General features: G+C 38.9%; 4 protein-coding genes across 4 annotated transcripts; all 4 read right to left on the bottom strand.

The window, feature by feature from the left end:
- Positions 1 to 8,941: 8,941 nt before the first annotated feature.
- Positions 8,942 to 20,224, bottom strand: LOC124119814 (cubilin-like). Its single transcript, XM_048388958.1, has 19 exons — positions 20,122 to 20,224; positions 19,397 to 19,430; positions 18,798 to 19,046; positions 18,049 to 18,141; positions 16,788 to 17,621; positions 16,107 to 16,352; positions 15,171 to 15,263; positions 14,892 to 14,990; positions 14,594 to 14,692; positions 14,311 to 14,355; positions 13,753 to 14,004; positions 13,109 to 13,201; positions 12,535 to 12,798; positions 12,222 to 12,314; positions 11,209 to 11,457; positions 10,851 to 10,937; positions 10,231 to 10,458; positions 9,858 to 9,961; positions 8,942 to 9,001 (listed from the first exon to the last, which is right to left on the bottom strand). The coding sequence occupies exons 1-18, from the start codon at positions 20,197 to 20,199 to the stop codon at positions 9,858 to 9,860; spliced, it is 3,240 nt and encodes a 1,079-aa protein (XP_048244915.1). The 5' UTR covers positions 20,200 to 20,224; the 3' UTR covers positions 8,942 to 9,001.
- A 7,938-nt stretch (positions 20,225 to 28,162) lies between these two features.
- Positions 28,163 to 31,267, bottom strand: LOC125376886 (tolloid-like protein 2). Its single transcript, XM_048389291.1, has 4 exons — positions 31,264 to 31,267; positions 29,743 to 29,841; positions 28,854 to 29,105; positions 28,163 to 28,260 (listed from the first exon to the last, which is right to left on the bottom strand). The coding sequence occupies exons 1-4, from the start codon at positions 31,265 to 31,267 to the stop codon at positions 28,163 to 28,165; spliced, it is 453 nt and encodes a 150-aa protein (XP_048245248.1).
- A 14,725-nt stretch (positions 31,268 to 45,992) lies between these two features.
- On the bottom strand, positions 45,993 to 56,596 carry LOC125376830 (cubilin-like). The gene is made up of 19 exons (XM_048388959.1): positions 56,502 to 56,596; positions 55,785 to 55,818; positions 55,186 to 55,434; positions 54,438 to 54,530; positions 53,240 to 54,010; positions 52,559 to 52,804; positions 51,623 to 51,715; positions 51,344 to 51,442; positions 51,046 to 51,144; positions 50,763 to 50,807; positions 50,205 to 50,456; positions 49,561 to 49,653; positions 48,987 to 49,250; positions 48,670 to 48,762; positions 48,008 to 48,256; positions 47,635 to 47,721; positions 47,174 to 47,401; positions 46,836 to 46,939; positions 45,993 to 46,052 (listed from the first exon to the last, which is right to left on the bottom strand). The coding sequence occupies exons 1-18, from the start codon at positions 56,577 to 56,579 to the stop codon at positions 46,836 to 46,838; spliced, it is 3,177 nt and encodes a 1,058-aa protein (XP_048244916.1). The 5' UTR covers positions 56,580 to 56,596; the 3' UTR covers positions 45,993 to 46,052.
- Positions 56,597 to 65,526: 8,930 nt separating this feature from the next.
- On the bottom strand, positions 65,527 to 70,646 carry LOC125376885 (tolloid-like protein 2). Its single transcript, XM_048389290.1, has 3 exons — positions 70,614 to 70,646; positions 66,218 to 66,455; positions 65,527 to 65,624 (listed from the first exon to the last, which is right to left on the bottom strand). Exons 1-3 carry the CDS (start codon positions 70,644 to 70,646, stop codon positions 65,527 to 65,529), a joined length of 369 nt encoding a protein of 122 aa, XP_048245247.1.
- Between the last annotated feature and the right edge of the window lie 1,443 nt (positions 70,647 to 72,089).

Below are 72,089 nucleotides of genomic sequence, written 5' to 3'. Positions count from 1 at the left end.
AATAATAAATCACAGGAAAACTAGTGGATGTATAAAAGCGTAAGGTTGGTTGGTGGGTTGGTTGTTTTACGCCGCACTGAGCAATATTCCAGCTATGTGACGGCGGTCTGTAAATAATCGAGTCTGGACTAGACAATCAAGTGATTGACATCATAAGCATCGATCCACGTAATTGGGATACGATGACATGCATCAACCAAGTCAGCGAGCCTGACCACCCGATCCCGTTAGTCGCCTTTTACGACAAGCATCGTCGCCTTTTACGGCAAGCATGGGTTACTGAAGACCTATTCTTCCCCGGATCTTCACGGGTCCAAAGCATAAGGAATATATATACATGTTTGAGACGAACAAAACAAAGGGAATACAGTTTCAGGTTGACATGATTTATTAAGAAAGGATATATCAAGCTTCTGGTGCTGTTTTCGACAATTTCACGAAAGCAACCATACAGCATGTAGAATTAGATTCATCTTTTTATGTTGAATACAAGAATGCGAGTTTTGACGTGGATTTAATAGTATTATATGAAGACTATCATGCTATTATTGAAAACCTTAATGTTGATATACAGGCAGAAGAAATAGATGAAGCAATAGACAAACTAAAACAGTTAAAACAGGGAATGATCAAGTAATAAGTGAACATTGAAAGAAAGGAAAACAATATGCAATGTGCTATCTGTTTTTTAACCACATATTCAAGAAAGATATTTTACCTACACAGCGGTCTCTTGGAATCATTCTAAGTATACGTGAAAGTGGTAATAGGACAATTCCAGATACATACAGGGGCATAACACTCATGAGTGTTGTCAGAAAATTACTCGTACATGCATCAATCTTTAACAACAGGATTTCCTCATGGGCAAAAGAATTTGTAAAGACAACTGACGAACAAACAGGTTTTCGTGGAGGGTATTCCCCAACAAATGACATTTTAGTTCCACATGCAGTAATACAGAAGCAGTTATCAAAGCAGAGAGATAGATTCCATGTCACATTTATAGACTTTAGGAAAGCCTTTGAATCGGTTGATAAGAAACGTTTATTGCTATTATTTTTTAGAAAAACACCATTGGTCTATATGGACATATTTTCAACGCAATTCGAGCAATATATGAAAACGTTAAAAAACAAATTTAAATGCTATGACTCCTTCTCTGAAATATTTGAGACATCTACAGAAATGCATAAGGTTGGGTTCATAGCCCACTGCGTTTCTCGCTGTACATGAATGAACTAGTAAGTTCGATTGAATATAGTGGAAATGGTGAGGTGAGGTGAAATGGGGTTTAACGTCTCGTCCAAGATTATAGCACTTATATAGCGACGTGCATGCACGTGTGTGTGTGGCTGCTTGTACTAGTCCGGACTGATGCCGATTTATAGTGCTAGCTCACTGACATACCATGCTCCAGTTTAACCCCACTCAGACACAGCATACTGACTCCGAGCCGACCAGTCCTTGCTTTAGCCCTTTAATGCCGAGCAGGGTAACAACAAGTACCAATTTTTAACGCGGCCGGGGATCGAACCCCGGACCTTCCGCTCTCCGGGTGGACGCTCTACTACCAGAACACGGAGGCGGTCTCGTGGAAATGGAGCAACCCAGCTGTGCCCTGATTACATATAACCTCTGACTTTTTTGTTTGTAGACGACATCATACTTTTTTCCAGTAACGTAATTGAACTACAAAGACATCTTGATACATTGAATTTATATTATATAAAACTGAATGCTAACTTTGAAAAAACGAAAGTTATCGTTTTCAGAAGAAGAAAATAATCAATGAAAAAATGCGAATCATGGACGTTTGGAATTGAGAACATTGAACATGTTTCTCAATATAAAACCTTAGGATCATGTTTTACTTTAATGTGCAGAATACGTGCATTAAAGGTGAAGTGGCAACGTATGAACTTCTTCATTCAATGAGTTCTGTCGGTAGCCTTACCTCTGAACTGTTGATAAGATATTTGACATGAAGATTAAACCTATCGTTTTGTATGGACCTGAGCTATGGGGTGCACAAAAATTTGAAATTTTAGAATGAATTCAAACAACGGCATGCAAAAAGATTTTTAGGAGTGCCGAATTATAACCAAATGTAATGGTACCAATAGTTTAACGAATCCTATTTAAGATGCATCAAATACTGGCTGTCCCTTGTACATATAACAAACAATCGGCTCCCAAAGAAAGCTTACAATATGTAATACTGCATAGATGCAAAGACAATATTTTACTTGGATATCAATCATTAGAAAACTACTTTTTGACATTGGTTTTGGGTATGCATGGGTCTATCAAGAAGTCGAGAACACTGAACACTTTTTAACTGGCATGCAATATTGAAGGATAATTATTGTAGTTATAAACATCATTTATATCCAGAAGTTTATGTTACAAATAATAATGCATCAATTATGAAACAGCATCTAGCACTATTAAGAACAGGCAGGGAAGGGCTACCGACAGATACGGAAGCAGACAAAATATCCCAAAAGACAACCGAATCTGTCAGTTTTGTATTTTAAATATGGTTGAAGAGTTTCACGTTATATAGAATATGATAATATAAGCAAGATATATATGTCCCCCAAATATAGAGAACGTTGTAAGTTTGAACAATTCTGTTTTCTTATGATATATACTTATAATATTATTCTTAACAAAATGTAAAATGTAAAAACTTCTGTTAAGAGCTATTTTGATCCTAAAAATAAACCTTAACGTCATTTACGGTGTACATGTATATCCATTACTCACCTTAACCGTAATATTATGTAACCAATATGCACGTGGGCCTTTGACCTTGAATACAATAAGCTGAACTGAAACAGTGTTTTAGTTCTTTTTAAGTTGTACTTATGCACAACTGGTTGGTTTAAAACAACTCCCCAGAAACAAAAGTACTATTTCTCCTCCCCGAACTTGAAACATGTATATATTTTTTTGGCATGCCAGTATGATGTGATTTAACAGAATGTTAGGGTTGTACCCAAGTAAAACAGAGCATTTTGTAAATGTAAATTGTTTTGAACTTTTTGCATTCAGAAAACATTCAACTTTAGCCCAAAACACTTTAACATTCTTATAATCCCAATATACATGAATTAAGGATTCAGTATCAGTTTCACAAAATTAGCACAGATCATCATCGAGAATTTTCATTTAAACAATTCTTTCTTTGTATGGGTGATGCGATAAATAAATGTATATTGAAAATCAAGTTATTTTACATCTTTTGTACTTTTTCTGCATCTGATAAAAACATCCTTCCATGATATATCTAAGTCGAGGATGGTATCCCATTTTTAACAGACTGTTGGGAGATTTGCTGTAGTTAGAGTCTTATCATAAACAGTATCTGAAGCCTTTAGGCGCTAAGTACGTCCATCAAAGTTGTTTTTAAATGTTGATTATATAAGATAATGTGATTATTTCTAATAGTATCTTTCCAGGATTAAGGTGTGTTTAATAGAACTTGGTAATAGTCAATAATTGTGCCTAAAAAGATAACTTTAGTCCTCCACAACCCTGATAGTAGTTCAGGGTTCTTTGGCTGCAAACATACAATTTGTCATGGGTTTTGAGAAAAATATTCTACATAAAAAGAGGCTGTTGCTATTTATACCAGACAATATAACAGGCAAAAGACTGCCTAAAGGGACGGACCGGTCTTCGTTTGTAATTGGTAAACATGATTGAATCCACACAAGCCCTAACTTGTCAACAAACCGTGAAAACATATTGATTGGTGTAATATGCCTCCAAGATCTGTAATACGCTCCTTTCATGGCCGAAAATAAAAGATACAACTCATTGTTAATGAGCAATAGCAATTAAGTAAGATATCACGCTTCTTTAGATTTAGAACCTTATCTTTAAAATCATTTGCACCATATTCCAAGCTTCAGGCACATGTGAAACAAGTTGCCACGGTGTATGCTGTGACCTCCTATACATGACCCGCAGCTGCATGCAGTCATTTGTTGTCATGTCTGCACATGACCATTTACTAAATTATGGTTTATTGTCATGATCCTTTGAACACGTTGCTCTCTTGCCACACATGGTACACAGAACCACTATCTTAGAAAATTCCAAAAAGTGGTCACAAGTAGTTATGTATTTGACAAATATTACTCAAGTTCAACATTAAAATACCCATAGCCTTGACTAGTTCAAAATAAGTGTTCAAAACACATAGTTTTTCAAGCAGAAGTTGACAAATAACTCTCCAAACATCGTCCAATGATAGATGTCTTAATTTCATCGCAACCTGCTGTGCACTGTTTGGACTCACTTCGTGTCATTTCTTGGAAATCATTATGATATTTCCCATTGCAGAGATGGCAGGCCGTCTATAACTTTCGCGAGAACCGTTGACCCGACGTGTATTAGAGACATTGCTTGTGTTAGAGATCAAGCGTGTAATAGAGGAAATATCGATACGTTTTACAGTTCCTATGGGTGGTCGATCGGCAGCCATTTTTAATTAATCGATATGTAGGTTATCGATGTATTCATGCGAATGTTTTCTTGTGTGCAAAAGGCTTAATATATTCAAAATAGGTTTCCGTAGCAAAAAGGAAACTTCTCTTTAACCAATCATAATCAAGCATTCTTCAATGTCATGGTAGAATGTGTTGTACTCAAACACGTTTCATTGTGTGGTACTACAACTTGCTACATTGTGTTGTACTGCATCATGTTATATTATGTTGTGCTACAACATGCTACATTGTGTTGTACTACAAAATCCAACATTGTGTTGTACTACAACATGTTACATTGCCTTGTACTACAACGTAGCACATTGTATTGTACAACAACTCGCTACATTGTATTGTACTGTGATATCGGAATCCTGTTCTTGTGAGAGCAGAATAGCATGATGATTTGTCGTAGACATGATTGACCTGGCTGTTCGTGTGCCATGAAGAAGGGTAATTCATGAAATAAAACAAAACGAATGTTGGGCCTTATTCAATTGATATGTGAGAAACGATGATTTAATGTCAGTTTAGGTCCTAGGACCTAGCTTACTCATGGAACAAATGTAGTGTTGTTGATACTTTGGGGGATGTTTACAAATGCAAAATACACGATTTTGTGAAAATGTAAGTGGAATGGCAACAAATTCGAAACATACTGTAACGTGCTCTCCCTCTCACCTAAACAGTTTATATTTATTCTGCATCACATGTATATATGTGTATTTTATGTTTTTGTAAGGATTTGCTATTTCAGCATTTGTTTCTGTTGAATTATATTCAACAGAGGTTTGTTGGCATTTCATGATGGCAATATATTTTGTTGTCCAACAAATAGTTTTTATCCCTACATTATATGTCCAGCCCTCTATTGACCAATCACATCCCGAGCTATCCTATGATTGGCCCAATTCAAGCTCTACCTTCTTGGACTGACTAACTCTATATTGCCACTTTCACTATGCACTGCATTGGGAGTATTTGAGGATAATCACTTGATGTTAGTTCATACCATACCTTTACTTCTAGATTGAATTAAATGGTAAAGATTAGGCATTATAAATAAGCATCAACGCAGTAATTATCATATTTACATTGAATCATATATTTGTGTGAATGTTGATGTTTTGAATGTACGTGTTTTAGAGGTTGAACTTTATAGTAAGCAAGTAAAGTTCAATAGTGTATTTTATTATTATCTCGTATATATGCTAAGGTATATGCACCATTATTGAAGTGCACAAGCTATGCATTTTGATATTGATTTCATTGCATTTGGTTTGCATAGTAATTTGTCTGTGCACTTGGTAATGCTATTTTCTTGTCCCTTTGAGTATTAACATATTATGTACATGTAATGACAAAGTATTTATACCTGCTCTTTCTTGTGCAGGACAATAGGGTATGAGCGTATATTAATTTTATTATCTATGATACATGTAGAAGTACATCACATGTGTATCTTGTATCTATTTTATCCAATATATATTATAAGCCATTTCTCTCATATCAGCTGATAGTATTTGGTTGTAAGCTATGTAACAGAAATTATCGTATTGCTTTGATGATGATATGTTATATATCATGTTTTAATATGCATATATATTATATTATCTATTGTTTATTATAACAGGGTGTCTATCCTGCTCATTAAGCCTCAAACCCCGTAGTCGACATCTGAGCAAGTTATGGATAATGCCACAAAAACCTGGTTACAAATAGATCACTTAAAATATGTACACGTAGTTCACACATGACGAGCAATATGGATAGATAAAAAAGATCATTAAAGAGATAACTCCATCAAGATCAATTTAGTTATCAATAACCTGAAAATCATAAAAGTCTCATAAACTTTATACATAAATGACTGTCAACGTATGCTGACGGCTAAAATGTGGACAACTGGGTTATAATCTATCGTTCAAACTCCAATGTTAATATTCTTCAAAACCCATCAGTGTTAAAGTATTAAAGATTGTCACTGTCACCACTTCCAATATATATACTCTTCAAAAAAAGAAACTTGACCCTGACTTTCAAAATGTGATATAATGCGATTGTTTCAAAATAGGACACAGAAACCATAATTGAAACACTGTTTGAAGATCAATGAAGACAATGTCCAAAACATTAATCGTGTCACCTAGACAGACACACGTACACGATACAGTTAATGTCACAGGGGTACAGAAAATGTCAGTATCGGTTGTGCCCACCACGTGCATCAATCACCGCTTGACACCGACGACCCATAGATGCAATCAAGTTGTCAATAACACGCTGTTGGATGTGCTACCATTCATGCTGAAATGCATCAAGAAGCGCCGGAAGTGTTTGGGGCGGTGGATTCCTTCTGCGAACGCGTCGATCCAACTCGTCCCACAGATGCTCAATCGGGGACAAATCTGGTGACCGGGCTGGCCAAGGTAATGTCTGGATGTTGTTGTGCTGTAAGAAGTCCTGACAAACACGTGCAATATGCGGTCGAGCGTTGTCCTCCTCGAACTGTCCGCCATGAACGTTGACGTGAGGAAGAACGTAAGGCTGTAGGAACAAGTCTCTGTAACGCACACCTGTCAATGCACCTGTCACATGCACGAGAAGCGTCCTACCACCGTGATGAATTCCGGCCCATACCATGACACTCCCGCCGCCAAATGGGACAACCTGCTGCACACAGTTGGGGGCGTAACGTTCACCCCGACGTCTGTAGACACGTGCGCGCCCATCAGCACGTGTGAGTAGGAAACGGGACTCGTCAGTAAACAGTACATTTCTCCACCTTGCACGTGCCCATCTAACCCTCTGTTGGCACCAAAGCAGACGGTCCGCCAGATGACGTGGGGTCAATACATGACGTCGATCAGTGTCTTCGTGCAAAAAGTCCAGCCTCCCTCAGTCTGTTGCGTACCGTTTGATCTGATATTCTGCGTACCCCAGGAATCTGTGTGGTTGTAGACGTGGCTGTGGTAGTGCGGTCTCGGAGGTGTCGCAGCCGGATGTATCGATCTTGTGCTTGGGTTGTCACCCTTGGTCTGTCGTCAACTCTGTTGGTGTCGTTGTATCGGGTCCACAGTGCGGAGATTGTCTGTCTGGATACGCCAAAGTGCCTGGCCACTTCTTGCTGAGTTGCTCAAACTTGTAATCTCCCAATGGCGTTGTTCCGTTGAGATGCATTCAGTCTTGGCATTCTGTCACCGCCTCTACTGCCGTTATAAGGACTGTATGAACAGCCGTTGATGTTGATTTTTACACCCAATCAGCAGGGGGTCCTGCATTCCTAAATGCAGGATCCTGTGCTGCACGTTTTTTTACAGGCGGCTGCGTTTGAATGAAGCTGTAAAACTGATCCCCAAACGCTACGTTTATGTGCTTTGTATGTGTTTTCGCGAATTATTGACACATCATCCTTCTGTTTGACTGATTAGGTTCTCATTTAATGTAATTATTTCAGATATTCGGCAAAAAGTGGTTTTACATCCATGTCAAGTTTCTTTTTTTGAAGAGTATATATATATGTGTGTGTGTGTGTGTGTGTGTGTGTGTGTGTGTGTGTGTGTGTGTGTGTGTGCGCGTGCGTCTGTGTGTGTGTCTGTGAGTGCGTGTCTGTGTGTGTGCGCGCGCGTGCGTGCCTTCCCGTTTTGTCAACCTTCTTAACAAAACGCCTCCCCGTTCTAAAATATCTGGATCCATCCCTGAACAGGATTTATGTATCTGAATAGTTATGTATCTATATTCAGAGGTTCAGGACAATTTGAAAACATTTAGGCAAATGCCATCTGAAGTTTACTGAAAAAATGTGTGAAATGTTGGGCTTCCTCGTCGATAACATCCATGCAAAATATTGGGGGTAAGACGTTTAGGCAAGGAGTAGGCATTCCCAGAAGTATTTGTACCTCAATTCAAGGCAAGTACAAGTGTAGTACATCTTTGTTCTTTTCCTTCAGTAGAAATGTGTACAGAGTGTGTAATGATTTCCGTTATGGGAAACGTGTAATGCAAATATAAAAACATTGTGCAAAAGACTCATGTTGTATGAGTGAGTGAGTATGGTTTTACGCCGCATAAAGCAATATTCCAGCAATAGGACGCCAGGGGACACCAGAAATGGTCTTCACGCGTCTCCATGTGGTGAATATAACCCGGGCATTCAGCGTGAAGAGCTGCACAATGATACACAATTGAACTGTGGCGTGGTGTCCTTGCCATTTTGTTTATTATCGCATAATTATATTTATATATTTGGACACAATATCGGAGTCTTTAATAACTGGCGTGGGCCATGATCATTTAAGTACTCCAACAGATTGTTTTTAACTCATGTTATTAACGATTTATTTGTATCATAGGGCGTCCTAAAATAGCTTGGATATTACTGACTGTGGTAAAAAACTCGCTCGCTCGCTCGTTCTTGTACAGAGAAACAACACAGTATGTTTATCATTCAAATGATTTATTGAGCATGTCTTCCATCTCCTAGAAAAGGACCCATGCCTCTGTAACAAACAACACTATGTATTAGATGCAGTTGAAAGAAGTTTGACTTCAATTTACAAATGTGGCATTGGTTATACATGCATTCAAACAATCAAAATTTATCTTGCAATGCTGTTGGACATTAATCTGAAGGTAACTACAATTATGACTTTTGGTTAGATATAATTCCACTATTATTAGCCAAAAGAATAAGAAAGGTAATAGAACCCCTACTACAACCAAGAACCTGTCTATGTGTAGAGGTTTAGTTAGCGCGACAATTTCGTTATGCTCTTTGAAGGAAAAGACAATCGAATGTGGGGATGTTTGGGGTTATCTAGTGACACAACAGTGCGTCAATGAATGCGAGCACATGTGCATGGTATGAAAGTAATTATACTGTGTGGTCGTGAGGTTGGGAAAGCATACTTTTGAAATCCATCGGAATATTAAGGTCATATAAAGGCCATAGACAAAACACAAAGTTGACTTTTCACCTGTAATTTCCATATGTTCTCAACGATCTAAAAGTGCAGGCAACAGACATCTGATGGGTTTTAGCATATGCTGTTTATGTTAATTGCTCAACAATATTTACTAACATTTAAACTACATAATATTCTTCATTTGAACTCAAGTTCTAACTTGCCTTGCCCCGTGGCCGATCTCAAGGATTTGCTCGATCTAAACTGAAGTAGTGTAGGAATTGCGAAATCTCAACGAATGTAGTGTAAGAGTTGCCCGATCTGAACTAAGGTTTTTTAAGAGTTGCCAGATAATTTGATAAAGTAGATAACGACATTACTAAGGTCATTATTGTCATCGATAAATGAGAACCATATTAATGCTGCCTGATAATTGTGGTTGTGCTCCTACCTAATTCTGAATTTCGTGAGGGATGAAAGTGAAGTCTATCTTGAAACCTTCTCCATTTACGGATCCATCACTTGTGAAGACGAACTGGAAATGACCATCAGTACCTAGAACAAGATATATACCCATTAGAAAGGGCAAATGGTGGAATCGGTGTTATAGAAAGAAGAATTGCAAACAATGTGCACTGGTAAGAAAAGAGAACAGTACACACGCGAGAATCACAGACCCCCATTAGAACAACACATGCCAATTGCCCTAACTTCTTCAGGTATTGGACAGGGAAATAGTGTGTAGAGAGTATGTTGAACCCAATCGTTAAACACATGCCACAGGTGGAAATAGAGGAAATTCCACTCGTATGTGTGCTACTCACTGTACGTCTTCTCTTGGATGTTTGTTCCACACAGCTTGTCTCCTTCCATCTCAACAGCGTCGTATCGGCAGCTTCTGCCTGACTCAACGTCAAACAATGGGAAGGTGAAGACTAGGTCACCAGGAGTGGGGGTGTTGATGGTGTAGGTGCAGTACATGTTGCTCTCGTAATCACCAGGCTCTGACTCAAAGGTTCCGGATGTGGCGTTTATAGTTGCATTGCAGTAGACTGAAACAGGTGCGATTCATCAATGATAAACGGCAGTAAGAGGAAAAAAATAATATTAATTTGCAATCGAACATCTTAGTAAATAATACAAATACTCAACTGAGATAATGTAGACGAAGAACTGTAGATAATGGACACGTGAAACTGAGATAATGGACACGTGGAACTAAGATAATGGACACGTGAAACTGAGATAATGAACACGTGGAACTAAGATAATGGATACGTGAAACTGAGATAATGGACACGTGGAACTAAGATAATGGACACGTAAAACTGAGATAATGGACACGTGAAACTGAGATAATGGACACATGAAACTGAGAAAATGGACACGTGAAACTGAGAAATTGGACACGTGAAACTGAGATAATGGACATGCTTTTACGTACCAAGTTCAGTGACATAATTGAAGGAGAAACCGGTACGCACAACACTTCTGTCACTGGTAAATGTCATGTCAACTGTCGGCCCAGTGTCTACAAAAAGGCAAACATTATCCAAATTACTGTTTTTATTCGTACCAATACGTTACGTTCTTAGTCTCTCTAAAAGCTCGGTACTAAATAACAAGTTCGTCGTAGAATAGTTAAAGATATACAAAGTTTATTTAATCATGTGAACTGCAGGATGAACGTTATAAATCTTTGCCGTCCCAGCTGTTATCAGGAATTAGTATCAGTGCTGCTGCAGACACCAATAGCGAAGCTTTTGTTTGTGTTTATAACCATGGGTGTTTTGCGTTCTTACATTGTCTGATAAAGGACTCCTTTGCTCCACACAGCTTCTCGGTGCCGTCATCACTTGTTACTGTTAAACTGTCATAGTGGCAAGCAGTATCTTCCTCGATGTCAAAACGGGTGAAGTTGACAGTGGTGATGTGAGGGGTGGGAGGAGAGCGGAGAGTGATGTCACAGTGTTGGTTGTTTTTGTAATGATCGTTAGAATCAGTGGCTAAGGTATAGGTGCCCTCAAGATCTTCACTATCGAAGTTGCAGTCTGGAATTACAGTACAAGTTGATATACCTTTATAGACCAGACAATCCAGTGATTGACATCATGAACGTCGATCTAAGCAATTGGGAAAAGATAACATGCACCAACCAAGTCAGCGAGCATGACAACCCGATCCCAATTAGGCACCTCATATGAGAAGCATAGTCGCCTCTTCATGGGCCAGTTGGTTTAAGCAACATATCACATGAATAACAAAGACCATATCACTTCGGGCTTTCGTCCCAACTCAAGCGGACTCGCCTTGGAATAACTGGAATACTGTTTAAAGCAGTGTCAAACCCAACTCACTCTCTAATGTAAATAGAAGTCCCTCGTATTTTTCACTGATTGTCGACATGAAATAAACATTATAATTGGAGGTCCATTAATGTTTTTAGGTTGGGTTATGGCAATGCTCCGAAATGTTATCATGTTTGGTGGAACGAATGTGACCTCGGTAACACACTACATTGGTTTTGTTTTCCTTAGGATGTACCTGATCTGTGAGTAAATAATTACTACATTCCTATTTGCTGAGATAAAACAATTATATTTTTGGTCAAAGTCGTATAAAGATGGTACTTGTTGCCATCCTGCTTGGCGTGTAAGGTGTAAGGAGATGAAACAGAGACTGTCGGCTCTGAGTCTTTATACTGTGTCTGAGTGGGGTAACCATGTTCAGCTTCGGTTTCTTGTTTCAGTGTGCTCAGTCCTAGCCTCCTAGATATATATGTTCGTGATACACAGAGTAATATATCGATACTTACGCTCTTCAATATTGAACAAAGCCACAAAGCCCTTTCCGGTAACACTGCTATCACTTCTGAAGCGGATGACGGCTGCTCCACCTTGTACCGACACTGAAGGAGAGACATCATAACCTTAGATTTAAAACACAATATCAAGCTGTGTTAAAGAAAATGAGTCTTCATTAAGAGTAGAGAGTTTTCATGGCATCCTAGAAATTATTTGTATTTTTTGCAGTTGTGTTGATGCTCTTATCTTGGTTTCAAAGTCTTAAGGTTCGCCACTACAACAAGCAAATGTTTCGAATACTGACAGTTGTTCATGGACACTTACCTCTCGTTGCGTTGGGCAAATCACTACCACAGTATTTATCATCCCCAACCTGGACGTAGTCGTAGCGGCAGTTGCTCGAAGACTCTGTGTCGAGGGCGATGAAATTAATGTCCAGATAAAAAGGGGTATTGCGAGTGAACTCGTACGAGCAGTCCATGTTGTTGGTGTAGTCACTGCCGGTACCGGGTAGACTTTGGATAACGCCCGCCGTGACGTTGGTGTTGATGTATCTACAGTCGCCATTACTCAAGGAAGGAACACCTCCTGATTGATACAAATGGTAACACATTGTTATTGCCATTGTAATTTGATCAGTAGATTCCTTTATTGTTCGTATCCTCTTTGAAAATATCTCAAAACCATCCCCATCTTTCTAAACCCTATACTTGATCATGTGTTAGCGGAAGCCATATTGTTCCTATTTGGTTTGTTTCCTATTTGGCAACTGAAGTAACAAAAGTACCTGTGGATAGTTACGTGTGTAGCCTGAAGATGCATTGGCTTCAATGTCACAGAAGGATATTAACCATATTCGATGTAGCGTTAAGAACCAGTACACATGAATTTTGCTTACTTGGCTGGATGGTGTAGGTGGCACTGTACCCTGCTCCTGTCTGACTGGAGTCAGAAGAAAATGTCACAGTGACGTTACCTCCATCTGACGTGTCTGAAAAAGCAGCGTATTACTGCATTGAGTACAACTGAGATTGCAATTTAAAAAGGTATCTATAACACCTTTAAAACTACTCTTTTCAATTAATATATATTACTTCCTTATGTTAAAGATTTATAGGGTTCTATCAAGCTTCAAATCTACGCACGTCAAATTCATTTTTCCCTGCGTTCGTTTTGTTATTCTTGTGTCGCAGATTAGCAACTCTGCATCTTCCGAAAGTTTCATTACACAGGTGACATACGCAAATTCATGTTTGTGTCATAGATGAGCCTGGCCCACCCACCGGCCTCACCAAACAAGTTGCTTAGTTACATCACTAGCATTGTTGATGAAACACATACGATGTTCCGAGAGTTAACTATTCTCAAACTGGTTTATAAATGCTATTGCTAGCACCTTGTTATTGACTTTCTTCGTACTTCTGAGATGGACAATTCTTAATCTGACTCCGATATGTAACTTGTATCATAGACTAACGCATTTCTTATTACATCGATGTACTAGAGGTGAGATGTAAAATGTGACATATATGTGAGACTGACACTCCACTGTTCTGTTGTCCCAGTTTGATCCACATCCCTTCTGGCTGTAGCCATCGCCCATATCAACCTCCAGGTAGTCGTATCTACAGGTGGATGAGTCCTCGAGGTCAAACGTTGTGAAGCTGAGGACCAAGGTGTATGGTACACTGGGGCCTGTGATGACAGTGACACACTGCACGTTGTTGGCGTAGCTGCCATTGCCGGGGCTTGACAGGGTGCCAACATCTGATGTCAGGACTTGGGTGCAGGTATCTGTCGTGATGGGATGTTAGAAGGGAATTGTTATATGTGTAGTATATCAATTACAATGCATACACTTTATGTATGTACATTGACAACTTACTTTAAATTACATTACGGAAATACTCATCTGAATGGTCCGTAATTTCGAAATCGGATTGGACGTAGTGTATACATTTCCCACATATTACACGTGCATACAGTTCTGAATTAATATATCTAATCCCTACAATGTTCCAGGTTCTAAACGATCATGTGCGCAATAAAAAAATACTGTCATAACGACTATCTAATTTGACAACTACAAGTTGTACTCACTGTCCTCGGTGTCGGGGAGACTTGTAGTGTTCACGGTTGTATTCACTGCCCAACACACACAAGTATGACCCACATGAACAAAAGCGATAAGTACACCCGATTAAATAGTTAAGTTTAATGAATACTTGGCAGTATTACTTCACAGCGTATTGTCTGATTATATTTCTCTGTTATAACAGCTTCAGTGATTAAGAATGCTAAATTCACAGCAACACTAAATAAGTTGGTCAAGATGGTTCTAACTTTGGTATCTTCCAATTAATTACATAGTGCACTAGAGTACCTGCTAGCGTTGTTGCTTCTGTGTAATTATATGACATCGTTGAGTTAACGATAATGTCCACTGGATATGGTGTTGTCTCAACAGATTCAACCTCTCGAACTGCAAAGCGTGACAAACAGCATGTTAATACGTGATCAGTAACAACATACGAATAATCAAAGCAATTTCACAAGAGCTATTCCGATTAAGAATGCCAAATTCATAGCAACACTAAATACGTTGGTCAAGATGGTTCTAATTTTGCCATAAATCCTTCCATTGGTATCTTCCAATTAATTACACAGTACACTAAGAGTACCTGGTAGCGTTGTTGCTTCTGTGAAATTAGTTGACATCGTTGAGTTAATGATAATGTCCACTGGATATGGTGTTGTCTCAACAGATTCAACCTCTCGAACTGCAAAGTGTGACAAATAACAAGTTAATATGTGAAATAACTACATACATGTACGTACAATCTCAGTTGTTACATATATACATACGGATCCTGGATATACGTTATTGTCAACCCCATGACCCAGCTATATCCGTACTTTGTGTGTTTGTTTGACTCTAGTGGAGTGGGTCAGGTGTATACCTGGATTCATGGAATACGTGGCCTGGATACCCCGTCCTGTCACTGATCCATCAGAGTGGAAGCAAACATTGAAACGACCGTCGTGGAATTCAACTGTAGGTACAAAAACACAACATCATATGTAAGTAGACACCAACACAGACATGCTGTATGCGCGACTTGGAAGCTATATCAAACTTTACTTACATCGTGGACAACCATTTTCTTGTAAACCAGATATCATACAGATATCAACGTCTTTGTGAAATATGCAGAAGTCTTCAGGGAGCAAATATGTGGAGTAGTCTAGGCGCTAGATCAGTGTGTGAAACATGGCCATTGAGGTCAGGATAAAGGTAGACATGTACAGCATCAGTTTATACTACAAATCATATTGTGACGTAACGCGACGACAATATCTTATTGAACTGTGAATTTGTGTGTAATCGACTTGAAATGGAGCTGCATTTGCTTGAGTTCATGGCAATATGGATGCTATTCGTATATTAACATATCCGAGTAAAACATAAAAACCTTTCCTTGATAATTCCTCTTCCTGTCAAAAGTGTAGTATGTATTAAACGGCTGCATCTGATGAACATCTAACTTAATCATATTTTGCAGAAACTATTACGATTGTGGTGTCTCATACATGAAGAACGCACTTAGCTGCTTTAAGGAACCTCTTTATTCAATCAGATAAAAAAAAATTGTCGTCAACTATGAATGATATTCGTATGACAACATATCCGAGTAATGATTAACATACAAACCTGTCCAGGATACTCCCTCTCACTATCAGAAGTGTACTATGTTTTAACGACAGCATCTGATGAACATCTAACCGAATTTCTATCGTGTTTTGCAGAAACTATTACGATTGTGGTGTCTCATACACGAAGCACTCACTTAGCGCCTTTCAGAAACTTCTGTATTCAACCAGATAAAAAAACTCACACTCTCTCTGGGTCCCCGCATCTACAGTGCCACACTCCCTCAGTTTTGTGTTAACGTCATCAAACTCAATGTAGTCAAACACGCAGCTGGTGGCCTCCTCGATGTCAAACACGTTGAAGACGAAGGTGATAATGCCCGACCCGGTGAAGCTTGGGTGAAGGGAGTAACAGACGTCCTGACTGTTTTCGTAGTTGCCGTCAGCGTTGACACTGATGCTGCCATGGTTGCCATAGTAGCTAATATTGCCTGGACAAGAAGCATATGTATTGGGAAATATCCATAATATCTAGTTAAAAGCTCCCCGGTACATCCTGTAGAGTGAATAATCATAAGGTGGCGGAAACAAGACCGCTTTATCAACAGGTCACATCATCATGAAGAAAACTCTCTTATACCCGTCAGTGACCGATGAAGGCGTGATTATGTATTCAGTTTCAGAATGGTAAGACATCGTTTATTTTAGTTGTTTTAAGGCCACACTCAGATATATTCCAGCAGTATACATAATTGAGTCTTGGCTGGATTACGATCGGATACCAGGACATGCAATCACAGGGACTGATCACCTCATCCACTGAGTCGCCTCGTACGACAAGCCTCGTATTTCAACACGGAATCCCCATAGGAGATTCTTTTATATAGTGATGTCTGATAAACTGGTTTTGATTTATCATTACGTACCTGAAGTTACGACTGGTTCGTCTGGATACTCAGGGTAGGCTGTGGCATAGTCAGGGTGCGCGGTGGCACAGTCATGGTAGGCTGTGGCGTAGTCAGGGTAGGCTGTTGCGTAGTCAGGGTAGGCTGTGGGATAGTGAGGGTAGGCTGTGGCGTAGTCAGGGTAGGCTGTGGCGTAATAAGGGTAGGCTGTGGCGTAGTTAGGGTAGGCTGTGGCGTAGTCAGGGTAGGCTGTGGCGTAGTCAGGATAGGCTGTGGCGTAGTCAGGGTAGGCTGTGGCATCATCAGGGTAGGCTGTGGCGTAGTCAGGATAGGCTGTGGCGTAGTCAGGGTAGGCTGTGGCGTAGTCAGGGTAGGCTGTGGCGTAATAAGGGTAGGCTGTGGCGTAGTCAGGGTAGGCTGTGGCATAGACAGGGTAGGCTGTGGCGTAATCAGGGTAGGCTGGCGCGTAATAAGGGTAGTCTGTGGCGTAGTTAGGGTAGGCTGTGGTGTAGTCATGGTAGGATGTGGCATAGGCAGGGTAGGCTGTGGTGTAGTCAGGGTAGGCTGTGATGTAGTCAGGGTAGGCTGTGGTGTATTCTGGGTAAGCTGTAGCATAGGCAGGGTAGTCTGTGGCGTAGTCAGGGTAGGCTGTTGCATCATCAGAGTAGGCTGTGGCATAGTCAGAGTAGGCTGTGGCATAGTCAGGGTAGGCTGTGGCGTAATAAGGGTAGGCTGTGGCGTAGTTAGGGTAGGCTGTGGTGTAGTCAGGGTAGGCTGTGGTGTATTCTGGGTAAGCTGTGGCATAGTCAGGGTAGGCTGTGCCGTAGGAAGGGTAGGATGTTGTGTCGGCGTTCACTGCAATATAACGTGAAACTTGTTTTGTTATGCAAGTAAAGTACAGTAAACTACGTTTATAACGAACACGCTTATAACGAACTGACGGATATAACGAACTTACTCTTTTGTCCCGACTATTTGCTGTTGTTATGCTGTATATATGCTTATAACGAACTACGGTTATAACGAACTAAAATTAGAGGTCCCTTTGAGTTCGTTATAACCGTAGTTTACTGTATCATCATAATTAACGTAAATAACTGAAACAAACTGAAGTACCAAAATAACTTAAAACAACATATCATTGTTGAAACCAAGAATAATGAAACCAATTTGGTACAATAGTCATTCGCCTCATTGACGTCTGCAGCTTTCTTTACAGAATAGCAAAAAGACAATGTGTCAAATATTAGTAAGTCTACTACAGGGGACAAATTCTACTCACCTGTGTCTATGCTGTAGGTTCCACTGACCCCTTGGCCAGTGACGGAGCCGTCGCTGCTAAAACACACTTGGAACTGACTTTCTGTGACCGTGACTGAAATATTCAACTTCTGCCATGAGCACAGTGACAGCGTTGTAACGTTTAACAATAAAGGCAAGATAAGAAGAGAAAACAGCGAACTAACTCAGGTCAACATTGAACTGTCGAATTGCAGGTCAGTTTCCTGTTAACTTAAAGATTGGAAGAATGAATTCATCGGAGTGTAAAGAATGAATGAAAAGAACAATTGTTTTGTGATAAATTCAGCATCTGTTCGTGATTATTAATAAAACAAATTCGGAATCTGGAATTGTTGTTCTTTTTGGCAATTATCATTACTTTCATAATTCACACTTTCGTGTTCAACACATTGTTTGGTCCATCGCCTACAGACCGACATGTCTGCAAGATGGGCTTCCTTGGAACTCCGACTGTGTTATTGGGAGCATTAGAATATCTGTTTCCTCGTTTGTGCATTGTATTTGATGAAGGGGATCAACGGAATGGAAGCCAAACGGACACAAAGCAGGTAATACTATGATGCACTTATACCTGGATTACCAACTTGTTCATGAGGTAAGGTATCAGTGTAACACTACCTACTATCCGCATAGAAACGTTTACATACAAAGCCTGTCTGCCTAACATTTTCCACTGTTAGGACTACTATCATATCTGCACATATGAACATTATTGAACATAGTACTCACATGTCCTTGAGAAGTCCGTCTTCTCTCCGCACTCTTTCACAGGCCCATCGTCCGTGTCGAAGGTGAGGGCATCATATCTACAACCAGAGCTACTTTCCACGTCAAACGTATCAAAGCGGAAAGTGATTGTCCATGGCCCTTGAACGTCAGGCACGATGTCCCAGCAGCAGTTCTCGTTGTTGCCGTACTCGCCGCCAATGTTGGTGGAAAATGTGCCTCTGTTGTCATACCTTTGTCCTCCATCACAACCTGTTTTAACCTTACAAACTAATGATCGACAACTTAAAAACACATGTTATCGGTCTAATCCAGGTTAACAGCATGTTGCCATGTTTCAATGTTATGTTGTTTAATTTGCTGTAATAGAATGGTTTAGATGATACTATTAAGATCTTAAGCACTATTTCGAAATGACATATATCTTATTCATTTGGAGCACTTTGGCCCCAAATAGCCACAAAGAAATGGGTGCGTGTGTTTGGCGGTTGAGGTGATGAGGCTTTCAATAATAAACTTCAATATGTTTTAATGTAAAGATAAGTTACACGCACGCAAGTCTGAAAACAGATTGCAGTTCTTTAGTAAATACTGGTACTTACCGGACGTCTGTCGTTTCTCACGTGATTGAACGTTCTGTGGCAATAAACAGATAATGATGTGTTTAATCACATAATCTTTCCTATCAACCATAGTTTCCTAATGATTATACAAACATTCCCAGTCTCAACAACGGCTTGGCCTACACGCTACAATTGTGTAACAAACATATTTATTAATGTTCTTATACACACCTACCGATTCAAATTGAGAAAGTATAAGAATTGTTGTAACTCTTTTTGATAAGAACAAGAGCAGTAACTGTCATGACAAACATTTGGATTAAAAGCATGGGTACGACGAGATATGGTTATAGCGTATGTTTGACATATTTACTGCTGAGGAAAAGTATAATGAGTGGCGACTTCCATGGCTTTGTGGCTAAATTGCGCGAAAATGACACTTGATTCAAAATAAACATTTTCCCAAATGCCCTCACTGTATTAACCTACTTCACACCCGAAGGTGGCATAATACTTGTCATTCAAAAACATATTTCATTTTTTCAGAAACCTGGAACCAACTTTGTAAGACACGTCTCCGTGCGTGATGCGCCCTATCACCTGAACCTAATTCAAGGTATAAATACAAGCTGCCAGTCATCTATCAAAACAGATTCATAAAATAGTTCCGCTCTTTGCAAGTTTACTGTTCAGATTGTTCTAACAGTTTTCTCATCATGCCTATTTCTACATGTGTAAAATGCTATTCGAGGAAATATACTCACATTGAAAGCCCTGCCTTCAGTCTGAGCCAAAAGAAGGCTCACTACCAAAGTGAAGCAAATCATGCCTGGTACATACATGTTGCATGTGTTGAATACTGCGAAATGTAGCTGCATTTATACATATTCACAGGACAATCACCCGTTGAATGCCCCCATTATACACAAAAATGTTCGTCAATAGAACATGACGAAACTGTACAACATAAGGCACATTTGCTTGAACATCTGCACCTACTAGATGGTTCACCTTGGACCTTCTAGCTTCGATATCCACACTGATGGGCAGGTGACCTGAAATATGGAACATGATTACATGGAGTGTTGACTCAGCTATATCAGTCACAGGCACACCAATGAGGACGTGGCTAGAATTGTTTTATTTTTGTCATTTTTTGTCCACCTGTGCGTTTCCTTGTTGGAACAATACAGGAATATGGCAAGGAGAAAAATAGTAATTTCTGTCTACATCCAACATATTATTTATAAAATGTCATCTTTCCTTTGGGATTACAAAGATTAAACTTTAATGTTTATTGTGTTTAAACTTGTTTTGTACTGAAATTAGTGTACGATACATTAACAGGAATATATCTGTTTGCATGGTGTGTGAAAGAAGAGCATCAAAGACATGGGCCAATTCCTTCATAATACATGTACATGTACCAATACAAATACCTTGTCATTTTGTTTCGTTCGAGAATTCTTTTGATTAATCAAAAAGGTTTACCAACAGAAGTGATAGGATATGTATAGCAATATGTGTTTGAAACATCTAGTCGTTTATTTTGTATATATTATGCTTCAGTGACACCCGTTATGAAACTGAAGCAACAATCCCAGGTAGAAATTTGTATTCAGGATTGGGAAATCGGCATTTATTATTTAAAACATATATTACACGACCTATTCATTAATTAATTAGGTAGTAAATACAAGATATGTCGCTTTAGGTTCTGTGTGGTAAAATGGGGATATCAAAAGGTCAAGGGCTGTTTAAGCTGAAGCATCAGCCGTTATGTTATCAACTTTTCCAATATGGCTAAACCAACAATAAAGGACGTTGCCATATTGGACAGTTGAAAGACATATATCTCAATAATATCTGAGATAAAAGGATGATTCGAAGAAACTATTTTTACTGCCCGTAGGTAAGAAAGAAAATAAAAGACGATTATGAAATGTTTTCTTTTAGACAGTTGTTAAATATTAGTGAGACGATATTCTTAATCTCAACAGCGAAAATAAAACTGTTCTCTGGGATTCTCGAGGAAATAATACTTTTGATCATATGACAGTATCACAAGACACAAGACAGATCTTTCAGTGAAAATTAAACACTACTAAAGAAACATATTTGATTCGTAAATGCATCGCCATCAACAACACACCAACAACAATAATAATAATGAAAAAAGTTTGCAATTTCAGGGTATTTGTCTGTGAGTTGAAATTTGCACTCAGCATTATTTCAGCCATACTGTGACAAGAACATTTTGTATTTGATATAATTTTAAGACAGTGTTAACGAATATCAGTCAAATCGCCAGTGTGTTATCACAGTAAGAAAATGTATAAATTAAAGGTCCTATATACTATAAGCCCCAATTGAACAAACACAAAACGTCAAGACCAGAGAATAACCAGTGTTGATTTTCTGCCGAAACAGATTTCATTGAGATGAAAGGTTAACTAACAGTGAAAATTATGTGAATGGATCACTGAAAATCGTTGATGACACTGCGTGTTGGTAAGCTAGGCCACCATACAAGGGACGTTCCGCACAGTGACGCAAATCATGCTTGACTGTCATTCTCTCATCACAAGGGATGCATATCGGAGGATCATCGCCTCTCTACAAATAAAAGTGTATATAACTGGAATGGCCAACACAACATCGCCGTAAAAGCAATAGATGCTTTAATGTAATGTAATATTTGATAATATATATTTGGGTGTCCCGCTCTTTTTGCATTACTTTTCTGGTGTAACTCTATGGGATGTAACCCGGGACACATAGCTAAATTTGTGCATTTTCTGCAGCATCAGCCATTATGTTTTTATTTTGTTCCTACGGGGAATCGAACACGGGGTTTTGGCGTGACGAGCGAAAACCTGAACCATCAGGCTACCCAACCTGTACCTACAATAATGTGACCATGAAGTGAGGCATGGTTGTCTGTATATTGTGTAGGTGTTTTTTTATAAGCTCTCAGTGCTGCAGGCGAACTCAATCGACAGGCTCATGGAAAAAGAATACCCCTAAACGAAACTCGCAATAACAGTTTAACGAGTAGGCTTTGTGTATCATTTAAGTTACGTGCGATATGCATAAATGCTCAGCTTGCAACATATCAAAACTTTCAGTAGTTTACTTACCTAAAAAAGGAAACATCGGCCAAATATCTCGGCACACAACTACCAAAAATGGCCACTGTTGACTTTTGGCACTTCACGTTGACAGGCATGCGGTCCGACATTTTTAATTTTTTTATCATTTTTAACAGTCGATCATAGTATTGTGATAACTGATTAAAAGAAAGGCTCAAGTTCCTTAATTTCTAAAAAATAGCAACTCTCGGTATAATTAATTCCAAACAAAAACAATCTGAATCGTAACATTATCGATTGGATCAATGGCGCTTGACAAACAACTCCACATGCATCATGATCCCATAATACTATTACAATCCTTTTTCTATATCTAAAAAAATTTTCTAGAAATATTTACATGGATGAAAAAATCTTTGTAGAAAAATATCTTATTTTTATCGAGTTTGCAAATGATTTTGCTTGATAAACTTACGGACATTGACAAGTTGTTGACAAGTGACACGTTTGGGCGTGGCCTAACTCGCGATTTGCTTAGTAGTTAACAAAAAAATGCAAATAATGAAATATATTGGAAGATACGCAAAATCTGAACTGATACTCATTCTAGTAAAGCCATTCATTAGCAAAATAATGTAGATTACGAAAAATAATCAAAATGTATCTATGATTGCTGAAACCGGAGGCGTGTACCACATGTCATAAATCGAGGCAAAATCGTGCATTTATTTTGATATTGTGTACATCACATCGACAGACCACAGTTTACAATTGTTCAATGTTCCTTTAGGAACATGCATGAGCGTCACTGTCACACACCTGAGCATGCTGCAACAAACCTGGAAAGTCCAGCCAGATTGATTACACATTATTTCATTGATGAGATCCAAGAAAAAAAACATACATAAGGTAGGACAATTCCATGTACTTTTCGCCAACGGAACAGAACTACAAGAATTGTCAATGTGCAAATATGTGCCCTGTTACTCTTTTCAAAAGATAACATTCTCTTATAAATATATTGCTACCACACCAGCTTAAGTGCCACCCTGGTTTTTGTGTACAGTTACATGAAATTAATATAATACATGAGATCATACTCATATTGAAATTATATTATAGAATTGTTTTCTTTGGAGATAAACCACCTAATACACAAGATACGAGTTTTGTATGTACATGTTGAGAATCGTATCTATTTATTTATTACTCATGGGTTACTAAAATTAAATGATAACATCAAATAGTTACTAAACATAATTGATGTTTAGGTGAAAGATAATAATTACGAAATCAATTACAGTGATAAGTAGCTATACAATATATAAAATATAAAAAAATATAAGTTAAAATGTTAAAAGCTGTAAATAAATATAAACAAATCTCTCATCAATACGCAATCGTGGCGGTCATTTTTTATGGAATAAATTTTAAAATGCGTGAAATTGTTCTAAAATCATGCCAGAATCCTTAAATGTATTATAAAAGCACAAATCATTGAGCTATCTCCAATTTAATGTGAAACTAACATTGAAAATATATTTGTATTATTCTCACTATATATACTTAACGTAGGTGCGTATATCAGCATCACGTGAAGGGTTTTTTTAAAAACATTTTCATTAGGCCCATCATCGCGCACCTATTGTGGAGTGGTGGTCATTGTCGATTGACGATATCTACAGACGTATTGCATGGGACACACTTATTATAGTGAAAACAAAATCATCAACGTGTACATCGTAGATACATTAATCATATTCGTTAATATTCAACGTAACATCGAATGGTGATGCTAAAATATCAACATAAGTTCAAATAAACGATACCGAGAAACTTGCATGTGGCATGTTGATTCATCGTCTACCGTTGCCGGGTCACGGGAGCATGCAAGGTCAAATGGAATAAATAATATGCCAATTTTATCGTCAAAGTCACATTGTAATTTCAGATTAGAGGTGAATATTCATACTATGTAGTGATTTGTGTTTATTCTGGATGTGACAGGCGAAATATTTCAATATTAACTGTATTTGTTTCGTAACGAAAGATTATCAGCAGACTACCCCTGTCTGTAACATCACATCCGGTGACCTTTGCACTCATTGAAATATTGCTGTCAGATTTCGCGGACTTTATTTCGGTTTTTTTCTCGTCATATTAAAAAGAAAATCACTTGACATTAGGATTGGTGAATATTTATGAGTCATTTATTGTTTCCTGCAAATTTTATAACGACATGAGGTTAGATTAACCCTAATACTCTTGGATCTGCAAGTGACATGATGACCTCATGAACATTTAGTTTTCATTCTGTTTGGATAATGAATTTACTGAAATGTTTCTAAATTTACCATCGCGCTGTTATTTGCCGATAAAACATTGGCTTTTTATTCGGTTAAAATTAAGATATCGGAGATGTGATTAGGTCACTAGCATGTTACATTTACCAACTTCAATAACGACTGTTTGAAATCGCCCAGCCTCTTTTTGGCACCTTCTGCTGAAACAATTCAGCTGGCTAAAGGTTAATCAGATTTTTTCAAAGTTACACTTTATTGTCAGACTGCTTGAAATGAATATTGCGAGTTGTAAGGAATTCTTGCAATGTGACTTTGAAACTGGTTGTGGTTGGAGTTATAGTTTCGAGTTCACGGATGTTATGGTAACTCGACTTATCCATCACTAGCACGCTTTTCAAACCATTCAAGGCATACCGTTGCTTCCATTTCTCTGTGGTAATCGCCCCCCGAACTCTTGGTCTCTGAGAGAAGTTCACAGACGACTACGTATCACCGAGTGGGATGTCAGTCACCATTCACTGGAATTGTGTATGGAGTATGTAAAGATTTCTGTAATGTGAAACATGTTATACAACTATATTCTATGTAAAGACTCTTGAGTGAGTATGGCTCTGGCGACAATCACTGCACACCTGAGGCGACGACTTACCGTTTGTGAAGATATTCGTCGAAAGCCAGGGATGCTTCTTGCAGTCACTGTTGCTGGCTGGAATCGATTTCGTAGGTGTGTTGTCCAGTTGTCCAGTTGTCTTGTCAATTATTGGTAACGCGTGGTCTGCCACTCCGCGGATGGTCTCTGACTGCATTCGTCTGTTGCCAACGTTGCCATAAACACCAAATGGTGTTTCTGAGGACGTTGAATTGTCTTGCAACATCACATTGACTCGATCCCGCTTCAAGCATACCAATGGCTCGCAGACGCTCATTTACGGACAGGCGTGGCATTTCGTATTATTGAATAATTAGGTAATTTTTTTTGTTTTTCTGAGTGGTTGTTGTCAGCACGATGCTAAACAATGCATATTGAATCCCGTATCTTAAGTTGCAGTCAACAGACATCTGATGGGAGATAACATATGAGGTTTTATGTCGATTGCTAAACAATATTTACTTACATTTAGACTACAAAATAGATAAGTCCATTTGACCTCGAGTTCCGAAGCCCGATCTTAACTGAAGTAGTGTAAGAGTTGCCCGATCTCAACTAACGAAGTGTAAGAAGTGCTCAATCTCAACTAACGTAGTGTGAGAGTTGCCCGATCTCAACTAACGAAGTGTAAGAAGTGCTCAATCTCAACTACCGTAGTGTAAGAGTTGCTAGATCACAGGTAACGTAGTGTAAGAATTACTCGATCTCAACTTACGTAGTGTAAGAGTTACCCGATAGCAACTAACGAAGTGTAAGAAGTGCTCAGTCTCAACTAACGTAGTGTAAGACTTGCTAGATCACAGGTAACGTAGTGTAAGATTTACTCGATCTCAACTTACGTAGTGTAAGAGTTACCCGATAGCAACTAACGTTGTGTAAGAGTTGCCCGATCTCAACTAACGATGTGTAAGAGCTGCCCGATAGCAACTAACGTTGTGTCAGAGCTGCCCGATAGCAACTAACGTTGTGTAAGAGTTGCCCGATATCAACTAACGTAGTGTAAGAGTTGCCCGATCTCAACTAACGATGTGTAAGAGCTGCCCGATAGCAACTAAATACCTATTAGAAACAAAAGGTGCAATAGGTGAAAGCAGAATTCGAATTGTAAACAATATTCACTGTTTGGTAACTGAACTGTGCCCCCGCGAGAATCACAGACCCTCGATAAGTTATGTTGTAGATAAAAACAATTTTATAGTGTATATGTTACAACACTCCGTATGTAAAATAATGGAAGGCGAATAACCCCTTGCGAAGGAAGTCTGGTACTGTGTACAGTATTAACAAACAGTCGTTTTAAGACAGAAAATGTCAGAAAAAAGGATGACTTCAAATCGCACTGTTTTATATTACGAAGCACTGTTACGTCACTCGACTTTTTGCCCTTATGGGTAATATGTGTGCTACTCACTTTACGTCTACTCTTGGATGTTCCTTCCATCTCACGAGCGTCGTATCAGCGTCTGCTGCTCGACTTAACGTCAAACGATGGGAAGGCGAAAACTATGTCACCAGGAGAGAGGGGTGTAGGTGCAGTATATATTGCTATCGTAGCCACAAGACATCGAGTCAGAGGTTCCGGGCGTGCCCTTTTATAGCTGCATTGCAGAAGACTGAAACAGGTACGATTCATCAAGTGATTCAGGGACGATTACAGCCCAGTAAAAATTATGTTTGATGATGAGTAGAAAGAGGATAAAAAAATATTTATTTGATATTGAGAAACTTAGAAAATAATACAAATGTGCAAATGAAATAACGCAAATATAAAACTGAGATATGCACACGTGAAACGGAGATAGTGGACACGTGAAACAGAATAGTAGAAACGTATAACTTCGATAATATACATGAATTTGCGTTCCAAGTTCAGTGACATAATTGAAGGAGAAACCGCTACGCACAACACTTCCGTCACTGGTAAACGTCATGTCAACTGTCGGCCTATTGTCTACAAACCAGTAATTCATATAGGTAATACAAGACAAACAGTCTCCAAGCTACTGTTTTACTCGCACGTATATGTCACTTTCAAATTCTCTATAAATGCTCGCTTCAGACCATCGTAGAATACTTATGAATATGTATGAAGTTATTATTGAATCATGTGAACTGCACATGTGGTGTAAGAAGATGAGTATGAATGAAACTTGTGCCGTCTCAGATGTTATTAGAAATTATTATATGTGCTACCGCAGCCACCAATACAGCACATCAGATAGGCTTTTGTTGGTGTTATAACTATGTTTTTTTAGTTCCAGGTGAATTAAAAAGGATACCATGGCTATCTAACATTGTCGGATAAAATACTCATTTGTTCCACACAGTTTCTGGATTCGTTACTATTAAACTGTCATAGTCGCAACCAGTATCGTCCTCGATGTCAAAACGGGTGAAGTTGACAGTGGTGATGTGAGGGTGGGGGGAGAGCGGAGAGTGACATCGAAATGTTGGTTGTTTTTGTAAAGATTCGTGTTTTTAAAAGCAGAGCTTAAGTGGCGTTTACCCCAACTTAATCACTCACTCATGTACATAAAATCATCTCTTATCACTTATTATCGACATGAACAAAACAGTATCAATTAAAGGTTATAGTTAGAATTATTGCCATGCTGGCATTAAACAAGGACTGGTCGGCTCGGAGTCAGTGTACTGTGTCTTAGTGGTATATCCATGTTAAACTGTGGTATTGTGTTTCAATGTCCTCAGTACTTGACTCCTAGATATGTATGTTCATGATACACAGAGGAATATATTGATACTAACGCACTTCAATATTGAACGGACCCACAAAACCCTTTCCAGTAACACTGCTGTCACTTCTGAAGCGGATGATGGCTGATCCACCTTGTGCCGACACTGAAGGAAAGACATCATAACCTTAGGGTTATTCCAAGTATCAAGCTATGTTAAAGTTAATGTACACAACTGTATTCCTTTTCTCAGCCCAAGAGTTACAGTTTCTTCATTGTATCCAAGAACTCATTTTGACTTGAATGTCTGTTTGCAGTTATGTTAGCTGTTGCTCTTATCAACAAGCAAATGTTTCGAATACTGACAGTTGTTCATGGGCACTTACTTCGCGTTGCGTTGGGCAAATCACTCCCACAGTATTTATCATCCCCCACCTGGGCGTAGTCTTGCTCGAAGCCTCTGTGTCAGTGAACAAAAAGTGAACAAAATCGCAAAATTATGTTTGTGTCATAGACGAACCTGGACCACCCAACGACCTCACTGAACACGTTGCTTAGTTACATACAATGTTTCGAAAGTAAGCTTAAGCTATTCTCAAACGGATTTACTAATTCATTGTTAGCACCATTTCAGTTTGCACTTTTGAGGTTGAAACTCGATTGATATGAAACTTGTATGTAAGATTGACACATTTACAATCAAACCAGTGTATCAGAAGTGAGATGTAAGATGTGCATACTAGTATCTATGAGACTGACACTCCACTGTGCTGTTGCCCCAGCTTGATCCACATTCCTTCTGGCTGTTTCCCTCGCCCATATCAACTTCCAGGTAGTCGTATCTACAGGTGGATGAGCCCTCGAGGTCAAACGTTGTGAAGCTGAGGACCAAGGTGTATGGTACACTGGGGCCTGTGATGACAGTGACGCACTGCACGTTGTTGGCGTAGCTGCCGTTGCCGGGGCTTGTCAGTGTGCCATCATTTGATGTCAGGACCTGGGTGCAAGTTACTATCGTGATCGGACGTTAGGAAGAAATTGGCATATGTGTAAACTTTCGATAACAATGTCTGCATATAAATATGGTGCACCTATAAATATATATTGACAACTTTCACTAAAATTCCATTACGAAAATACTCATTTAAATGTTCTGTTGGACGTAGGGTATATATTTCCCACATATTTCTACTTCATACAGGGATACCCATAAATAATATATGTAACCCCTACAATGCCCCATGTTCTAAACGATCGCGTGCACAATACAACCATCATTAACTTAAAGGATATCTTGTTTAACAACTTCAGTTTGTACTGACCCCGGTTTCAGGGATACCAACACACAAGTGTGTCCAACACACAAGTATAACACACATAGTCCACGGTGACGAGTACATTCGATTGAATAGCAACGTTTGATTTATGTGTAGTCATAATGCAATATTGATATGACAGAACAACATTTATTTCACAGCGCATGGTTAGATTTCATTTCGCGGGCATTTTCACAGCAATTTCACAAGAACAAAAATGATTTGAGAAAGCCAAGTTCACAGCAACACCAAGAAACTTGGTCAGGATGGTTCTAATTCTGCCACACGTTGGATATCCTTCGCTTGGTATCTTGCATTCAATTACACAGTACCTGGCAACGTTGTTGCTTTTGTGAAAATAGATGACATCGCTGAGTTGACGATATCGTCCACTGGATATGGTGTTCTCCCAAAAGATTCAACCTCTCGAACTGCAAAGCGTATCAAATAGCATGTTAATACGTGATAAGTAACAACATAAGTATAATCTCAGTTGTTACATATATACATACGGATCCTGGATGTACGTTGGCTATATCCGTACTTTGTGTGTTTGTTTGACTCTGGTGGAGTGTGTCAGGTATTTACCTGGATTCATGGAATACGTAGCCTGGACATCCTGTCCTGTCACTTATCCATCGGAGTGGAAGCAAACGTTGAAACGATCGTCGTGGAATTCAACTTGAGGTGCAGAAAGACAACTTCTTATGCAAGTACAAAAAACACAGACATGATGATTGCGCGACTTGGAAGCTATATTTAACTTTAAATACATCGGTGACAGTCACGTTTTAAAACTCTATATCAAACACATATCAGCGTCTTTGTGGAATAAGCAGAATTAGAAATGGATCAAACCAAGAGACCATCCCTTCACTGGTGCTTCGCCTGCCTCACTTTTTAGCAAAGATGTGGAGTAGTCAAGGCGCTAGATCAGTGTGTGAAACATGGCTATGGAGATCGGGATAGAGGTATACATGTACAGCATCAGTCTATACTACACACCCTAATGTGACGCAACGCAACATCTTGTTTAACTGTGATTTGTTTTAAGTCACCCTGAAGTGTAGCTATTTAGTCACGCACAGACCCGACCTGGATATCGGGATTGCTGGTAGTAGCATATTGGAGATAATCAGATGTAACGAAGTCGAAGTGTATACTGATACAGCTTACATACTCTGATATACTTTTATAGTTAGTCAGCAACGTTCCAGCTATATCGGGGGCAGGTGATAATCGAAATGAGATAATAAAGATGTGGTTGATATAACGAGGATTGTTTTGTCATAACGACGTCAAGACAAATAAAGATCCAAACAGTTTGGGGAGGATCTGAGGATAAGGAAAGGCCACCATCACTTTGCACTTATTGACCCGAGGCACGGCAATCTGATTGGAAAATGAACGAATGACGTCACGCTAAAAATAGACATGACCAGTGAGGCACAGGACCTTACAAGTGATGGTGCAATAACCGGGAATTCCCGCGCTAAATATAGACCAATGGTTATACATTCAAACATGGCCTTATCAGGGTTATAGCGAAAACGGCACCTCAGCAAAACGTCACCGGGCGAAAACGGCACTGATTGGCGAAAACGGCACCTCGACTCGAGCGAAAACGGCACCTCGACTCGAGCGAAAACGGCACCTTATTTTTTTGTTTTACCTTGGTCAAATAAATGATATTAAACTTACATTGTAACTTGCAAGCGCCAACGACCTAACTAAGGCAGGCAAACAAATAACCTTCTTGTGGATACCCGCCCACGTAGGAATATACGGTAATGAAAACGCCGATAAAGCAGCTAAACTATCCCTCATAATCCAAGAAATAAGCTTAAACTTACCCATCTCAAAATCAGAAATTAAAAGTGTAAACAAGCAAAAAATCACAAAAAATGGCATAACCTATATCTAAACTCAAATAGCCAAATCAAAAAAGTGTTCAGCAAACCACTAACCAAACCAAAAATTCTCCATCCATCCAAAAAAATCGACAGAGTAATCACTAAACTCCAAACAGGACACACCAACCTAAATAACCACCTAATGTTTTTAAAAAAACACACTACAGGTAACTGCCCACACTGCAAACAACCAGAAACCCCAGAACACGCACTCATCCACTGCACACACTACCTAACACATCGAACCGCATTACAAACAAACCTCAACAAGGCTCTAACTCTAGAAGCAATACTAAACCCACAAAATAAACTAGAAAACTTCAAGGCCTTAGGCGTATTCTTAATAAAAACGGAACTAATCGTTATTAAAAATAGAGGTGCCGTTTTCGCCTGACACATATAGTAGCCGTTTTCGCCAAATGCGGTGCCGTTTTCGCCAGAGAAATCGGTGACGTTTTGCTGAGGTGCCGTTTTAGCCTGCACCCCCTTATCAGTATAATTAAAACTATACAACAGTATGTGTGAAATTCCTTTGAAATAGAAAGGGTGCAAAGTAGTGAGTTCTTTTATGTTTACATAATATGTATAGGTATAATAGAATCCTTTTGTTGCCGTGAAGACGGTGATCAACTAGGTCACATAGCAGCCTTGTCCACTGAAGGCAAACAGTTGTGTGAACAAACCTTTGAGGAAGGCAGTCCTCTGTATCCACGAGTCATTGAATGTAACCAAGCTCCTTCTCTATAGTTATGAATGGCTATGTAGTGGATAAATATATAAGCTCTATTTACATCGTTAAGGCTTCATTTCACGTGTAAACATGCCGACTGATAGTTGAAAAGTTTATTTATCTGGTATTTATTTTAATCCCAAACACCCAGCTTCCTTTTCTGGGCCCAAAAAGCTGTATCACATTGTCAAAAAGGAGAGGAAATTTGATATTAGTTTACATCACATAAAGAAGAGGTTGGCGTCCCAAGATGCCTATTCGCTTCAGCGACCTTTAAAATACAAGTTCAAGCGGAACAGAGTGGTGGCTTCAGGCCTCAATGCTCGATGGGATATTGACTTGGCTGATGTATCTAATATAGACTCGGACAATGACGGTGTGAAATACTTATTCATAGCTATAAACGTATTTACACGGTTTCTGTGGGTCGAGCCCCTCATAAATAAAATGCCAGACTCTGTCATTAAGGCCATGAAGAATATATTTTCCTGGGCTACTCTACCACGAATTATACGATCTGACAAAGGTCGCCAATTTGATAATAAGAAAGTGAAAGCCTTTCTACAAAGTAAAGGAATCACTTATTATTTGACACAGAATGAAACCAAAGCTTCTTATGCTGAACGGGTGATCAGAACTCTTAAAACAGCTATGTACAGGTATTTTACCTATAAACAGAGCTATCATTATTTGAATATTTTGCAAGACTTGGTGAAGGCTTATAATCACAGGCCTCACAGATCCCTGAATGAACGATCACCCTCAGATATTAAAAAGGCTAATGAAGCTTTAGTATTGAGAGAACAATACGTTGACACTTTAATGAAACCAGCAAATCAGAAGTTGAAATCAAACAGAAATCTATTATTTAAGTTTAAAGTGGGCGAAAAAGTAAGACTTTCTCATTTGAGACATACATTTCAAAAAGACTATCAAGAAAAATGGACTGAGGTAATCTTTATGATAAGAAGACGGTACTTTCGTGATGGTATACCAATCTATCTGTTGAAAGATATGGCAGAGGATCCTATACAAGAAACAAACTACGGGAATGAAATGCAGAAAGTAAACAGGCCTAGGGACACCATGTGGCGAGTGGAGAAAGTGTTGAAGAAAAGGAAACGAGTTGGTGTAAAGGAGGTGTTTGTGAAATGGATGGCATATCCCAAGAAGTTTAACAGCTGGATACCAGAGGCTGTTCTTCAGAGTGTATAAGGCTCATCTTCTTATCTCATAGTCAGTTGCTTGCTAACTGTCATGGAGTCCACATCGTGCCAAGAGTGTGGGAAGCACTTTTCTTGGAAAGATGCTATGCTGAGACATAGAAGGAATAAGCATTCACAACCACCACCACCACCACAACAACAACAACAATTTCCTCCTCCACCACCACTACCACCACCACAATTTCCTCCTCCACCACCACCTCAGGACATAGAGCAGTTCCGGTTTACCATACCCTCCAATGCAGTGGTCGTGGGTCAATCTGGTTGTGGCAAGTCTATGTTTGGCTCTAACACACTGCAGAGAGGACTCATACCATTTTAAGCATTGACTTTTGTTGGCCCGGCTACAATATGCCTATGGCAGGGACTCCCCATATTCTATGCAAATCACATTAACAATAAAAACAACACTAAAACATGTTTTCTTCAGAACAGGTGTTTTCTAATGTATCATTTCTTTATACCTGAAACATTGGGCCATAACAGAATGACAGAATTTTTTTTTGCAATTTGTTTGCGTTTCTGTTGGAGGGCTACTGTTTCCTGATAATAGAGTGTGTGTGCTTCAATAATTCCCTTAAATAGGATTTTACGTTTATGGGCCGCGAAGATGATATACATAAACGTGATTTAGCCGCAGAAGTGTTGCGCACCTCAATAAACGTACAATGGCAGTTTATGAACTATAAACAACGACATACCGTGTTTGTCCTTCTCTCGTGATTAAACACTCTGTGGTAAAAAAACAAACAATGGTATATTTGATCACATAATCATTCCCATAAAAAATAGTGTCTTTATTTCTGTATTGGAGGACATAGGCCCATGTACATTTGAAAGAGATAAGTGATAAGTGATTTACAGGAGGCAGCTCATTTTTTACCATTACTGATTTGACAGTTTTGAAAATCATATACTCAAGACTTATTTCACATATTTGACTTCATTAATAAGCACAACATGATTTACAGTTTAACAGCCTTTTTTCACTTAATATCACTCTAACTGTTATGATATAACTCTGGAATGTACTTTGGTCTCAAATCAAAATATGCAGGACATATAAACAAGAAATGCATTTCATCTTCAGTTTAACCAGAACTACACATTTCACAAATTTGATGATCTTAGTCAATACCTAATCGTTTTCGTAGGTAACTTCGAATGGTAAATTCAGATATTCTTGATAGACAAAGAAAACGCCTAAATTCTCTTTTTCTAATGCCCGTTATATACAATTCTGTACCAGATAATAATTTGAATTGATCCGCATATTTCAATCCTGCAAACGTTGCTTAAACATACTTGGAAAGCCCTTTCTATCGCCCACACTTTGTGCATTCCATTATCTCCAAGTCCATAAACGTTCAGCAGCTGTTCTACACGAGGGTGCCCATGTGATTCGTCAACTGTCAACTACTTGTTTCATAAACATATAACATTGTCGAGGGTACTTCTCATTTGTTTTATGCAAAACCCTGCACCAGTATTTTATACATTTCAAATCAAATTCAACATATGATCAATATCTACCACATTCAGACAGTATTGCTGTATTGGATACAGTTTTTCTAACCCCTACCACAAATTTACAAAAATTGGAATGGAATGATTCCACCGACTGGCGAACAGTGTATCCCCATATTTCGGCTCCATAAAGCACAATTAGTTTTATTTTAGTATCAAACAATTTAAACAGTATATTTACTGGCCTGTTTTCAAATTTATATTGCATTTTTTAACAGCAGCCACTGCCTTATTTGCATTAACAACAAGTGTATCAATGCATTTGGTCAATGAAAGTTGAAATGTAAGTCAATTGAAAATAAAATTCCTAAATAATTGCAATATGTTGAGAGAGTGATAGAGTTCACGTCCACAAAACATGTTTCATTATGTCGCACAGGTCCACCTCTTCTGTCTTAGCCATATTAACGTGAAGACCCTACACGTTACAGAAATTATCCAATACATCCATTTTTCTTTGTAGTCATCTGCACATAGCAGATTGTTCACCTACTACCTTCAAGCTTAGATGTCCACTCTGATGGGCAGGTGACCTAAAACATGGAATATGATTACAGGTAATGCTTACTCAGCTATATCGGTCAAAGGCAGGACTTTGAACTTTCGAGTGTAAACTTAGCATTTATTATTAACAACACGTATTTCACCATCTATTAATCAAATCATTATTCAAGGGAATAAATACTCCCCTACTGGGGATGAGAAGGACCTTAAGATATGTCGCTTTAGGTTGTGTGTGATAAAACGGAGAAAAAAAGGTCCAGGATTGTTTCAGCCTCATTGTCATTGTGATACCAATGTTTCCAACATAACTAACAAAAGATGTGCAGAGGATTTGAATCAAAGTCTTGTGCTCGATTGGATTGATATGAGTGTTCAAAGATAGAGTTATGCAGTGTTATTTCAGGGTTGGCTTATCATCCTCCACATGCAGACTGTTGGTTGGAGATGTTCTGAAGGCCCATGCAAATGCTGTCTTTTTGACGGGTAATACCTATTTAGGAGATAAACGAACGGTGTTTGAAATTTAGAGTTAGTTTAACCTGGATTAGATACCCCTTAAATTAATTTGGAAACGAGTGTTCTATATTGACAACAAGAGAGCTTTGAAGACAAGTACTTATACATGGGGAAATAGGCCACCTATCTTAGAACGTGCCGAAAAGGGGTCAGAGGATCCGGAATTGATAAACATGAACCCTAAAAAAGTTTAAGATTAATAACTCATATTATTGACTACTTCAAAACAATAGTTACACGAAACAATGTTTTTCAGAAAGAAACTGATGAACACATAACCCTCCATAGAAATATATTTAATTACAGCACAACTTCTTCTGCATATTTGCACAGCTTGGTCTCCATCAAATCATTGTCTGCAAATCAACATGACATCTTCCATTGTAGAGGTGACAGGTTAGGGAAATAATGACACAAAAACTTGAAATATGTATGTATTTTCTCAAATAACTTATGAAATACCAAAGAGCACATCGGCTTGGAAAACTACCATCGGGTAAGCCAAAACCAGTCATTGTAAACTTTATACATACTGGCGATGTAATTTAAAAAAGGGGATCTAGCTATATATATAGAGATGCATTCAGGGCAACCGGTGTGAAATTCAATGGAGACCTGACATGAAGACAGAGGGAACAGCTCGTACCACTCAGAGAACAGGGCAAACGTGGCTATTTCAAGAAGGGTGTACTGAACGTAGACAACCGAGGTACCACTTCAGACGCACGCCAAGTACTCACAAGGTGCAGCAAAGTAACAGCCAGTAACCCAGACAACGGTCTGTTGTGCCGGGCCACAGAGAAGTGTAATAAAATCACCCTTCATGATTTTAATATAGCTAAATATTTTACTGAATTCAGCATCGACACACAGGATGCTGTAAAGTTTTCATCATGCGACCTTAAGGGTTGTTATGCAATTAGTACAACTGTACTTGTGAAGAACTGCATAAGTAAGCATGTAAGTTTTAATTTTCTTCTCATATAGGTTAATGTTCTTAAGTAGAACCAGATAATGTTTGACCATTTGCTTGATGTGTAATATGCCTCCGTGTTTATTACATCGCAATATACGATATATTATGAAAGTAAAATTGTTAAATATGGGATAAATAAACGTGAAGACATAATTACAGATCAGCTTAGAAACTTCATGTCGGACCCAGTGATAATTTTTGGTGGAGATTCTAATGCTAGAGCCGGTACATTACATGAAGATATACCCAAATTGACTGAAAATAGATCGGATTCTTGACAAATATCCCTGTCACAGGTCTAGATACAAACATAGCTAAAGATGAAAATAATTATTCTTACGCCAAAGTAGTTTGGGATATTGACAAGAAAGATGATTATATGTCAAACCTTTCTTCAAACAATACCAGAAAGGTTGACCATGCAGAAAATATGATCAGTGAGAATGTTCATAAATTTAAAGATATATTTACAAATGTCATAAATGATGCTGGATTTTGCTTTCTTACTCATTTTAATAGTAACAGAAGAAGAAGACGTCAGGGAAAATTATGTAACAATGATTGTAGACAGGTTGGACGGGAAGAAAGACGGTCACTAAGAAGACTAATACTAGATCACAGGAAAAGTAGTGGCTGTATCAAAGTGTAAGGAATAAATATACATTAGTTCGGAACAGTGGTATTATTATTTCTTGAACACAAGAATGCGAATTTTGACGTAGATTTCAAAGTATTAAACGAAGACTATCGTGACATTACTGAAAACTTGAATGTTGATATATAGGCAGAAGAAACAGATAAAGCAATAGACAAACTAAAACAGGGAATGATCAGGTAATGAGTGCATGTGGAAAGGGAGGAAAACAAAATTTAATGAACTATCTGTTGACTCATTTTAACTATATATTCAAGAAAGTTATTTTCCTACACAGTGGTCACTTGGAATAACTCCAACTATACACTCTTCAAAAAAAGAAACGCACGGGTACATTTTTAGTAAATATATTGTACCTAATAAATTCGATATATTTAATATATTATCATAGATACAAATATGAGGTGGAGCTCGATAGTCACATGTTGTCGTTGTACAAATGCATTGATAACTGTTCACTGTCATGTTACATAAGGCCACATGGTTGCACTGAAGTCAGTATCTCGTGTGACTGCCCCGGGCAGCAATCAAGGATCTGTATCTCCTCGGCACTGACTGGATAAGTGTACGAATTCTGTCCTGCGGAATTCTGCACGTTTCTGCTTGTATTGCGTTCGCCGGTGGTGGGAGTATCTGCTGCGTGTTCTGACGTTGACGTACTCGTCGCTAGAGTTCATCCCAGAGGTGTTCGATTAGGTTGAGATCTGGAGATCTCGACGGCCAGGGCAAAACGTTGATGTTAGCATTATGAAAGTAGTCCACCGTGACTCGAACTGTGTAGATCGGAACGCTGTCCTGTTGAAACAGCTCCCTCCGGCGGTCAATGATTGGAAGAAGGTGAGGTTGGAGAGTTTGATTCAAGTAGCGATTTGCTGTCAAATTTCCTTGAACCACAACCAAGTCAGATATCGTGGTGTAGGATATGGCCCCCCACACCATGACACAATCGCCACCGAAATTGTCGAATTCACGTACCCAATATGGGGCAAAACGCTCATTACGACGACGATAAAAACGTTGTCCTTAATTTCGCTGGTGAAGAAGAAATCGTGATTCATCGCTGAGCCACACTCGTTTCCAGTTTCTCAAATTCCAAGGCTGTAAGGTATGGCTCAACGCAAGCGTCGCTGTCGATGGATCTGTTGCAAAACAGGGACGATAACTGGTCTTTTGGGTCGGATTCCAGCCTCGCGAAGATGTTTCCTGACAGTCTGGTCCGATATCCTCCTCAAACCAGCAATCTGTCCTGCAGTCTCTGTAGCTGTGGCATTGCGATGACGTAGTCGAATGTAGCAATCCTGTGCAGGGGTGGTAACTCTTGGTCGGCTGGGTCTCGGACGGTCTGCAACTGTGGAACTGAACTGTATCGGTCCCAAAGGCCGCAAATGGTGCTGTGCTGGACGTTGAAGTGGCGTGCAACAGAAGACTGCAATTCCCCTCTTTGGATACGTCCTGTGGTGATGTTCCGATCGGCAGCACTGAGTCTCGGCATTTTCGAACTTGAAAAATGTTGACATTTGAATGACAAATTATTGCCTTATGCTTGCATTTTAATAGCCACTACCCAGAGTTACGAATGCCATAACTTGCACGCACATTTTGCTTTACTGTTTTCCTCCATGACCATTTTTAACAAGTGTGAAGACAATGCCGATTAAGACACTGCAAATCGACAATGGCTAGCGCTGCGTTTTGACGCACCGTTTGTCGAATATCAGGCCACCAACATTTTCCAATAACATATATCCAATTAATAAACCGGTTTTTTTGTGTAGTCAGGTTCAATGAACAACATCCTATATTATGTACTATATATATATACTCTTCAAAAAAAGAAACTTGACACTGATTTTCAAAATGTTATATAATGCGATTGTTTCAAAATAGCACACAGAAACCATAATTGAAACACTGTTTGAAGATCAATGTACACAATGTCCAAAACATTAATCGTGTCACCTAGACAGACACACGTACACGATACAGTTAATGTCACAGGGGTACAGAAAATGTCAGTATCGGCTGTGCCCACCACGTGCATCAATCACCGCTTGACACCGACGACCCATAGATGCAATCAAGTTGTCAATAACACGCTGTTGGGTGTGCTGCCATTCATGCTGAAATTCATCAAGAAGCGCCGGAAGTGTTTGGGGCGGTGGATTCCTTCTGCGAACGCGTCGATCCAACTCGTCCCACAGATGCTCAATTGGGGACAAATCTGGTGATCGGGCTGGCCAAGGTAATGTCTGGATGTTGTTGTTCTGTAAGAAGTCCTGACAAACACGTGCAATATGCGGTCGAGCGTTGTCCTACTGGAACTGTCCGCTATGAATGTTGACGTGAGGAAGAACGTAAGGCTGTAGGATCAAGTCTCTGTAACGCACACCTGTCTATGCACCTGCCACATGCACTAGAGGCGTCCTACCACCGTGATGAATTCCGGCCCATACCATGACACTCCCGTCGTCAAATGGGACAACCTGCAGCACACAGTTGGGGGCGTAACATTCATCCCGACGTCTGTAGACACGTGCGCGCCCATCAGCACGTGTGGGTAGGAAACGGGACACCAAAGCAGACGGTCCACTAGATGACGTGGGGTCAATACATGACGTCGATCAGGTCTTCGTGCAAAAAGTCCAGCCTCCCTCAGTCCGTTGCGTACCGTTTGATCTGATATTCTGGGTACCCCAGGGATCTGTGTGGTTGTAGACGTGGCTGTGGTAGTGCGGTCTCGGAGGTGTCGCAGCCGGATGTATCGATCTTGTGCTTTGATTGTCACCCTTGGTCTTCCTGACCTTGGTCTGTCGTCAACTCTGTTGGTGTTGTTGTATCGGGTCCACAGTGCGGAGATTGTCTGTCTGGATACGCCAAAGTGCCTGGCCACTTCTTGCTGAGCTGCTCCAGCTTGTAATCTCCCAATGGCGTGGTTCCGTTGAGCTGCATTCAGTCTTGGCATTCTGTCACCGCCTCTACTGCCGTTATAAGGACTGTATGAACAGCCGTTGATGTGGATTTTTATACCCATTCAGCAGGGGGGCCCGCCTGTGCTGCACGTTTTTTACAGGCGGTTGCGTTTGGATGAAGCTGTAAAATTGATCCCCAAACGCTACGTTTATGTGCTTTGCATGTGTTTTCGCGAATAATAGTCACATCATCTTTCTGTTTGACTTATTTGGTTCTCATTTAATGTAATTATTTTAGATATTTGGCAAAAAGTAATTTTACATCTGTCAAGTTTCTTTTTTTGAAGAGTATATATAGAGAGAAAACTTTAAGATTGAACAATTATGTTTTCTTATGATTGATACTAATAATAGTTTAACAATTATTCCAACTTCTTTAAAAGAGCTATTTTTATATTAAAAAACCTCGTTGACGTCATTTACGCTGAACATGTATATCCATTATTCACCTTAACCTTAGTATTATGTAACCAATATGCATGTGGGCCTTGGCCTTGAATACAATAAGCTGGATTGAAATAACAGTGTTTTCGTTCTTTTTAAGTTGTACTTATTCACCAGTTTGTTAAAAATAACAATGTTATTTCTCCTCCCTGAACTTCGACATGGGTGACGTTGACCTGCTTCCGTTACTCTTCACTGTCACTACAATAGTTGTTCAGGGTGACGGCGCTGTTTACAAATTGCATGAACCCAGGGGACAATCCCAAACTGTAATTATGTTCACCATTAACGTGATTATTAACTGTTGGGAATGGGCCTGTTGGGACAACCTCATTGCCAACAGAACCAGACGTATGTCTTAATACTGCCATCTTCCGCTGAAGACGAGTCGATGGTTTCATATGAAAGGTATTTGTGTGAAATGATATATCAATTTTGAGGTGTCGAAAAGAATTCGATGTGTCATTTATTTATATTTTGACCAATCAGAATCAAGTATCGTCCATGTCATGGTAGAATAATGGTTACAAGCCCCGCCATAGACAGTGGCACCATTATGAGCTGAGAAGTGCTCGTATAGTCGTATAGTGCTCTCTGGTCCCTTCCCAGCAATGTGAGACTACTTTTAATAAATCTGGAGGCTTCAGGGTAATCTATATGTGATACAAAACTAAAAAGATAACTTTAGTCATCCACAACCCTGATAGGAGTTCAGGGTTCTTTGGCTCCAAACACACAATTAGTCATGGGTTTTGATAAAAAATATTCTTCATAAAAGGAGGATGTTGCTTTTTATACCAGACAATGTAACAGGAAAAAGACTGCCTAAAAGGACGAGCCGGTCTTCGTTTGTAATGGGTAAACATGATTGAACTCACACAAGCTCTGAAGTGTCAACAAACCGTGATAAAATATTGATTGATGTAATATGTCTCCGAGATCTGTAATACGCTATAATAAAAGATACTACTCGTTGTTTATGAGCAATAGCAATTAAGTGATATATCACGCTCTTTTAGATTTAGAACCTTATCTTTGAAATTATTTGCACCATATTCCAAGCTTCAGGTACATGTGAAACAAGTTGCCACAGTGTACGCTGTAACCTCCTCTAAAAGACCCGCAGCTGCATACCATCATTGTACTAAATTATGGTTTATTGTCATGATCCTTTGTACGCCATTATATTGCGTGCATATTTTACTGTAATACAAACAACTTGGTTGTAGTCAACACTACAACATGCTACATTGTGTTGAACTGCAACATGATATGTTGTGCTATACCATAACATACTGCATTGTGTTGTACTCCTAGACCCTACATTGGGGAGTACTGCAACATGCTACATTGTGTTGTACTGCAACATGCTATATTGTGTTGTACTGCAATATGCTACAATGTGTTGTACTGCAACATGCTACATTGTGTTGTACTACAACATGCTACATTGTGTTGTACTGCAACATGCTATAGTGTGTTGTACTGCAATATGCTACAATGTGTTGTACTACAACATGCTACTTTGTGTTGTACTGCAACATGCTATATTGTGTTGTACTGCAACATGCTACAATGTGTTGTACTCCAACATGCTAAATTTAGGAGATAAATTTGATATAGTTTCAAACAGAAGTTGACAAATAACCCTCTAAACGTCGTCCAATGATAGATGTTTTAATTTCATCGCAACCTGCTTGGCACTGTTTGGACTCACCATGTCATTTCTTGGAAATTGAATATGACATTTCCCTTTGTAGAGATGACAGGCCGTCTATAACTTTCGCGAGAACCGTTAACTTGAGGTGTATTAGAGACATTGCTTGTGTTAGAGTTTGTATGTAATAGAGGACATATCGATACGTTCCACAGTTCCTACGGGTGATTTTTTTAAATCGATATGAAGGCTATCGATATATTCATGCGCATGTGTTCTTGTGTGCAAAAGGATTAATATTTTCAAAAGAGATTTCCGTAGCAAAAAGGAAACTCCTGTTTAACCAATACTAATCAAGCATTCTTTAATGTCATGGTAGAATGTGTTGTAATCCAACACGTTACATGGGAATCTGTTATACTGATATTTTCTGCTTATGTACTTACACTAAAGCCTTACCTTGATTATGTCATCTGATCTAACCTTTTGTACAGTGTGAATGGCATAACACTGGTGCTACTGTCTTGTATTATATATATATGTACAGGTAATATGAGTTTGTGTGAATACGTTTGATTAATTTTGTATAATCTTCTGATTAACTTCTGGAGGAAATAAAGAATCTCTCTCTCTCTCTCTCTCTCTCTCTCTCTCTCTCTCTCTCTCTCTCTCTCTCTCTCTCTCTCTCTCTCTCTTGTTTTGTACTATAACTCGCTACATTGTATTGTACTGTGATATCGAAATCCTGTTCTTGTGAGAGCAGAATAGCGTGATGATTTGTCGGTGACATGATTGACCTGACTGTTCGTGTGCCATGAAGAAGGGTAATTCATGAAATAAAACTAAAACGAATGTTGGGCCTTATTCAATTGATATGTGAGAAACGATGATTTAATGTCAGTTTAGGTCCTAGGCCCTAGCTTACTCATAGAACAAATGTAGTGTAGTTAATACTTGTGGGGGATGTTTACAAATGCAAAATACACGACCTTGTGAAAATGTAAGTGGAATGGCAACACATTCGAAACATACTGTAACGTGCTCTCCCTCTCACCTATTCACCTACATGCACATGTAGCTGGTGACAAGGGGTCCAGGTAACACTTGACAGTTCACCTTTTAAACTTAAGTTTTGAAAGATGAAAAGTTTGAAAGTTCTACACCGTTTCCTCCTTCTCACTTCCGAAATTATTTGTTTTAGATGGAAACTTGAAAGCTCAGCACCGCTACCAACTTCTTACTTCCGTACACCGTTTTGGACAGATGCAAAGATCGAAAGCTCTACTTCGCGTATCACTTCCCATTTCTGAGAAGATATTTCAGGAAATAGAAAACTTACGAGCTTGAATTTGCTGCTAACTTTCTATTTCATAGTTTGGTAAGGCAATGTTCTGATGGCCATTACAGAACAGAAATGAACATTTCTAACTCTAACAAATTATATTTATTCTGCATCACATGTATATATTTGTAAGTATTTGCTATTTCAGCGATTGTTTCAACAGAGGTTTGTTGGCATTTCACGATTGCAATATATTTTGTTGTCCAACAAATAGTTTTTATCCCTACATTATATGTCCTGCCCTCTAGTGACCAATCACATCCCAAGCTATCCTGTGATTGGCCCAATTCAAGCTCTACCTTCTTGGACTGACTAACTCTATATTGCCACTTTCACTATGCACTGCATTGGGAGTAATTGATGATCATCACTTGAGGTTAGTTCATACCATACCTTTACTTCCAGATTGAATTAAATAGTAAAGATTAGGCATTATAAATAAGCATCTACGCAGTAATTATCATATTTACATTGAATCATATACTTGTATGAATGTTGATGTTTTGAATGTACGTGTTATAGAGGTTGAACTTTAAAGTAAGCAAGTAGAGTTCAATAGTGTATTTTATTATTATCTCGTATATATGCTAAGGTATATGCACCATTATTGAAGTGCACAAGCTATGCATTTCGATATTGATTTCATTGCATTTGGTTTGCATAGTAATTTGTCTGTGCACTTGGTAATGCTATTTTCTTGTCCCTTTGAGTATTAACATATTATGTACATGTAATGACCTGCTCTTTCTTGTGCAGGACAATAGGGTATGTGTGCATTGTATATTAATTTTATTATCTATGATATATGTAGAAGTACATAACATGTGTATCTTGTATCTATATTACCAATATATATTATAAGCCATTTCTCTTATATCAGCTGATAGTATTTTGTTGTAAGCTATGTAACAGAAATTATCGTATTGCTTTCATGATGATATGTTATATATCATGTTTTAAAGTGTATATATATTATATTATCTACCGTTTATTATAGCAGGGTGTCTATCCTGCTCATTAAGCCTCAAACCCCGTAGCCGACATCTGAGCAACTTATAGATAATGCCACAAAAACATGGTTACAAATATATCACTTAAAATATGTACACGTAGTTAACACATGACGAGCAATATGGATAGATAAAAAAGATCATTAAAGAGAAAACTCCATCAAGATCAATTTAGTTATCAATAACTTGAAAATCATAAAAGTCACAAAAACTTTATACATAAATGACCCGAAGACAACGTATGCTAACGGCTAAAATGTGGAATACTGGGTTATAATCTATCGTTCATAGTCCATAGTTAATATTCTTCAAAGTGTTAAAGTATTAAAGATTGTCACTGTCACCACTTCCAATATATTTCTCTCTCTGTGTGTGTGTGTGTGTGTGTGTGTGTGTGTGTGTGTGTGTGTGTGTGTGTGTGTGTCTAGATCTGTTAGTGCGTGTCTACGTGTGTGCGTGTGCGTGCGTACCTTCTCGTTTTGTCAACCTTCTTAACAAAACGCCTCCCCGTTCTAAAATATCTGGATCCATCCCTGAACAGGATTTATGTATCTGAATAGTTATGTATCTATATTCAGAGGTTCAGGACAATTTGAAAACATTTAGGCAAATGCCATCTGAAGTTTACTGAGAAAATGTGTGAAATGTTGGGCTTCCTCGTCGATAACATCCATGCAAAATAATGGGGGTAAGACTCATGTTGTATGAGCGAGTGAGTATGGTTTTACACCGCGTAAAGCAATATTCCAGCAATAGGACGGCATGGGACACCAGAAATAGGCGTCACGCGTCCCCATTTGGTGAATATAACATGGGCATTCAGCGTGAAGAGCTGCACAATGATACACAATTGAACTGTGGCGTGGTGTCATTTTGTTTATTATCGCATAATTATACTTTTTATTTGGACAAAATATCGGAGTCATTAATAACTGGCGTGGTCCATGATCATTTAAGTACTCCAACAGATTGTTTTAACTCATGTTATTAACGTCTAGTCTTCCTGGACCTGATTCATTTGTATCATATGGCGTCTAAAATAGCTTGGATATTACTGACTGTGGTAAAACTCGCTCGCTCGCTCATTCTTGAACAGAGAAACAACACAGTATGTTTATCATTTAAATGATTTATTGAGCATGTCTTCCATCTCCTAGAAAGGGACCCATGTCTCTGTAAGAAACAACACTATGTATTAGATGCAGTTGAAATAAGTTTGACTTCAATTTACAAATGTGGCATTGGTTATCCTTTCATTCAAACAATCAAAATTTATCTTGTGATGCTGTTGGACATTAATCTGAGGGTTACTACAGTTATGACTTTGAGTTAGATATAAATCCACTATTATTAGCCAAAAGAATAAAAAAGGTAATAGAACCCCTACTTCAACCAAGAACCTGTCTATGTGTATGGGTTTAGTGAGCGCGACAATTTCGTTATGCTCTTTGAAGGCAACGACAATCGAATGTGGGGATGTTTGGGGTTATCTAGTGACATAACAGTGCCTCAATGAATGCGAGCACATGTGCTTGGTATGAAAGTAATCATACTGTGTGGTCGTGAAGTTGGGAAAGCATACTTTAGAAATCCATCGGAATATTAGGGTCATATAAAGGTCATAGACAAAACACAAAGTTGACTTTTCACCTGTAATTTCCATATGTTCTCAACGATCTAAAAGTGCAGGCAACAGACATCTGATTGTTGATAGCATTCTTACATTTAAACAACAAAATATATTTCATTTGAACTCAAGTTCTAACTTGCCTTCCCCGTGGCCGATCTCAAAGATCTGCTCGATCTAAACTGACGTAGTTGCCCGATCTGAACCAACGTAGTTTAAGAGTTGCCAGATCATTTGATAAAGTATAAATGACATTACTATGGTCATAATTGTCATCAATAAATAAGAACCATATTAATGCTGCCTGACAATTGTGGTTATGCTCCTACCTAATTCTGAATTTCGTGAGGGATGAAAGTGAAGTCTATCTTGAAACCTTCTCCATTTACGGATCCATCACTTGTGAAGACGAACTGGAAATGACCATCAGTACCTAGAACAAGATAAATACCTTTGAGAATCGGTGTTATAGAAAGAGAAATTGCAAATAATATGCACTGGTAAGAAAAGAGAACAGTACACACGTTAGAACAACACATGCCAATTGCTCTAACTTCTTCAGGTATTGGACAGGGAAATAGTGTGTGGAGAGTATGTTGAACCCAATCGTTAAACACATGCCACGTGTGGAAATAGAGGAAATTCCACTCGTATGTGTGCTACTCACTGTACGTCTTCTCTTGGATGTTTGTTCCACACAGCTTGTCCCCTTCCATCTCAACAGCATCGTATCGGCAGCTTCTGCCTGACTCAACGTCAAACAATGGGAAGGTGAAGACTAGGTCACCAGGAGTGGGGGTGTTGATGGTGTAGGTGCAGTACATGTTGCTCTCGTAATCACCAGGCTGTGACTCAAAGGTTCCGGATGTGGCGTTTATAGTTGCATTGCAGTAGACTGAAACAGGTGCGATTCATCAATGATAAAAGGCAGTAAGAGGAAAATAATAATATTAATTTGCAATCGAACAACTTAGTAAATAATACAAATGCTCAACTGAGATAATGTAGACGAAGAACTGAGATGATGGACACGGGAAACTGAGATAATGAACATGAAACTGAGATAATGGACACGTGAAACTGAGATAATGAACATGAAACTGAGATAATGGACATGCGTTTACGTACCAAGTTCAGTGACATAATTGAAGGAGAAACCGGTACGCACAACACTTCTGTCACTGGTAAATGTCATGTCAACTGTTGGCCCAGTGTCTACAAAACAGTAACACATATAGGTTATTTACGACAAACATTATCCAAATTACTGTTTTTACTCGTACCAATACGTTACTTCTTAGTCTCTCAGTACTAAATAACATAAGTTCGTCGTAGAATAGTTAAAGATGTACAAAGTTTATTTAATCATGTGAACTGCAGGGTGAACGTTATAAATCTTTGCCGTCCCAGCTGTTATTAGGAATTAGTATCAGTGCTACTGCAGTTACCAATAGCGAAGCTTTTGTTTGTGTTTATAACGATGGGTGTTTTGCGTTCTTACATTGTCTGATAAAGGACTCCTTTGCTCCACACAGTTTCTCGGTGGCGTCATCACTTGTTACTGTTAAACTGTCATAGTGGCAAGCAGTATCTTCCTCGATGTCAAAACGGGTGAAGTTGACAGTGGTGATGTGAGGGGTGGGAGGAGACCGGAGAGTGATCTCACAGTGTTGGTTGTTTTTGTAATGATCATTAGAATCAGTGGCCAAGGTATAGGTGCCCTCAAGATCTTCACTATCGAAGTTGCAGTCTGGAATTTCAGTACAAGTTGATATACTTTTGTAGACCAGACAATCCAGTGATTGACATCATGAACGTCGATCTACGCAATTGGGATACGATAACATGTACCAACAAAGTCAGCGAGCCTGACCACCCGATCCCAATTAGGCACCTCATATGAGAAGCATAGTCGCCTCTTCATGGGCCAGTTGGTTTAAGCAACATATCATATGAATAACAAAGACCATATCACTTCGGGCTTTCGTCCTACCTCAAGCGGACACGCATTGAAATAACAGGAATACTGTTTAAAGCAGTGTCAAACCCAACTCACTAATGTAAATAAAAGTCCCTCGTATTTTTCACTGATTGTCGAGTGCTCAGTCCTGGCCTCATAGATATATATGTTCGTGATACACAGAGTAATATATCGATACTTACGCTCTTCAATGTTGAACAAAGCCACAAAGCCCTTTCCGGTAACACTGCTATCACTTCTGAAGCGGATGACGGCTGCTCCACCTTGTACCGACACTGAAGGAGAGACATCATAACCTTAGATTTAAAACACAATATCAAGCTGTGTTAAAGTAAATGAGTCTTCATTAAGAGTAGAGAGCCTTCATAGCATCCTAGAAATTATTTGTATTTTTTGCAGTTGTGTTAGCTGATGTTCCTATCTTGGTTTCAAAGTCTTAAGGTTCGCCACTACAACAAGCAAATGTTTCGAATACTGACAGTTGTAAATGGACACTTACCTCTCGTTGCGTTGGGCAAATCACTCCCACAGTATTTATCATCCCCAACCTGGACGTAGTCGTAGCGGCAGTTGCTCGAAGACTCTGTGTCGAGGGCGATGAAGTTGATGTCCAGATAAAAGGGGGTATTGCGAGTGAACTCGTACGAGCAGTCCATGTTGTTGGTGTAGTCACTGCCGGTACCGGGTAGACTTTGGATAACGCCCGCCGTGACGTTGGTGTTGATGTATCTACAGTCGCCATTACTCAAGGAAGGAACACCTCCTGATTGATACAAATGGTAACACATTGTTATTGCCATTGTAATTTGATCAGTAGATTCCTTTATTGTTCGTATCCTCTTTGAAAATATCTCAAAACCATCCCCATCTTTTTAAACCCTATACTGTATCATGTGTTAGCGGAAGCCATATTGTTCCTATTTGGTTTGTTTCCTATTTGGCAACTGAAGTAACAAAGGTACCTGTCGATAGTTACGTGTGTAGCCTGAAGATGCATTGGCTTCAATGTCACAGAATGATATTATCCATATTCGATGTAGCGTTAAGAACCAGTAGACATGAATTTTGCTTACTTGGCTGGATGGTGTAGGTGGCACTGTACCCTGCTCCTGTCTGACTGGAGTCAGAAGAAAATGTCACAGTGACGTTACCTCCATCTGACGTGTCTGAAAAATCAGCGTATTACTGCATTGAGTACAACTGAGATTGCAATTTAAACAGGTATCTATAACACCTTTAAAACTACTCTTTTCACTTAATATATATTACTTCCTTATGTTAAAGATTTATAGGGTTCTATCAAGCTTCAAATCTACGCACGTCAAATCCATTTTCCCCTGCGTTCGTTTTGTTATTCTTGTGTCGCAGGTTAGCAACTCTGCATCTTCCGACAGTTTCATAACACAGGTGACATACGCAAATTCATGTTTGTGTCATAGATGAGTCTGGCCCACCCACCGGCCTCACCAAACAAGTTGCTTAGTTACATCACTAGCATTGTTAATGAAACACATACGCTGTTCCGAGAGTTAACTATTCTCAAACTGGTTTATAAATGCTATTGCCAGCACCTTGTTATTGACTTTCTTCGTACTTCTGAGATGGACAATTCTTAATCTGACTCCGATATGTAACTTGTATCATAGACTAACGCATTTCTTATTACATCGATGTACTAGAGGTGAGATGTAAAATGTGACATATATGTGAGACTGACACTCCACTGTTCTGTTGTCCCATGTTGATCCACATCCCTTCTGGCTGTTTCCCTCTCCCATATCAACCTCCAGGTAGTCGTATCTACAGGTGGATGAGCCCTCGAGGTCAAACGTTGTGAAGCTGAGGACCAAGGTGTATGGTACTCTGGGGCCTGTGATGACAGTGACACACTGCACGTTGTTGGCGTAGCTGCCATTGCCGGGGCTTGTCAGGGTGCCAACATCTGATGTCAGGACTTGGGTGCAGGTATCTGTCGTGATGGGACGTCAGAAGGGAATTGTTATATGTGTAGAATATCAATAACAATGCATACACTTTATGTATGTACATTGACAACTTACTTTAAATTACATTACGGAAATACTCATCTGAATGGTCCGTAATTTCGACATCGGATTGGACGTAGTGTATACATTTCCCACATATTACACGTGCATACAGTTCTGAATTAATATATCTAATCCCTAAAATGTTCCAGGTTCTAAACGATCATGTGCGCAATAAAAAAATACTGTCATAACGACTATCTAATTTGACAACTACAAGTTGTACTCACTGTCCTCGGTGTCGGGGAGACTTGTAGTGTTCACGGTTGTATTCACTGCCCAACACACACAAGTATGACCCACATGAACAAAAGCGATAAGTACACCCGATTAAATAGTAAAGTTTAATGAATACTTGGCAGTATTACTTCACAGCGTATTGTCTGATTATATTTCTCTGTTATAACAGCTTCAGTGATTAAGAATGCTAAATTCACAGCAACACTAAATAAGTTGGTCAAGATGGTTCTAACTTTGGTATCTTCCAATTAATTACATAGTGCACTAGAGTACCTGCTAGCGTTGTTGCTTCTGTGTAATTATATGACATCGTTGAGTTAACGATAATGTCCACTGGATATGGTGTTGTCTCAACAGATTCAACCTCTCGAACTGCAAAGCGTGACAAACAGCATGTTAATACGTGATCAGTAACAACATACGAATAATCAAAGCAATTTCACAAGAGCTATTCCGATTAAGAATGCCAAATTCATAGCAACACTAAATACGTTGGTCAAGATGGTTCTAATTTTGCCATAAATCCTTCCATTGGTATCTTCCAATTAATTACACAGTACACTAAGAGTACCTGGTAGCGTTGTTGCTTCTGTGAAATTAGTTGACATCGTTGAGTTAATGATAATGTCCACTGGATATGGTGTTGTCTCAACAGATTCAACCTCTCGAACTGCAAAGTGTGACAAATAACATGTTAATATGTGAAATAACTACATACATGTACGTACAATCTCAGTTGTTACATATATACATACGGATCCTGGATATACGTTATTGTCAACCCCATGACCCAGCTATATCCGTACTTTGTGTGTTTGTTTGACTCTAGTGGAGTGGGTCAGGTGTATACCTGGATTCATGGAATACGTGGCCTGGATACCCCGTCCTGTCACTGATCCATCAGAGTGGAAGCAAACATTGAAACGACCGTCGTGGAATTCAACTGGAGGTACAAAAACACAACATCATATGTAAGTAGACACCAACACAGACATGCTGTATGCGCGACTTGGAAGCTATATCAAACTTTACTTACATCGTGGACAACCATTTTCTTGTAAACCAGATATCATACAGATATCAACGTCTTTGTGAAATATGCAGAAGTCTTCAGGGAGCAAATATGTGGAGTAGTCTAGGCGCTAGATCAGTGTGTGAAACATGGCCATTGAGGTCAGGATAAAGGTAGACATGTACAGCATCAGTTTATACTACAAATCATATTGTGACGTAACGCGACGACAATATCTTATTGAACTGTGAATTTGTGTGTAATCGACTTGAAATGCAGCTGCATTTGCTTGAGTTCATGGCAATATGGATGCTATTCGTATATTAACATATCCGAGTAAAACATAAAAACCTTTCCTTGATAATTCCTCTTCCTGTCAAAAGTGTAGTATGTATTAAACGGCTGCATCTGATGAACATCTAACTTAATCATATTTTGCAGAAACTATTACGATTGTGGTGTCTCATACATGAAGAACGCACTTAGCTGCTTTAAGGAACCTCTTTATTCAATCAGATAAAAAAAAATTGTCGTCAACTATGAATGATATTCGTATGACAACATATCCGAGTAATGATTAACATACAAACCTGTCCAGGATACTCCCTCTCACTATCAGAAGTGTACTATGTTTTAACGACAGCATCTGATGAACATCTAACCGAATTTCTATCGTGTTTTGCAGAAACTATTACGATTGTGGTGTCTCATACACGAAGCACTCACTTAGCGCCTTTCAGAAACTTCTGTATTCAACCAGATAAAAAAACTCACACTCTCTCTGGGTCCCCGCATCTACAGTGCCACACTCCCTCAGTTTTGTGTTAACGTCATCAAACTCAATGTAGTCAAACACGCAGCTGGTGGCCTCCTCGATGTCAAACACGTTGAAGACGAAGGTGATAATGCCCGACCCGGTGAAGCTTGGGTGAAGGGAGTAACAGACGTCCTGACTGTTTTCGTAGTTGCCGTCAGCGTTGACACTGATGCTGCCATGGTTGCCATAGTAGCTAATATTGCCTGGACAAGAAGCATATGTATTGGGAAATATCCATAATATCTAGTTAAAAGCTCCCCGGTACATCCTGTAGAGTGAATAATCATAAGGTGGCGGAAACAAGACCGCTTTATCAACAGGTCACATCATCATGAAGAAAACTCTCTTATACCCGTCAGTGACCGATGAAGGCGTGATTATGTATTCAGTTTCAGAATGGTAAGACATCGTTTATTTTAGTTGTTTTAAGGCCACACTCAGATATATTCCAGCAGTATACATAATTGAGTCTTGGCTGGATTACGATCGGATACCAGGACATGCAATCACAGGGACTGATCACCTCATCCACTGAGTCGCCTCGTACGACAAGCCTCGTATTTCAACACGGAATCCCCATAGGAGATTCTTTTATATAGTGATGTCTGATAAACTGGTTTTGATTTATCAATACGTACCTGAAGTTACGACTGGTTCGTCTGGATACTCAGGGTAGGCTGTGGCATAGTCAGGGTGCGCGGTGGCACAGTCATGGTAGGCTGTGGCGTAGTCAGGGTAGGCTGTTGCGTAGTCAGGGTAGGCTGTGGCATAGTGAGGGTAGGCTGTGGCGTAGTCAGGGTAGGCTGTGGCGTAATAAGGGTAGGCTGTGGCGTAGTTAGGGTAGGCTGTGGCGTAGTCAGGGTAGGCTGTGGCGTAGTCAGGATAGGCTGTGGCGTAGTCAGGGTAGGCTGTGGCATCATCAGGGTAGGCTGTGGCGTAGTCAGGGTAGGCTGTGGCGTAATAAGGGTAGGCTGTGGCGTAGTCAGGGTAGGCTGTGGCATAGACAGGGTAGGCTGTGGCGTAATCAGGGTAGGCTGTGGCGTAATAAGGGTAGTCTGTGGCGTAGTTAGGGTAGGCTGTGGTGTAGTCATGGTAGGATGTGGCATAGGCAGGGTAGGCTGTGGTGTAGTCAGGGTAGGCTGTGATGTAGTCAGGGTAGGCTGTGGTGTATTCTGGGTAAGCTGTAGCATAGGCAGGGTAGTCTGTGGCGTAGTCAGGGTAGGCTGTGGCATCATCAGGGTAGGCTGTGGCGTAGTCAGAGTAGGCTGTGGCATAGTCAGGGTAGGCTGTGGCGTAATAAGGGTAGGCTGTGGTGTAGTCAGGGTAGGCTGTGGTGTATTCTGGGTAAGCTGTGGCATAGTCAGGGTAGGCTGTGCCGTAGGAAGGGTAGGATGTTGTGTCGGCGTTCACTGCAATATAACGTGAAACTTGTTTTGTTATGCAAGTAAAGTACAGTAAACTACGTTTATAACGAACACGCTTATAACGAACTGACGGATATAACGAACTTACTCTTTTGTCCCGACTATTTGCTGTTGTTATGCTGTATATATGCTTATAACGAACTACGGTTATAACGAACTAAAATTAGAGGTCCCTTTGAGTTCGTTATAACCGTAGTTTACTGTATCATCATAATTAACGTAAATAACTGAAACAAACTGAAGTACCAAAATAACTTAAAACAACATATCATTGTTGAAACCAAGAATAATGAAACCAATTTGGTACAATAGTCATTCGCCTCATTGACGTCTGCAGCTTTCTTTACAGAATAGCAAAAAGACAATGTGTCAAATATTAGTAAGTCTACTACAGGGGACAAATTCTACTCACCTGTGTCTATGCTGTAGGTTCCACTGACCCCTTGGCCAGTGACGGAGCCGTCGCTGCTAAAACACACTTGGAACTGACTTTCTGTGACCGTGACTGAAATATTCAACTTCTGCAATGAGCACAGTGACAGCGTTGTTACGTTTAACAATAAAGGCAAGATAAGAAGAGAAAACAGCGAACTAACTCAGGTCAACATTGAACTGTCGAATTGCAGGTCAGTTTCCTGTTAACTTAAAGATTGGAAGAATGAATTCATCGGAGTGTAAAGAATGAATGAAAAGAACAATTGTTTTGTGATAAATTCAGCATCTGTTCGTGATTATTAATAAAACAAATTCGGAATCTGGAATTGTTGTTCTTTTTGGCAATTATCATTACTTTCATAATTCACACTTTCGTGTTCAACACATTGTTTGGTCCATCGCCTACGGACGACATGTCTGCAAGATGGGCTTCCTTGGAACTCCGACTGTGTTATTGGGAGCATTAGAATATCTGTTTCCTCGTTTGTGCATTGTATTTGATGAAGGGGATCAACGGAATGGAAGCCAAACGGACACAAAGCAGGTAATACTATGATGCACTTATACCTGGATTACCAACTTGTTCATGAGGTAAGGTATCAGTGTAACACTACCTACTATCCGCATAGAAACGTTTACATACAAAGCCTGTCTGCCTAACATTTTCCACTGTTAGGACTACTATCATATCTGCACATATGGACATTATTGAACATAGTACTCACATGTCCTTGAGAAATCCGTCTTCTCTCCGCACTCTTTCACAGGCCCATCGTCCGTGTCGAAGGTGAGGGCATCATATCTACAACCAGAGCTACTTTCCACGTCAAACGTATCAAAGCGGAAAGTGATTGTCCATGGCCCTTGAACGTCAGGCACGATGTCCCAGCAGCAGTTCTCGTTGTTGCCGTACTCGCCGCCAATGTTGGTGGAAAATGTGCCTCTGTTGTCATACCTTTGTCCTCCATCACAACCTGTTTTAACCTTACAAACTAATGATCGACAACTTAAAAACACATGTTATCGGTCTAATCCAGGTTAACAGCATGTTGCCATGTTTCAATGTTATGTTGTTTAATTTGCTGTAATAGAATGGTTTAGATGATACTATTAAGATCTTAAGCACTATTTCGAAATGACATATATCTTATTCATTTGGAGCACTTTGGCCCCAAATAGCCACAAAGAAGTGGGTGCGTGTGTTTGGCGGTTGAGGTGATGAGGCTTTCAATAATAAACTTCAATATGTTTTAATGTAAAGATAAGTTACACGCACGCAAGTCTGAAAACAGATTGCAGTTCTTTAGTAAATACTGGTACTTACCGGACGTCTGTCGTTTCTCACGTGATTGAACGTTCTGTGGCAATTAACAGATAATGATGTGTTTAATCACATAATCTTTCCTATCAACCATAGTTTCCTAATGATTATACAAACATTCCCAGTCTCAACAACGGCTTGGCCTACACGCTACAATTGTGTAACAAACATATTTATTAATGTTCTTATACACACCTACCGATTCAAATTGAGAAAGTATAAGAATTGTTGTAACTCTTTTTGATAAGAACAAGAGCAGTAACTGTCATGACAAACATTTGGATTAAAAGCATGGGTACGACGAGATATGGTTATAGCGTATGTTTGACATATTTACTGCTGAGGAAAAGTATAATGAGTGGCGACTTCCATGGCTTTGTGGCTAAATTGCGCGAAAATGACACTTGATTCAAAATAAACATTTTCCCAAATGCCCTCACTGTATTAACCTACTTCACACCCGAAGGTGGCATAATACTTGTCATTCAAAAACATATTTCATTTTTTCAGAACCAACTTTGTAAGACACGTATCCGTGCGTGATGCGCCCTATCACCTGAACCTAATTCAAGGTATAAATACAAGCTGCCAGTCATCTATCAAAACAGATTCATAAAATAGTTCCGCTCTTTGCAAGTTTACTGTTCAGATTGTTCTAACAGTTTTCTCATCATGCCTATTTCTACATGTGTAAAATGCTATTCGAGGAAATATACTCACATTGAAAGCCCTGCCTTCAGTCTGAGCCAAAAGAAGGCTCACTACCAAAGTGAAGCAAATCATGCCTGGTACACACATGTTGCATGTGTTGAATACTGCGAAATGTAGCTGTATTTATACATATTCACAGGACAATCACCCGTTGAATGCCCCCATTATACACAAAAATGTTCGTCAATAGAACATGACGAAACTGTACAACATAAGGCACATTTGCTTGAACATCTGCACCTACTAGATGGTTCACCTTGGACCTTCTAGCTTCGATATCCACACTGATGGGCAGGTGACCTGAAATATGGAACATGATTACATGGAGTGTTGACTCAGCTATATCAGTCACAGGCACACCAATGAGGACGTGGCTAGAATTGTTTTATTTTTGTCATTTTTTGTCCACCTGTGCGTTGCCTTGTTGGAACAATACAGGAATATGGCAAGGAGAGAAATAGTAATTTCTGTCTACATCCAACATATTATTTATAAAATGTCATCTTTCCTTTGGGATAACAAAGATTAATGTTTATTGTGTTTAAACTTGTTTTGTACTGAAATAAGTGTTCGATACATTAACAGGAATATATCTGTTTGCATGGTGTGTGAAAGAAGAGCATCAAAGACATGGGCCAATTCCTTCATAATACATGTACATGTACCAATACAAATACCTTGTCATTTTGTTTCGTTCGAGAATTCTTTTGATTAATCAAAAAGGTTTACCAACAGAAGTGATAGGATATGTATAGCAATATGTGTTTGAAACATCTAGTCGTTTATTTTGTATATACTATGCTTCAGTGACACCCGTAATGAAACTGAAGCAACAATCCCAGGTAGAAATTTGTATTCAGGATTGGGAAATCGGCATTTATTATTTAAAACATATATTACACGACCTATTCATTAATTAATTAGGTAGTAAATACAAGATATGTCGCTTTAGGTTCTGTGTGGTAAAATGGGGATTTCAAAAGGTCAAGGGTTGTTTAAGCTGAAGCATCAGCCGTTATGTTATCAACTTTTCCAATATGGCTAAACCAACAATAAAGGACGTTGCCATATTGGACAGTTGAAAGACATATATCTCAATAATATCTGAGATAAAAGGATGATTCGAAGAAACTATTTTTACTGCCCGTAGGTAAGAAAGAAAATAAAAGACGATTATGAAATGTTTTCTTTTAGACAGTTGTTAAATATTAGTGAGACGATATTCTTAATCTCAACAGCAAAAATAAAACTGTTCTCTGGGATTCTCGAGGAAATAATAGTTTTGATCATATGACAGTATCACAAGACACAAGACAGATCTTTCAGTGAAAATTAAACACTACTAAAGAAACATATTTGATTCGTAAATGCATCGCCATCAACAACACACCAACAACAATAATAATAATGAAAAAAGTTTGCAATTTCAGGGTATTTGTCTGTGAGTTGAAATTTGCACTCAGCATTATTTCAGCCATACTGTGACAAGAACATTTTGTATTTGATATAATTTTAAGACACTGTTAACGAATATCAGTCAAATCGCCAGTGTGTTATCACAGTAAGAAAATGTATAAATTAAAGGTCCTATATACTATAAGCCCCAATTGAACAAACACAAAACGTCAAGACCAGAGAATAACCAGTGTTGATTTTCTGCCGAAACAGATTTCATTGAGATGAAAGGTTAACTAACAGTGAAAATTATGTGAATGGATCACTGAAAATCGTTGATGACACTGCGTGTTGGTAAGCTAGGCCACCATACAAGGGACGTTCCGCACAGTGACGCAAATCATGCTTGACTGTCATTCTCTCATCACAAGGGATGCATATCGGAGGATCATCGCCTCTCTACAAATAAAAGTGTATATAACTGGAATGGCCAACACAACATCGCCGTAAAAGCAATAGATGCTTTAATGTAATGTAATATTTGATAATATATATTTGGGTGTCCCGCTCTTTTTGCATTACTTTTCTGGTGTAACTCTATGGGGTGTAAGCGGGGACACATAGCTAAATTTGTGCATTTTCTGCAGCATCAGCCATTATGTTTTTATTTTGTTCCTATGGGGAATCGAACACGGGATTTTGGCGTGACGAGCGAAAACCTGAACCATCAGGCTACCCAACCTGTACCTACAATAATGTGACCATGAAGTGAGGCATGGTTGTCTGTATATTGTGTAGGTGTTTTTTTTATAAGCTCTCAGTGCTGCAGGCGAACTCAATCGACAGGCTCATGGAAAAAGAATACCCCTAAACGAAACTCGCAATAACAGTTTAACGAGTAGGCTTTGTGTATCATTTAAGTTAAGTGCGATATGCATAAATGCTCAGCTTGCAACATATCAAAACTTTCAGTAGTTTACTTACCTAAAAAAGGAAACATCGGCCAAATATCTCGGCACACAACTACCAAAAATGGCCACTGTTGACTTTTGGCACTTCACGTTGACAGGCATGCGGTCCGACATTTTTAATTTTTTTATCATTTTTAACAGTCGATCATAGTATTGTGATAACTGATTAAAAGAAAGGCTCAAGTTCCTTAATTTCTAAAAAATAGCAACTCTCGGTATAATTAATTCCAAACAAAAACAATCTGAATCGTAACATTATCGATTGGATCAATGGCGCTTGACAAACAACTCCACATGCATCATGATCCCATAATACTATTACAATCCTTTTTCTATATCTAAATACATTTTCTAGAAATATTTACATGGATGAAAAAATCTTTATAGAAAAATATCTTATTTTTATCGAGTTTGCAAATGATTTTGCTTGATAAACTTACGGACATTGACAAGTTGTTGACAAGTGACACGTTTGGGCGTGGCCTAACTCGCGATTTGCTTAGTAGTTAACAAAAAACTGCAAATAATGAAATATATTGGAAGATACGCAAAATCTGTACTGATACTCATTCTAGTAAAGCCATTCATTAGCAAAATAATGCAGATTACGAAAAATAATCAAAATGTATCTATGATTGCTGAAACCGAAGGCGTGTACCACATGTCATAAATCGAGGCAAAATATACAAAATTTGGAAAGCCATCATTTAGAAAATTCCGAAATCGATTCAAATTCAAAAGAAATGATATATTTTACCACTTATCGTCACATGTGTGCTATTTATTGACCTGGGTAGCAGTCTTCACTTCTGTGTTTCCTATTTTGTCGTATAATTTGTAAGTCCAACTCTGAAATCGTTAAAAGATTCCACGCTCGATGATTTTCGAATTATTTTCTGATATCGACGGCAACGGGGAGCGATATAGCACATTGATATGACATAATAATAACAACATAATAATGTAATTGGTTTGTTATTGAAATAAGGACAATTTAGGATATTAAAGATGTTTTTAGAAATTTTCCTCGGTACCAAAATCACTACATTTCAACTGGATTTCGTGGAACGATGGGATAAAGAAGATTACTTGTCAGTAGGAGACGGACATATGGAACATGATAAGCATCTTTACTGACTGTATGTTCAGAAATCAGTCAAATGATCAAGGATGTCAGAACCAAAGCTTGTGATGATCTGCATTTATTTTGATATTGTGTACATCACATCGACAGACCACAGTTTACAATTGTTCAATGTTCCTTTAGGAACATGCATGAGCGTCACTGTCACACACCTGAGCATGCTGCAACAAACCTGGAAAGTCCAGCCAGATTGATTACACATTATTTCATTGATGAGATCCAAGAAAAAAAACATACATAAGGTAGGACAATTCCATGTACTTTTCGCCAACGGAACAGAACTACAAGAATTGTCAATGTGCAAATATGTGCCCTGTTACTCTTTTCAAAAGATAACATTCTCTTATAAATATATTGCTACCACACCAGCTTAAGTGCCACCCTGGTTTTTGTGTACAGTTACATGAAATTAATATAATACATGAGATCATACTCATATTGAAATTATATTATAGAATTGTTTTCTTTGGAGATAAACCACCTAATACACAAGATACGAGTTTTGTATGTACATGTTGAGAATCGTATCTATTTATTTATTACTCATGGGTTACTAAAATTAAATGATAACATCAAATAGTTACTAAACATAATTGATGTTTAGGTGAAAGATAATAATTACGAAATCAATTACAGTGATAAGTAGCTATACAATATATAAAATATAAAAAAATATAAGTTAAAATGTTAAAAGCTGTAAATAAATATAAACAAATCTCTCATCAATACGCAATCGTGGCGGTCATTTTTTATGGAATAAATTTTAAAATGCGTGAAATTGTTCTAAAATCATGCCAGAATCCTTAAATGTATTATAAAAGCACAAATCATTGAGCTATCTCCAATTTAATGTGAAACTAACATTGAAAATATATTTGTATTATTCTCACTATATATACTTAACGTAGGTGCGTATATCAGCATCACGTGAAGGTTTTTTTTAAAAACATTTTCATTAGGCCCATCATCGCGCACCTATTGTGGAGTGGTGGTCATTGTCGATTGACGATATCTACAGACGTATTGCATGGGACACACTTATTATAGTGAAAACAAAATCATCAACGTGTACATCGTAGATGCATTAATCATATTCGTTAATATTCAACGTAACATCGAATGGTGATGCTAAAATATCAACATAAGTTCAAATAAACGATACCGAGAAACTTGCATGTGGCATGTTGATTCATCGTCTACCGTTGCCGGGTCACGGGAGCATGCAAGGTCAAATGGAATAAATAATATGCCAATTTGATCGTCAAAGTCACATTGTAATTTCAGATTAGAGGTGAATATTGATACTATGTAGTGATTTGTGTTTATTCTGGATGTGACAGGCGAAATATTTCAATATTAACTGTATTTGTTTCGTAACGAAAGATTATCAGCAGACTACCCCTGTCTGTGACATCACATCCGGTGACCTTTGCACTCATTGAAATATTGCTGTCAGATTTCGCGGACTTTATTTCGGTTTTTTTCTCGTCATATTAAAAAGAAAATCACTTGACATTAGGATTGGTGAATATTTATGAGTCATTTATTGTTTCCTGCAAATTTTATAACGACATGAGGTTAGATTAACCCTAATACTCTTGGATCTGCAAGTGACATGATGAACTCATGAACATTTAGTTTTCATTCTGTTTGGATAATGAATTTACTGAAATGTTTCTAAATTTACCATCGCGCTGTTATTTGCCGATAAAACATTGGCTTTTTATTCGATTAACATTAAGATATCGGAGATGTGATTAGGTCACTAGCATGTTACATTTACCAACTTCAATAACGACTGTTTGAAATCGCCCAGCCTCTTTTTGGCACCTTCTGCTGAAACAATTCAGCTGGCTAAAGGTTAATCAGATTTTTTCAAAGTTACACTTTATTGTCAGACTGCTTGAAATGAATATTGCGAGTTGTAAGGAATTCTTGCAATGTGACTTTGAAACTGGTTGTGGTTGGAGTTATAGTTTCGAGTTCACGGATGTTATGGTAACTCGACTTATCCATCACTAGCACGCTTTTCAAACCATTCAAGGCATACCGTTGCTTTCATTTCTCTGTGGTAATCGCCCCCCGAACTCTTGGTCTCTGAGAGAAGTTCACAGACTACTACGTATCACCGAGTGGGATGTCAGTCACCATTCACTGGAATTGTGTATGGAGTATGTAAAGATTTCTGTAATGTGAAACATGTTATACAACTATATTCTATGTAAAGACTCTTGAGTGAGTATGGCTCTGGCGACAATCACTGCACACCTGAGGCGACGACTTACCGTTTGTGAAGATATTCGTCGAAAGCCAGGGATGCTTCTTGCAGTCACTGTTGCTGGCTGGAATCGATTTCGTAGGTGTGTTGTCCAGTTGTCCAGTTGTCTTGTCAATTATTGGTAACGCGTGGCCTGCCACTCCGCGGATGGTCTCTGACTGCATTCGTCTGTTGCCAACGTTGCCATAAACACCAAATGGTGTTTCTGAGGACGTTGAATTGTCTTGCAACATCACATTGACTCGATCCCGCTTCAAGCATACCAATGGCTCGCAGACGCTCATTTACGGACAGGCGTGGCATTTCGTATTATTGAATAATTAGGTAATTTTTTTTGTTTTTCTGAGTGGTTGTTGTCAGCACGATGCTAAACAATGCATATTGAATCCCGTTAACGCACATGTTTTTATACCAATTCTTGGGTAGTGAAATACATGTGGCTTGCATAAAAGTTAACTTTTGCATGGAATGCATGCTTTTCCGTAGCAGTTGCGTTTTTGTGATCTTAAGTTGCAGTCAACAGACATCTGATGGGAGATAACATATGAGGTTTTATGTCGATTGCTAAACAATATTTACTTACATTTAGACTACAAAATAGATAAGTCCATTTGACCTCGAGTTCCGAAGCCCGATCTTAACTGAAGTAGTGTAAGAGTTGCCCGATCTCAACTAACGAAGTGTAAGAAGTGCTCAATCTCAACTAACGTAGTGTGAGAGTTGCCCGATCTCAACTAACGAAGTGTAAGAAGTGCTCAATCTCAACTACCGTAGTGTAAGAGTTGCTAGATCACAGGTAACGTAGTGTAAGAATTACTCGATCTCAACTTACGTAGTGTAAGAGTTACCCGATAGCAACTAACGAAGTGTAAGAAGTGCTCAGTCTCAACTAACGTAGTGTAAGACTTGCTAGATCACAGGTAACGTAGTGTAAGATTTACTCGATCTCAACTTACGTAGTGTAAGATTTACCCGATAGCAACTAACGTTGTGTAAGAGTTGCCCGATCTCAACTAACGATGTGTAAGAGCTGCCCGATAGCAACTAACGATGTGTAAGAGCTGCCCGATAGCAACTAACGTTGTGTAAGAATTGCCCGATATCAACTAACGTAGTGTAAGAGTTGCCCGATCTCAACTAACGATGTGTAAGAGCTGCCCGATAGCAACTAACGTTGTGTAAGAGTTGCTAGATCACAGGTAACGTAGTGTAAGAATAACTCGATCTCAACTAACGTAGTGTAAGAGTTGCCCGATCTCAACTAACGATGTGTAAGAGTTGCTCGATATCAACTATTGTAGTGTAAGAGTTGCCCGATCTCAAGTAACGTTGTGTAAGAGTTACCGATTATTTTGTTTATTAATGTCATCGATTAATGGGAATCATATATATGCTATCAGATAATTGCGGTTATACTCCTACATAATTCTGACTTCCGAGAGGGACGAAAGTGAAGTCTGTCTTGAAACATTTTCCATTGACTAATCCATCACTTATGACGGCGAACTCGAAATGACCATCAGTACCTAGAACAAGATAAATACCTATTAGAAACAAAAGGTGCAATAGGTGAAAGCAGAATTCGAATTGTAAACAATATTCACTGTTTGGTAACTGAACTGTGCCCCCGCGAGAATCACCGACCCTCGATAAGTTATGTTGTAGATAAAAACAATTTTATAGTGTATATGTTACAACACTCCGTATGTAAAATAATGGAAGGCGAATAACCCCTTGCGAAGGAAGTCTGGTACTGTGTACAGTATTAACAAACAGTCGTTTTAAGACAGAAAATGTCAGAAAAAAGGATGACTTCAAATCGCACTGTTTTATATTACGAAGCACTGTTACGTCACTCGACTTTTTGCCCTTATGGGTAATATGTGTGCTACTCACTTTATGTCTACTCTTGGATGTTCCTTCCATCTCACGAGCGTCGTATCAGCGTCTGCTGCTCGACTTAACGTCAAACGATGGGAAGGCGAAAACTATGTCACCAGGAGAGAGGGGTGTAGGTGCAGTATATATTGCTATCGTAGCCACAAGACATCGAGTCAGAGGTTCCGGGCGTGCCCTTTTATAGCTGCATTGCAGAAGACTGAAACAGGTACGATTCATCAAGTGATTCAGGGACGATTACAGCCCAGAAAAAAAAATGTTTGATGATGAGTAGAAAGAGGATAAAAAAATATTTATTTGATATTGAGAAACTTAGAAAATAATACAAATGTGCAAATGAAATAACGCAAATATAAAACTGAGATATGCACACGTGAAACGGAGATAGTGGACACGTGAAACAGAATAGTAGAAACGTATAACTTCGATAATATACATGAATTTGCGTTCCAAGTTCAGTGACATAATTGAAGGAGAAACCGCAACGCACAACACTTCCGTCACTGGTAAACGTCATGTCAACTGTCGGCCTATTGTCTACAAACCAGTAATTCATATAGGTAATACAAGACAAACAGTCTCCAAGCTACTGTTTTACTCGCACTAATAGGTCACTTTCAAATTCTCTCTAAATGCTCGCTTCAGACCATCGTAGAATACTTATGAATATGTATGAAGTTATTATTGAATCATGTGAACTGCACATGTGGTGTAAGAAGATGAGTATGAATGAAACTTGTGCCGTCTCAGATGTTATTAGAAATTATTATATGTGCTACCGCAGCCACCAATACAGCACATCAGATAGGCTTTTGTTGGTGTTATAACTATGTTTTTTCAGTTCCAGGTGAATTAAAAAGGATACCATGGCTATCTAACATTGTCGGATAAAATACTCATTTGTTCCACACAGTTTCTGGATTCGTTACTATTAAACTGTCATAGTCGCAACCAGTATCGTCCTCGATGTCAAAACGGGTGAAGTTGACAGTGGTGATGTGAGGGTGGGGGGAGAGCGGAGAGTGACATCGAAATGTTGGTTGTTTTTGTAAAGATTCGTGTTTTAAAAAGCAGAGCTTAAGTGGCGTTTACCCCAACTTAATCACTCACTCATGTACATAAAATCATCTCTTATCACTTATTATCGACATGAACAAAACAGTATCAATTAAAGGTTATAGTTAGAATTATTGCCATGCTGGCATTAAACAAGGACTGGTCGGCTCGGAGTCAGTGTACTGTGTCTTAGTGGTATATCCATGTTAAACTGTGGTATTGTGTTTCAATGTCCTCAGTACTTGACTCCTAGATATGTATGTTCATGATACACAGAGGAATATATTGATACTAACGCACTTCAATATTGAACGGACCCACAAAACCCTTTCCAGTAACACTGCTGTCACTTCTGAAGCGGATGATGGCTGATCCACCTTGTGCCGACACTGAAGGAAAGACATCATAACCTTAGGGTTATTCCAAGTATCAAGCTATGTTAAAGTTAATGTACACAACTGTATTCCTTTTCTCAGCCCAAGAGTTACAGTTTCTTCATTGTATCCAAGAACTCATTTTGACTTGAATGTCTGTTTGCAGTTATGTTAGCTGTTGCTCTTATCAACAAGCAAATGTTTCGAATACTGACAGTTGTTCATGGGCACTTACTTCGCGTTGCGTTGGGCAAATCACTCCCACAGTATTTATCATCCCCCACCTGGGCGTAGTCTTGCTCGAAGCCTCTGTGTCAGTGAACAAAAAGTGAACAAAATCGCAAAATTATGTTTGTGTCATAGACGAACCTGGACCACCCAACGACCTCACTGAACACGTTGCTTAGTTACATACAATGTTTCGAAAGTAAGCTTAAGCTATTCTCAAACTGATTTACTAATTCATTGTTAGCACCATTTCAGTTTGCACTTTTGAGGTTGAAACTCGATTGATATGAAACTTGTATGTAAGATTGACACATTTACAATCAAACCAGTGTATCAGAAGTGAGATGTAAGATGTGCATACTAGTATCTATGAGACTGACACTCCACTGTGCTGTTGCCCCAGCTTGATCCACATTCCTTCTGGCTGTTTCCCTCGCCCATATCAACTTCCAGGTAGTCGTATCTACAGGTGGATGAGCCCTCGAGGTCAAACGTTGTGAAGCTGAGGACCAAGGTGTATGGTACACTGGGGCCTGTGATGACAGTGACGCACTGCACGTTGTTGGCGTAGCTGCCGTTGCCGGGGCTTGTCAGTGTGCCATCATTTGATGTCAGGACCTGGGTGCAAGTTACTATCGTGATCGGACGTTAGGAAGAAATTGGCATATGTGTAAACTTTCGATAACAATGTCTGCATATAAATATGGTGCACCTATAAATATATATTGACAACTTTCACTAAAATTCCATTACGAAAATACTCATTTAAATGTTCTGTTGGACGTAGGGTATATATTTCCCACATATTTCTACTTCATACAGGGATACCCATAAATAATATATGTAACCCCTACAATGCCCCATGTTCTAAACGATCGCGTGCACAATACAACCATCATTAACTTAAAGGATATCTTGTTTAACAACTTCAGTTTGTACTGACCCCGGTTTCAGGGATACCAACACACAAGTGTGTCCAACACACAAGTATAACACACATAGTCCACGGTGACGAGTACATTCGATTGAATAGCAACGTTTGATTTATGTGTAGTCATAATGCAATATTGATATGACAGAACAACATTTATTTCACAGCGCATGGTTAGATTTCATTTCGCGGGCATTTTCACAGCAATTTCACAAGAACAAAAATGATTTGAGAAAGCCAAGTTCACAGCAACACCAAGAAACTTGGTCAGGATGGTTCTAATTCTGCCACACGTTGGATATCCTTCGCTTGGTATCTTGCATTCAATTACACAGTACCTGGCAACGTTGTTGCTTTTGTGAAAATAGATGACATCGCTGAGTTGACGATATCGTCCACTGGATATGGTGTTCTCCCAAAAGATTCAACCTCTCGAACTGCAAAGCGTATCAAATAGCATGTTAATACGTGATAAGTAACAACATAAGTATAATCTCAGTTGTTACATATATACATACGGATCCTGGATGTACGTTGGCTATATCCGTACTTTGTGTGTTTGTTTGACTCTGGTGGAGTGTGTCAGGTATTTACCTGGATTCATGGAATACGTAGCCTGGACATCCTGTCCTGTCACTTATCCATCGGAGTGGAAGCAAACGTTGAAACGATCGTCGTGGAATTCAACTTGAGGTGCAGAAAGACAACTTCTTATGCAAGTACAAAAAACACAGACATGATTATTGCGCGACTTGGAAGCTATATTTAACTTTAAATACATCGGTGACAGTCACGTTTTAAAACTCTATATCAAACACATATCAGCGTCTTTGTGGAATAAGCAGAATTAGAAATGGATCAAACCAAGAGACCATCCCTTCACTGGTGCTTCGCCTGCCTCACTTTTTAGCAAAGATGTGGAGTAGTCAAGGCGCTAGATCAGTGTGTGAAACATGGCTATGGAGATCAGGATAGAGGTATACATGTACAGCATCAGTCTATACTACACACCCTAATGTGACGCAACGCAACATCTTGTTTAACTGTGATTTGTTTTAAGTCACCCTGAAGTGTAGCTATTTAGTCACGCACAGACCCGACCTGGATATCGGGATTGCTGGTAGTAGCATATTGGAGATAATCAGATGTAACGAAGTCGAAGTGTATACTGATACAGCTTACATACTCTGATATACTTTTATAGTTAGTCAGCAACGTTCCAGCTATATCATGGGGGCAGGTGATAATCGAAATGAGATAATAAAGATGTGGTTGATATAACGAGGATTGTTTTGTCATAACGACGTCAAGACAAATAAAGATCCAAACAGTTTGGGGAGGATCTGAGGATAAGGAAAGGCCACCATCACTTTGCACTTATTGACCCGAGGCACGGCAATCTGATTGGAAAATGAACGAATGACGTCACGCTAAAAATAGACATGACCAGTGAGGCACAGGACCTTACAAGTGATGGTGCAATAACCGGGAATTCCCGCGCTAAATATAGACCAATGGTTATACATTCAAACATGGCCTTATCAGGGGTTATAGCGAAAACGGCACCTCAGCAAAACGTCACCGGGCGAAAACGGCACTGATTGGCGAAAACGGCACCTCGACTCGAGCGAAAACGGCACCTCGACTCGAGCGAAAACGGCACCTTATTTTTTTGTTTTACCTTGGTCAAATAAATGATATTAAACTTACATTGTAACTTGCAAGCGCCAACGACCTAACTAAGGCAGGCAAACAAATAACCTTCTTGTGGATACCCGCCCACGTAGGAATATACGGTAATGAAAACGCCGATAAAGCAGCTAAACTATCCCTCAAAATCCCAGAAATAAGCTTAAACTTACCCATCTCAAAATCAGAAATTAAAAGTGTAAACAAGCAAAAAATCACAAAAAATGGCATAACCTATATCTAAACTCAAATAGCCAAATCAAAAAAGTGCTCAGCAAACCACTAACCAAACCAAAAATTCTCCATCCATCCAAAAAAATCGACAGAGTAATCACTAAACTCCAAACAGGACACACCAACCTAAATAACCACCTAATGTTTTAAAAAAAACACACTACAGGTAACTGCCCACACTGCAAACAACCAGAAACCCCAGAACACGCACTCATCCACTGCACACACTACCTAACACATCGAACCGCATTACAAACCAACCTCAATCTAAACAAGGCTCTAACTCTAGAAGCAATACTAAACCCACAAAATAAACTAGAAAACTTCAAGGCCTTAGGCGTATTCTTAATAAAAACGGAACTAATCGTTATTAAAAATAGAGGTGCCGTTTTCGCCCGACACATAGTAGCCGTTTTCGCCAAATGCTGTGCCGTTTTCGCCAGAGAAATCGGTGACGTTTTGCTGAGGTGCCGTTTTAGCCTGCACCCCCTTATCAGTATAATTAAAACTATACAACAGTATGTGTGAAATTCCTTTGAAATAGAAAGGGTGCAAAGTAGTGAGTTCTTTTATGTTTACATAATATGTATAGGTATAATAGAATCCTTTTGTTGCCGTGAAGACGGTGATCAACTAGGTCACATAGCAGCCTTGTCCACTGAAGGCAAACAGTTGTGTGAACAAACCTTTGAGGAAGGCAGTCCTCTGTATCCACGAGTCATTGAATGTAACCAAGCTCCTTCTCTATAGTTATGAATGGCTATGTAGTGGATAAATATATAAGCTCTATTTACATCGTTAAGGCTTCATTTCACGTGTAAACATGCCGACTGATAGTTGAAAAGTTTATTTATCTGGTATTTATTTTAATCCCAAACACCCAGCTTCCTTTTCTGGGCCCAAAAAGCTGTATCACATTGTCAAAAAGGAGAGGAAATTTGATATTAGTTTACATCACATAAAGAAGAGGTTGGCGTCCCAAGATGCCTATTCGCTTCAGCGACCTTTAAAATACAAGTTCAAGCGGAACAGAGTGGTGGCTTCAGGCCTCAATGCTCGATGGGATATTGACTTGGCTGATGTATCTAATATAGACTCGGACAATGACGGTGTGAAATACTTATTCATAGCTATAAACGTATTTACACGGTTTCTGTGGGTCGAGCCCCTTATAAATAAAATGCCAGACTCTGTCATTAAGGCCATGAAGAATATATTTTCCTGGGCTACTCTACCACGAATTATACGATCTGACAAAGGTCGCCAATTTGATAATAAGAAAGTGAAAGCCTTTCTACAAAGTAAAGGAATCACTTATTATGTGACACAGAATGAAACCAAAGCTTCTTATGCTGCACGGGTGATCAGAACTCTTAAAACAGCTATGTACAGGTATTTTACCTATAAACAGAGCTATCATTATTTGAATATTTTGCAAGACTTGGTGAAGGCTTATAATCACAGGCCTCACAGATCCCTGAATGAACGATCACCCTCAGATATTAAAAAGGCTAATGAAGCTTTAGTATTGAGAGAACAATACGTTGACACTTTAATGAAACCAGCAAATCAGAAGTTGAAATCAAACAGAAATCTATTATTTAAGTTTAAAGTGGGCGAAAAAGTAAGACTTTCTCATTTGAGACATACATTTCAAAAAGACTATCAAGAAAAATGGACTGAGGTAATCTTTATGATAAGAAGACGGTACTTTCGTGATGGTATACCAATCTATCTGTTGAAAGATATGGCAGAGGATCCTATACAAGAAACAAACTACGGGAATGAAATGCAGAAAGTAAACAGGCCTAGGGACACCATGTGGCGAGTGGAGAAAGTGTTGAAGAAAAGGAAACGAGCTGGTGTAAAGGAGGTGTTTGTGAAATGGATGGCATATCCCAAGAAGTTTAACAGCTGGATACCAGAGGCTGTTCTTCAGAGTGTATAAGGCTCATCTTCTTATCTCATAGTCAGTTGCTTGCTAACTGTCATGGAGTCCACATCGTGCCAAGAGTGTGGGAAGCACTTTTCTTGGAAAGATGCTATGCTGAGACATAGAAGGAATAAGCATTCACCACCACCACCACCACAACAACAACAACAACAATTTCCTCCTCCACCACCACTACCACCACCACAATTTCCTCCTCCACCACCACCTCAGGACATAGAGCAGTTCCGGTTTACCATACCCTCCAATGCAGTGCTCGTGGGTCCATCTGGTTGTGGCAAGTCTATGTTTGGCTCTAACACACTGCAGAGAGGACTCATACCATTTTAAGCATTGACTTTTGTTGGCCCGGCTACAATATGCCTATGGCAGGGACTCCCCATATTCTATGCAAATCACATTAACAATAAAAACAACACTAAAACATGTTTTCTTCAGAACAGGTGTTTTCTTATGTATCATTTCTTTATACCTGAAACATTGGGCCATAACAGAATGACGGAATTTTTTTTTGCAATTTGTTTGCGTTTCTGTTGGAGGGCTACTGTTTCCTGATAATAGAGTGTGTGTGCTTCAATAATTCCCTTAAATAGGATTTTACGTTTATGGGCCGCGAAGATGATATACATAAACGTGATTTAGCCGCAGAAGTGTTGCGCGCCTCAATAAACGTACAATGGCAGTTTATGAACTATAAACAACGACATACCGTGTTTGTCCTTCTCTCGTGATTAAACACTCTGTGGTAAAAAAACAAACAATGGTATATTTGATCACATAATCATTCCCATCAAAAATAGTGTCTTTATTTCTGTATTGGAGGACATAGGCCCATGTACATTTGAAAGAGATAAGTGATAATTGATTTACAGGAGGCAGCTCATTTTTTACCATTACTGATTTGACAGTTTTGATAATCATATACTCAAGACTTATTTCACATATTTAACTTCATTAATAAGCACAACATGATTTACAGTTTAACAGCCTTTTTTCACTTAATATCACTCTAACTGTTATGATATAACTCTGGAATGTACTTTGGTCTCAAGTCAAAATATGCAGGACATATAAACAAGAAATGCATTTCATCTTCAGTTTAACCAGAACTACACATTTCACAAATTTGATGATCTTAGTCAATACCTAATCGTTTTCGTAGGTAACTTCGAATGGGCAATTCAGATATTCTTGATAGACAAAGAAAACGCCTAAATTCTCTTTTTCTAATGCCCGTTATATACAATTCTGTACCAGATAATAATTTGAATTGATCCGCATATTTCAATCCTGCAAACGTTGCTTAAACATACTTGGAAAGCCCTTTCTATCGCCCACACTTTGTGCATTCCATTATCTCCAAGTCCATAAACGTTCAGCAGCTGTTCTACACGAGGGTGCCCATGTGATTCGTCAACTGTCAACTACTTGTTTCATAAACATATAA

The sequence above is a fragment of the Haliotis rufescens genome, unplaced genomic scaffold (genome assembly GCF_023055435.1).
Source record: "Haliotis rufescens isolate VD_foot unplaced genomic scaffold, xgHalRufe1.0.p SCAF_8, whole genome shotgun sequence".
Classification (NCBI taxonomy): Eukaryota; Metazoa; Mollusca; class Gastropoda; order Lepetellida; family Haliotidae; genus Haliotis; species Haliotis rufescens.
This window is presented reverse-complemented; position numbering and strand designations above follow the sequence as displayed.

What these genes read in the sequence shown, in the direction of transcription:
- LOC124119814 (XM_048388958.1), bottom strand. Translation starts at nt 20,199, where the DNA reads ATGTATGTACCAGGCATGATTTGCTTCACTTTGGTAGTGAGCCTTCTT. An exon ending in GACGGACTTCTCAAGGACAT is followed by an intron (nt 18,142 to 18,797) that starts GTGAGTACTATG and finishes TGAATATTTCAG; the next exon opens with TCACGGTCACAGAAAGTCAG. An exon ending in GGACAACAGAACAGTGGAGT is followed by an intron (nt 13,202 to 13,752) that starts GTCAGTCTCACA and finishes CTGCTTTTTCAG; the next exon opens with ACACGTCAGATGGAGGTAAC.
- LOC125376886 (XM_048389291.1), bottom strand. An exon ending in AAAAGCAACAACGTTGCCAG is followed by an intron (nt 29,106 to 29,742) that starts GTACTGTGTAAT and finishes CGATCACGATAG; the next exon opens with TAACTTGCACCCAGGTCCTG. An exon ending in GGGCAACAGCACAGTGGAGT is followed by an intron (nt 28,261 to 28,853) that starts GTCAGTCTCATA and finishes TCTTTCCTTCAG; the next exon opens with TGTCGGCACAAGGTGGATCA.
- LOC125376830 (XM_048388959.1), bottom strand. Translation starts at nt 56,579, where the DNA reads ATGTGTGTACCAGGCATGATTTGCTTCACTTTGGTAGTGAGCCTTCTT. An exon ending in AACCTACAGCATAGACACAG is followed by an intron (nt 54,011 to 54,437) that starts GTGAGTAGAATT and finishes GTTATATTGCAG; the next exon opens with TGAACGCCGACACAACATCC. An exon ending in TTTGTTCAACATTGAAGAGC is followed by an intron (nt 48,257 to 48,669) that starts GTAAGTATCGAT and finishes CTGAAATTCCAG; the next exon opens with ACTGCAACTTCGATAGTGAA.
- LOC125376885 (XM_048389290.1), bottom strand. Translation starts at nt 70,646, where the DNA reads ATGAGCCTTATACACTCTGAAGAACAGCCTCTG. An exon ending in ACTCTGAAGAACAGCCTCTG is followed by an intron (nt 66,456 to 70,613) that starts GTATCCAGCTGT and finishes ACTTGCACCCAG; the next exon opens with GTCCTGACATCAAATGATGG. An exon ending in GGGCAACAGCACAGTGGAGT is followed by an intron (nt 65,625 to 66,217) that starts GTCAGTCTCATA and finishes TCTTTCCTTCAG; the next exon opens with TGTCGGCACAAGGTGGATCA.